This window comes from Nelumbo nucifera, chromosome 3 (assembly GCF_055504915.1).
Source record: "Nelumbo nucifera cultivar China Antique chromosome 3, China Antique-T2T, whole genome shotgun sequence".
NCBI classification, from domain to species: domain Eukaryota; kingdom Viridiplantae; phylum Streptophyta; class Magnoliopsida; order Proteales; family Nelumbonaceae; genus Nelumbo; species Nelumbo nucifera.
Genome location: NC_142651.1, coordinates 3,418,558 through 3,488,865, shown reverse-complemented (window position 1 = coordinate 3,488,865; position 70,308 = coordinate 3,418,558). Strand labels below are relative to the sequence as shown.

The window sequence follows — 70,308 nt, the reverse complement described above, 5'->3', positions numbered from 1 at the left end:
AACAAAAATTTCTCATTATCCTCTTCTGCAATTCTCAACAACCTCTCAATATCAATTTCTTTGGTTTCACCCCCTACTCCAGACAATAGACATTTCCTTATATGATTATAAGTGGACAGTTTCTCAACGGTTATAAGTAAACAGTTTCTAAGCGATTATAAGTGGATAGTTTTTGAAATGAGAGTAAAGGACATATATGCCCTCTAACAAATATTGTAGAAAACGTCTAGTAAAAATTTAATAAAAAAAGAACATTCGCTCTTTTATAGATAATATAGATAATATATGTATAAAATATCTATGTTTGAAGTCAAAATACAAATAAAGCGACTTAAAACCTAAGTTGACAACAAACCATTAAATTAACATTTGAGTATGATGTCAACATTTTATATAATATATTTGAGTATGATGTCACTGGTCACTGATCAACCCAATGGTTAGGCTAGCTTGTGTGTATGATCCTGTAAGCAAAACGGATGTGTGTCTGATCCAAGGCTGACAACACTGGAATGATGAATATCTTTATATTAAATACACTTTGTTTTGAGTGGGGCAATAGGTAAAGGTGCCAATTGATTTGTACCTTCATTTGGGTAAGTAGGGCTACAAATTCTTTCAATCATTTGTAGGTTGGAGAACATTTCAATTAAGATATTCTGAATTCCAATTTAATGTACGTATTAGTGGTTTTCAATATCCCAAATCCATTTCGAGTCCACTCTTGTTAAGATTCGGATATTCAAATTTGAGTATTGTTTAATTATTAAATCTAGACTTAGGCACATATATATTTGATGTGGTCCAATCCATCTAAAAGCTCGCTAGTTTGTTGTTGATAGTGGAGAATGAGTATCGAATCCCACCTTTGGCTTATTTTGACCATTTTCTCTTTCTACTGTCATATGGAGAATTTGATGTTGATAGAGAAAGTCGTTGTACCCAATCCATTATGGATGGACCAAGTCCAATCCAATGTAATAAGTACTTTGCACCATTAAGTCTGGACTGATCCAATTTAATATGTCTTATTGGTCCAGTTCATCCACCCAAACTGGTTTTGATTTGGCGGAATCCACCCCAAAACCGATCAATTGGTACCCCTACCTACTTAGATGGACATGGAAGAGAGGAAATTACTTTAGGGTTTTAACGTGTATTATAGGGTTTCATTAATTGTAGACTTGATAGGTAAGCTAAACATCCCAAGGGGCAAGGGAATAAGAAAATATGGTGTGCCTCAATCCCTTTCACAACTTTTACATAAGCATAAGCATAAGCATGCAACTGGGGCAGGGGGCACAGAATGAAAGACTATATAAATAAACCATCATTAGCAAATAAATTGAGCTCAAGGGACTTAAAAATATCTCTTGTTCTTATCAGCCTTCCCCTTTTTGCACTTTTTTCTACCAAGGCTCATTCTTATATTGTTCCTCCCTGCCACTCTTCCACTTTATGTACTACTTGCATTATTTTATTTTATATATCTATAATGCACATACAATAATACCATTTCACATATCCCTTTTCTGACTTTTACTCTCTCTCTCTCTCTCTGTGAAAAGGGAATCTGGGAAATCTTCTTTTTTTTTTTTTTTTTTTTGCAAAAGCTAGTGTCAATTATACATATTAGAAAGAGGTCAGCTACAAACAAGTGGTATAGGGAGATTGAAGAAGGAAGGTTGAAACCAACAATTAGAAATCATAAATCAGAATTCAGAGGGCGATCAATGAGCCAGCACCAATCACTGCTGAGTGCTGATTACCTCACCCTCATCTCCCTTTACAGTCCATCCCCATATAGATGATGCATCTACAGGAGACTATTACCTAACCTAATAAAGATTCACTCACCACTCACCACTAAAAGTCTAAAATTAAGTAGTGGTGGTGGTGGTGGTGGTGGCTACATATACTTAATTATTAGCTTTGTATATAACAAAAATACTGTTTTGTTACTCCCTTGATTGATATATTATTTGCAATTAAAGGTGCAGGTGTCAAGCTCGCCTACTTGTTGCCAAATTTAATTAATATCAACGGCTGGGATTTTGGGTGTTGAGGTGTCACGGGATCCTTAGCCCACAAGTTTGGTTAACTATATATATATATATATATAACTAGTTGGGCCGAATCCTAGCCCCATGCAATGCCAAGCTGATTTCGTTCCACTTCCTCTCAACTATGCATTTTGAAAATTGGAAACGAACTCAGATTCACTCATCATGCAACTTAATTTAGTTGGCATCTTTCTACATTGTACAAAGAAGAAGGGAAGCAAGATCAACCTGGCCGAATTTGTTGACTGAGCTGCGTTTCTAGCTAAATCCTAGTCGTTTGTGCTCTGCGACTGAAAATTGGAGTTGAACACAAGGTCAGCGATAGAGGGAGATTTGAGTAATTAAGCAAAGTATATTCCAGTTTGTTGCTGCAGCCGGGTACATGCTCGATTCCCAAAGTTGATTCAAAGGAATATTTAAAGACAAATTCATGATTCATGTACATATGTATGGGAAGTGGAGCTAAATTTCCTAGTTTGACCATGGGAATGGGAATGTGAGCCCCACACCCCCTCAGTTGGTTGGATCTCTTTCTCACTGTAGCAGAGACCTGAGATCAAATCTCACCGTCACCAGGTTTGAGGTGTAGTTAATTGAGGGGATGGGGGAGGGTTACCTCGTTGTATATATCCCTATCAAGCAAAATAATAATAAATGATTAACAATAAACAGTTCTTGTAGACCTGTAGCTGTATCATTTCTTCGTTAATGTGCGTGCGGTGGTGTCGGCGATGCTCAGTGGTAATTTCGGCCGGCCCAATTCAAGGCCAAACTGACCCAGCCTATAGTTTTACACCGGAAAAGGACTTAAATTTTTTATTCTCGGGTTGGGGCTAGGCCCAAAATATTGGGCTTTTAAATTTTTCGGCCTAGGCTCACTGGCTCAGGCCTATCCTTTAGGAAGCCCTACCTGATCTTGAGCCAAACCTCATTATATATATACTTTTTTAATAAACTATTTGTAGGGGTGAGCATGAGTCAATTTGGTTCGGTTCAGTTTTATGGTAGAACCTGGAACATGGAACTTACCTTGTAGGGAGGGATTGGTTTTAGGTTTTTGAAATCGAAACCTACCTTGCAAAGGTTGGTACCAAGGTCAGTTTTAAGGTTTACCTGTAGAACTTGTTTTTTCTTTACTCTTGCCTTTAAAAAAAATGATATTCTTTAAAAACTTGATTTTCAGTAAATATAATATATAATTTAAAACTTATATAATCTTTATTGATTAAATTGAGTAATTTAATATGTAGATTATTATAGTATATTAATATATGATTTAGAACATATCATTCTAATTATAATTTTTTTTTTAAATATTATCTTTTGCATTACTTATTATACACATTCAAATATTAAAATGAAAACAAATAATCAAATCACTTAAATAACTCAATGGTCAAGTAAGACCATGTCCTTTGTAACCATGAATATTTGAGTACAAATCTTCACATCTTCAAAAATAATTTGGGGTTTACTTTAAGGCAAGTTCAATTCCAAGACTAACTACACCAAGGCCAACCAATACTGGTTCATCGGGTTAGTTTGGGTAGGGTAAAACCCTAGACCTTGGAACCAGCATAGGTGGGGGTCAATTCTAAGAATTTGGAACTAGATCCTACTCTGTAATAGATTGGGTAGGATTGGTTCAAAGCCAATTCGAGATTGATTCTATTCGGCTCTGAATAAAACCTACCTATTTGATCACTCTTACATATATATGCATACATGCATACATATACACACATACATAGAAATCAATTTTTAGTATGGACTAATTGACCAACCAGAACCCAACCCTAGTCCAAACCCAATTCGAAAATGCATCAAATTTTAGTAGATGTTGAACTCGACTAAATAGTTTTGACTTAACCTCAGACTCGGGCTTTAAACCCAATTCCTGGGTTGGGACTAGGTTGAGCTAAAATCCGGTTCAGCCAGCCCAACTTGCACTGCACCCCTAGTGGTTGCATGACAATGGGACAGGATTGGACCGGACCGAAGTATATTAGTAGAAGATGATATCTGATATCGTTTTATAAATCTTTATTTTGCAAAAAATAATTAAAAGTGAACTTGAAATGAAACGTGAACCATATGACAACCAAAAGCAACTCCTACAGTCTTGCTATAGCTAAAAGCATAAAAGCATTAAGCATGGCAAATTTCAATTCTACCAAAACTAACTCCAATTATTCCATGCACCTCTCACTGAAGTTAAAGTTAGACATGCTTTTAATTATGTGGGTCGTAGTTATTATTACCTTCGTCGGTGAGGGTGAGTCTCCACTCTCCATGCATTTCCAACAACTCGGTGCTTTATGAGGAAATTACTTTAGTTAAGTAACCTTCAGAGTTCAGATCAGAAAGTCAATATTATTTCATGATACAATCCAGGAATACTAAAATTATAAATAATGTTGAGCTGGGGTGTGATAAATCAAATCAAAACTAACAGTAGAAGTTAAAGCAAAAGCAGGGAAAATACCTTCCTCAGTCCTCCCCCAATAAAGTCACTCTCCTATATAGCTAGGTCCCATGCATATAAAGAAATAGCATGTGATGAATCCTTGTCACCAACATGCATATTTATAATATTAACCCTCCTTTCCCTTACTATATAAGCAAACCTCTTGCACTGCCCTACGTTCAGTCAGATGAGAATATATCCTCCCTAAGAGCCTGTTATATCCTCCTCTAAATCTCTGAATCTCTCCCTTCAATTTTCACCTGGAAATTCCCTCTAAAGCTACAAAAGAAACTCCACTGAACCTCCTCGATCCCCTTGGAGTTTAAACCCATCTTCAATGGATCCCATCAAGATAGAAAAGCTTCAAGCCATGAACAAATACAAGAGGGATCAGCTTCTCAACAAATTCATCCTCTATTTTTTCACTGCATCCATTTGTGCCCTATTTTGTTCTAGCCCTTTGTGGTTTCCATCCTTGTGTTCTTCCATGAGGTTGCTTCTCTTTGTTCATCTCCCAAAAATTGGGTCTTTCATCTTCCACCCTAAATACCTTTTCATCATCTGCAACCTCATAATCGCCATCTTGGTCGGAGAATCAAAGCTCACAGGCTCGCACTCATCTTCAGCAATTAGCGACACTTATGATGTGTATGTTAGGAGGAACCAAAGCCTTCGGAGGTGCTCTATCACAGAGGAGCAGAAGCCGGATACGCCTTTGATTGAAGAGGGTGTGAAAAGGGGAGGGGAAGATGGAAAAGGAGAAGGAGAAGAAGATGATAGAAATATAGAAAGTGACGAGAACTTGGATGAAGAAGAAGAAGAAGAAGAAGAAGCAGCAGCAGCTGAAGAAGAGTCTGATGAGATGCCCGCTGAGGAGTTTAAAAGGATGGTTGATGATTTCATTGCGAAGGTTAATAAACAAAGGTGGCTTGAGGCTAAGGAACTAGTCTGCTGTAGTGCATGAGAAGTGAATAGGAAATGAGCACCGTCCCTCATCTTCCCACAAACTAAATTAAGTAAGAAACACGAGTAAATAAACCCAGCATCTGAAATAGGAAGTTATATCATCAACACTCTGTTTAGCTAGGTTCGGCTAAAAATTAGGAAGAAGAGACGACTTCATCCAAAATTTCCTTGTATGTAGAAGAAGAGATGGGTGTTGTGGTAAAAGTAGAATCAAGCAGACACATGTTCTTTGATGATAGAGACTACTTATTAAGAATGATCGGTAACATATATATTCCCATAAGAAAAGGTTCCATTAAACCGGGGTCGAAGTCGTCGTCATAGAAGACCCGCGAGCAACTAATTGATTTGACATATCGCCAATTCAATCATTTATTAATGTGTGGATTTTCTTGTGACACCATCAATGATCAATCCCACTTTTCCTCCGGCAATGGCATCACACTTCAAACGGTTCAGAGTACTGAACCCAAGCCGATGGCTAACATTGGGTGAAGATTGATGATCAGGCCAGGCCGGACGTGTCCATGTTTTATATGTTGAATTCATCAAATTAATGCCGGCATTACCATATTATTTGCCTTGATTTGTCTCGTCAATCTCATATCCGAGCAATCAAGGAAATGAAACTTAAATTTTGGGGTAAGAAAAGTAAGGAAATGAAAATCCAATGGCAAACCCAGATGAGTTTCAATTAAATAAAAGTCAGTGTTCAGAAAGAAATATTATATATAAAGGCTTACATTTGTGTTCCAAGTCCACCAAACGGGATTTCCTATTCACTTTTCTTACCCACCGTGAATTGCAGACACTCCTTTTGTGTAGGTGGTGGAAGACTGAAGCCGAAGTTTCCGTATTTGCTCTCTTTCGCTCTCTGTGATTTTGTCAAAAATTCAATGGGCTCAACCCGAAGCCCAAGAGAGAAAGGGCCAAGGGGAGAGCCCAGGAGCCCAGGACTTGATGATGAAATATTTATTGAAAGGCTGAAAGCTGATGGATCAATATTCAAGAAAACAGATAACATGAATTAACAATAATAGGGAAAAACAAGGAGTTTAAAAGCCGCTCGGTTCCGATTCCTCATCTATATCTGTTCTGTTGTGACTCCTTCAGTCCTATTGCCAGTTGCGACCCCTCAATGAGATATTGAGATGGATTGGGGAGTGCTGAAATGTGCTTGGGTCTTGATTTAATACTCCTCTTTGCTTTGCTTAATGGCGAAGATACAAAGATATTTCCTATTATTCCTATATATTCCCCTATTCCAGATGGCTGCGCTGGCGGAAAGCAGTCGTACAGAGACAGAGTCCCGGATCTTCTGCTGCACTTTTTTACCTACACTACTTTTCTTCATTCACACAACACAAGTGTCTCATTACATCTACTACATGTACGTATGTATGTATGGCTATGGGTACACTACGCACACAGGTATAAAAGTTTAGGAACTGGATTACGGATTCCAGCTCCACTGTTTGTTTGTACTCCAATCAATGCACTCTCCCTTACTACTACGTCCCCCCAACCCAACGCTTTTTGCTCCCTTTTATAAAACGAAATGTGTCGGCCATACACACATTCCTCAGATTGGCCATTTAAATCTCAAGCTCATTGGTGATGACTGATGATGGAAGTGAGCCCCATGCACACTTTTTTTTTTGGAAAAGGACAAAGCTCTTTCCAACCTTGGCAAGTTGGGTAATTCCTGTATAAAATATTTATTAATACTGAGTGAAAATAAAAACTAAAGAAAGAAAGAGCTTTTGGGATCCAAGGGAGAAGAATATTCTTCTCTTCTCCCTCTTTTTCTTTGGTTTTTCTTTTTTTATTTTCGCTTTTGCCCGTCGCCAATAATCACTCAATTAGAGAACTTCCACCTCTACTTTGATTTCATGCCCTCATATTTTCTCATGTTATGTGATGCCTCCCAAGAATACTGACATGTGATAACCGTGATGATATATTCCATTATGTTTAATGGGGTGCTTGTAAGGAACTTAGTTCTACAAAGAGGTGGGAAAGGCTACATAGGAAACCGATGTCCACGTAGTTCTTATAGAGTCTTACACCAATGGACCAATAAAATGAATTCTTCCTCTGTTATATATAAAAGGAAGGTCGTTTTTTATCACTACCACAAGCGTTTAGAATTCTTACGAGGACATCACAAGGTTGATACTACAGGTTTTAATCCAAAAATTTGGCTCACATGTTACCTCCTCCATTACGAATAAAGAAAAATCAAAACAAACATGAAAAGAAATACTATAAGCTCAGTTTGGAAGGAGTACAAATGCAAATTTGTTGAGTGCAAAATCTTATATTTTGTATAGTACATATTTGCATTTGTACTCTTTTCAAATTCACTTAATAGATTTTGCAAGAACAAATCGAATTGCTCACTAGATTGAACAGTTACATAAAAGCCACTTGAGACGACTCATAACCTCTTTTAATTATATACATTTTGCACATATTGTAAGGCAAGATAACCGGGCAGTACATCTTTTTTGCTTACTTTTCTTGTGAGGGTCAAATCGGAGTTCGCTACAACCCGAGGCAATCCCCTCATGTAACTTTTTCTAAATGAATATATTCCTCTCCTTTCAATTAAAAAAAAAGGTTATGAGGTTAGAAATCATACCAAATTGCAAACCCCGCCCCACTTTACATTGAAGGTAAAATGTGAATACATATTTATTTTGGACTGAATTGGCACATTAGGGAAATTCAGGTGCTGGATTGGTATGTTTTAAAAGTTCAAGTACTGGATTGATAAATTTTGAAGTTTGGGGACCAAAGTTAGATTAAACCCAAAGTACAGGGTACTAATGTGCAATTTTCCCTAAACAAAACTACAAAGTAAAAATAGTCACCGGCCACACTTTACATTTCACATGCAAGAATTAAACAAACATAGAAACAGAAGACTAAGGTTGTTTTTGGTATCATTGCCACTTCTACTTGCAATTAATGTTTTACGTTGATCAATACAAATTTTATGAGAATATATTTTTCTCGACCATAAAATGGTTTGAGTCATCAATACAACATTTGATATCATTGTTTTTTCTTCAGTTTGGTGTTTCTACTATAAATGTCAACACCTAATCCAATGCTTATATTTTTTAGTAAAAGTGGTTATCCAGTGATGTGAAGTGACAAAACAATTTATTAAAAAATTGTATTAATCAACCTAAAATATTACAAATAGAAGTGGTAATGGTATTAAATACAACCTAAGAAGTGATTATCTAGTGGTATAACATGATTGTTTCCTTCTTACAAAAAAAAAAAAATCATAAACGTACGTTGGCCTAACACACCCTAAAGGAAAAAAAAAGAAGGTTATCCACAAAGTTCTCGTCCAAATTGATGGTGTAGGCCAATAGTTTCAAGCTCAGGCTCTGGAGCTGAATGTATAACTAAGCTATAGAGGCTGCTCATATATCCAGCACTTAAACATGGCAAACCACTCCTTGGGCCGGTACTCTGGAGCTGTGTGTCCTCCGCCGTCCGCCCTGCATAAGAAAAACGTACACTACATCATCAGCTTTCCTTTATTCTATATTACTATGACTATGTCTTCCATTTCTTTTCTATTTGTGCATGACATTGAAGAAAACAAAGGTGTGGAGGAATTAGATATATGTTTTGCCTTCACAGTTGCAAATGCCATGCTATTGGAATAAGCCCTTTTATCTGCACCACAACCAAACACAACGAGCCTACCCTCCAACTTGGCCATCCACAACCCAGGACCTCCAGTCATCAACAATTAATGGAGTAATTGAGAGAATGTATCCATGCTTGAGTGGCCAAGAATGGCATTAAAAAACATGGTTTTTAAAACCAAACCGGTCAGGGGTCCGGTTATTGATTTGAACGATTCGACCGTTTGACTCGAACGATTGGCCCGTTTTAATAATAAAATAAAAAATTTTAAAACAATTAAAACTGTTCAAACGATTAACTGGCTGGTTCAACGATTTGCTGACCAAAACCAGTAATTTTGAGGAAAAAAACAGTTTTAAGGAAAAATGGAACCAATCAAATCATGATCGACCGGTTCCCAATTTTCCGGTCCGGTCCAGTTTTGAAAACCATGCTAAAAAGTCATGATCGATCACCGCTGTTTCAAAGCACAAAAATTAGAAACCTACTATACTATAATTATTAAGAAAATGTAAGTTAGACTTGGACATTACACATTTTATATAATACCTATAAATAAGAGAAGGGTATCCTTTTGTTGCTTAGATTTACATGATGACTGAAGCTGCTTTGGATTTCACGTGTATAAGGTAGCCCTCTGCCATTCCCCTACTGATCATCCCTATTTTCATCATCACATACATAGTTTAATTACTTTCTTAAAAGAGTTTCATTTCATTACAAATAGTATTACTATTCTGATCAGTGATATCCTCCCTCATACCTCATACCTCCTACCTTTCGAATTTGCAATGCTTCTTGGACACTATCATCGTTAGCCCAATAATATAATATAACAAAAGATAAAAGATAATCCTGAAAAATAAAAATGGTATAAACATTTATAGTTTATTGATGCCAGTGGATTATTAAAAGTTAAAAATTAAAACAGAGGATGATAAAGATTAAGAGACCTAACATGCAGCCAAATGCTGGAAGAGGAGGTTCTGGATCAAGGATCTCTCTGGAGTTGTCCTCATCAACATATCTTCTTTCTTCTCCAACATTTTTCTTTTGGCTTCAATTCGGGGATGAGACATAGCAATATGGTTCCAAAATGTGTGAACGTCTAATTCCTGACTTCCAGATAATTAAATATTTAAGCACTGGATACCAATATACCATATATACTTCAAATAGGCACTACCACTATGATTTTCATTATTATAGGAATTAAATAGCTTAGATTGTCGAATTGTCGCGCTCGGTAAGGTTTTTCAGAGTTTCTTGAACCGCACTGAAATACGCTACTGCTATACTATTTCCTGCTGCTATCTATAATAACTAACACACACACACAGATTATAAATGAAATGAATTCTTTTGCACCCGTCTTCTGAAAAACAGCTACTTACTTTGATGTTGATGAATGGTTTTTTCCTCCCATTCATTACCTGCAATATATTATAAACTTGAAGCTTGCATTAAATTACTATATACAATAAATTAAGGCAAATCAATTTGAATTTTGGAATGTAGAGGAGAGTTGAATAATTTATGTTAGTGGTTAAATGATCTACTTTGAAATTGAATAGAAGTAACATATATATATATATGAATACCCCAAACTTGAGAAAAGAAAAAAGCAGTAGGAACATGTATCGATTATACGCCCTTCATCTGCCACTGCCAGACTTGAGCTCAGGAAATAGGAATTCTCTGCTATATCCAGAGAGAGAGAGAACCGTTTAATATATGTAGAACGACAAGCGGGACAATCATGTCGGAATATAAATCTCCACCAATATAGACTGGGTGTGAAAGGAACTCCGGATGATCTATCAACCACTGCAAAATTGGAACCCAATCAACAAGAATACCAACATCTTTCGATTAATTAATTGAAAAAAAAAAGAAAAAGATGAAAACAGATATAGTACCTTCCTAAGAAATTTGTGGGTTTGTTTACATGTTTTAATCAACTTTTTAATTTTCCTATCCATTGCACAGCCCCACTAGTATCTCCCTATTTTTGCCCCTCGACATCAACCAAGGTATAAAGCTGTCCAAGCAGCTGGTTTAGTAGTTTAATAAGAGGAATTCACATGCACACCCCACAGGCGTCCCACATCACATCTCAATCATGTATTGGAAACGTCTCTCAATGATAAGTATGAAAGATGTTCTTAATGTACATGGAGATGTGTATGTAGGGTGCAATCTGTGAGGTGCCAATGTGAAATCCAATGAGACATACAAAAAAAAAAAGAACCAAACATTCAGAAAACAAAGTAGTGAGAATATTCAAAAAATCGAACCATGTATCAACCTGAAAAAAGGGAGAGGTTGTTCAACCGGGGTCGAATTGAGGTTGAACCATAATGTATGTATATATATATATATATAATATAATACATTATAAATTATATATTAGATTATAATACATTCAAAATATATAATTATATTCTATTCTTATAACATATTTATTTTATTTTATATTATAATGTAATGTAATATAATTTATATAATATATATAATATGCACAATTATATGATGTATAATTATATATATATAATATTGATTATATGCATATATTTAAAATCTATAATTATATTCTTCAATAACATATATTTTTATTTTACTTTTTATTTTTTTATATTAAAAATTAAGATTTGAAGTAAAAAGATGTTTTTAACAAAAATAGTGGGACAAAGCATTTTTTTACATTAGAAATACGTAAATCTTGAAAAAATACCTAAAATAAATAAAAAAAATCACCTCAATCAAACGTCCAATGGCCTTTAGAAGTTTGATAGAACCAGTAATCGAAAATCCATTTGAGTTACCAGTTTTGGCCAGTTTTTTACACATTACGATTTTGGAGTATGACTGCCAGGGGCCCGAGTCACGTTTGATCATTCCATCAATAACACGTTAGAACATACTGCTTGTCGGACGTAGAAGTTTTAAGGCTTGGGCCTAGGTTATCTATCTGGGCCGACTTATAAATTTTCTGCCAGGGCCTTGGATTCGTGGATCAGGTTGGGTTGGGCCACGCTATGCCTCTTATCATATGCGCGACCCGGATCCGATGTGATGCATCATGATGTAGCTGCCCACGTGTGTATTGTCGTTTTTTCACCATTCCACTTTCCAACCTTTTTCGTTTTCCTTCCCATCAGCCATCTGCTCTTCAGTCGCTCTTCAGCCTATGTTTAATGTTTCATTCATGTTTGTCTTTTTCACGGAAAGTTTCCTGAGAGACAAGGTTGACCGACTCAGGTATACAGGGAGAAACTGGTGGATCCTTTTTGACCGTCACCTCCTAACTGAGATCACATATATCATGGCAACGTGTCACAATCTTGAGCATCTGATTCCTACATTATCTTCCGGCCTTTAATATAATCCTTTTTAATGACACTAAAAACAAGAATTTGCCATAATACGATGCTTAGACATTCCATATAACAAAATTTGGCAGGTGGCTAATTACATACAAGATCTCCCTCCCCACGCATGGTCATGCCCCATGCGACCGGACTTTTGGGTCCAAACACCAAACGTAATTGTCTAACTGGTCTACAGTCAGGTAAAGTGCTACAAGCAAGATCGGAAGCCGGGCCCGGCCCATTTTTATTTAATTAATATTTTGGGTAAATTACAAAGATTCCTCTTTTACTACGGGGTCAGTGATAAAAGTCTCCCTGTATTTTTATTGCGAAGACTCTTTGAATTTTAGCCATTAGACAAAACCCCATTTTATTATTGTTCTGTCAGTTAATTTTGAAAAAATTTTTATATAACTGTTTAAAGTTTTTAAATATCTAAAGTCTAAATTACCCTTTTATATTGTTCATTGTCTTTAGGTAAAATAACATAAAAACAACGATTTTAAAATATTTAATAAAAAATATTAACGAAATAAAGGGCCCCTTTTATGACGAAGATGAGAAAATGGATGAATTAGAAGACCCACAACATCAAGGCCATAATCATATTATGTGAAATGAAACTCAAAAAAGAAGTAAAACAATTACTGAACAGGCTAGATTTATATATTTCACTGTTTTTTAGGTTAAATAGATTTCAAGAAAAAAAGATAAAAAAATAAGAAAAATTTAATAAAATATTTTAATAATTTAACGCTTTCCGTCATTTGACTCAACGGTATGGCTAAAGTTCAGAGAATTCTTTGTCGCAATAAAAATACAGAGGTCTTTGTAATTTACCCTAATATTATTTTTTTAGAAGCAAATGGGTATCGTTCTCCATTTGGTATCTTAGGGTTGCGTTCAAGCAGCCTTTCGACGATCTCAAAGGACTGATTGCCCTCGATGTTTCCGAAGCGCTCTTCATTCTCTCTTCAAATTCTGAAACTCTGTTTCGCATATCTGTGACCTTGAAGAACCTGAATAAGCTGCTTTTTTCCTGATTTCGAGATTTGAGAAGAAAAATAGGGATGTCTACTCTTCATTCTCCAAATTACACTGCTTCTACTTCTTCTTATAATTGCTGTTTTGCTTCTTCCTCTTCCTCCTCCTCTTCTTCTTCTTCGTTATTTGTGCACTATCGGCGTATAGGGGTACCTTCAGTATCCACGACATATGATCAGAAGAAGGTCTCTCTTCAATATAGAAATGTCGTTCGCATGCAAGATGGTTAGTATTTTTTTTTTAGTTTTGTTTTGGTTGTGTCTTGGCTAATCTACGACTCATCAAAAATGGGTTTTGTGCCTTTCGTTTCTTTACTTGCACTCTTGCTTTATCTCATCGATAATCTGTTATCTCTCTCTAAATCAGTGTCTATTTTCTGTCGTATGAGTTTAGTTGTGAGACCTTTCTTTCATTTCTTTGTTTTGTCGTTTATTATTTGGGACCTTTTCTTACATCTATCACATCTTTAAACTTATTTCTTACATGGATTTGCTCTCTCTTCCTGCGGAAGTATTTCTTTATCTTATTCAATTTTTTTTTTCTTTCTATTACTATTATTATTTTTCATCCCGGGCTTTGCCTTTCTAATACTTTTAGCCTTCTACTTATATTTGTTTATCTTTCGAATGGTCTTCTGGAAGATGTATTGTGGAAAGATGGGATTTGTTTGATTTTTTTTTTTTATTGATACAGGTGCAGTAGCTGCATCTGCTCCCTTGAAGACAAAGGAATTGAAAAGATTGAAGGATGAGTTGCTGTCGGTTAAGTATCCTGCGGAATGTAAAGATTCAACAGGTTTTGGTAGCAAAGAGGAGTCTACTGTCAGTATTACTGTGGTTGGAGCTTCTGGGGATCTTGCGAAAAAGAAGATATTCCCTGCATTATTTGCACTTTTTTACGAAGATTGCCTGCCCAAGGTGTTTTTTTCTTTGACTTTTTTTTTGAGCTAATCTTGAGACTAGCGCTTTTCTTGGTTACACTGGAATTTGAACCGAAAACGAATTTATGGCTGCAGCATTTTACTATTTTTGGTTATGCTCGGAGTAAGATGACCGATGCAGAACTTAGAAACATGGTTAGCAAGACCCTTACTTGCAGAATCGATAAAAGGTGATATACATTATTCATGACTTAGGCTTAGACCTTGTCATTTGATCGTGTCTTGGAGAAGATTATATTTGTTCTAGTTTTGAGTTCGCAGTAAGATCTCCCTTATTTGTTCTTTTCTGTCATGCAGAGTGTAGACAAAGCTAGTTGTTTATTCGTTTGTGACACTGGTTAAACCATGGCCTTTTTTCTACTTTACAGGGAAAATTGTAATGAAAAGATGGAACAATTCCTTAAAAGATGCTTCTACCATTCTGGTCAGTATGACTCTGAGGAAAATTTTGCAGAATTACACAAGAAACTGATGGAACATGAGGTAATTTGGCTATTTTTCAACAGATAAGCCTGTGGTTAACCAAATGGCAGTGCATTCATAAGACTAGCTGATACATTTATCAAGCTCTACTACTCTTCATTCCTGTCCCAACCTGATAGAAGGTTATTCCGTGAGTGAATTTACTTAAATTTTAGAAACCTCTTTTTCTTACTGATCAAGTCAATATTTGTTGGTTCCTTTCAAACCCCAAGCATATCTATGTTTTTTTTTGATAAATCATATCTATGTTGGATGTGAAAATTGGAATTCTTTCCAATTCATCAGAGTGCAAAAGAATAAATATCATTGGGAGGGTTTATTGATGAGTTTTCAACATGTTGAATCATAATTTTGGAAGGTCAGTCAATTAGGATTAAATCAGGATGCATTAGGTGGTGGATTGCCACGGGGATCTTATATTATATTCCTTCACTCCGTTGAATAATATTATATTATTTAGTACCTGAACATTGTAGATAGCTTTTATGTTATTTTCATTGCAAGAATTCTAAAATTGCGTGCTAATGAGTAATGAATATAAATATAATATCCATATTGACATTAACAAGTACACTTTTTTGGTTATTAAATTAGTATTGTTAATAATAATAGCTTCACTTGATTAATTATTTGGTTTTTCCATTGCTTTTTTGGGTTTGTTTATTGTGTAATGAAACCTCTTTTGACTCTTTAAAGAACGTATGTCAAACTCCCACTAGAACCATTCCATAAAAGGTGCAACATTTTATGAGTTTGTAGTTGGGGGGGGGGGTGCTAATCTGCAAAATGGTTGGGAAGAGATTAGGGATTGAAAGATTGACAAAGGGAATTGCACTGACCATTAGGGTTAGGGTACTGCAATGACCAATAGGGTAAGGGTATTGGAGAAGATGATAGATAGGTGAGAGAGTTTTTTCTGTGGGGAGGAAGAGAGATTAGTAAGGTATACTGATAGAGCAGCAATTGCTTGCATCAAATGGTGATTGTTTTCACATGGAAGGAAGAAGAATTGTAGTCAAAGTGGTAGATTAAGTTCATGGAGGAGAGAGCAACTAAGAAGAGCATTGAGGAGGAAATTTGGTATTCTTCTAAGTGAAGTAGGGGTCTTGGTGCATTTGGAACTTGACGTTGCTGAAGGGCCTATTTTTGGTTTGAGTTTTAGTTGTTTTTTGGTTAGGGATGTTATCGATGTTACATTCTGATGTTTAATGTTTGCTCAACAATCTTCTGTTGAATTCCAATTCTTACTTTTTTTTTTTCTTTTAATATATCTTCTTTCTTACTTTATTATAGAAAATGCAAATCTGAGGTCTTGAATTAGTTCCTTTCCTTTTCAATTTCAATTTTCAAGACCATGATGGTGAGTTCTTTGGCAATGGAACTGGAAACAACAAACTAGAGTTATTTTTCCAAGCAATAGTGGACCTTGACTGATACACTGACTAATTAAATGAAAAATACAGTCTGCATTGAGCCATGATCTTTTGAAGTTTGAACTCGAATGGTATCTGAAAACTGTAGTGGGCCCCCATTTTATAATGGTAAGAAGGAAGGGCTACAGTCAAGGCTGGACATGAAGTACTTGTAGCTCAATGATTACCTCACCTCACCTCACCTACTTGTAATTGGTGATGCAAGCTGCAGTCAGAACACCGGCACCAGAAAATATATCTAAAAATGGAAGACATATGATTTTTCATGATCAATTTTAGGAATCAATATTTCAGACTGAACCTTAGGATGACAAGCATGAGAATATGGGTTTGAGTCTGAGAGCAGCCACTTTGTGCAAAAATGCCAATGGTTAGGTTTAGGTCCTTCGCCCAATTCAGCCCTTCTAAGGCCCTATGTAGTGGGAGCTGGCATTGGGTAATGGCCTTTTTTTAATATTCCTGAATGAATGCCTGGTTAGGGTAAGCAGATCTAAACCCATAACAGCTTCACTTATAAAGGGGCAGGCACTCTAGAGGGACTAAGCTCAAGATTATGCTCATCAATCACCTCTAACTGGCTCAGTCTGATTGCATTCCCCAAATGTTTCTACTGGGAGATCTCTATTTCAATATTGTTCGAGGTTAAATCCAGATCAGAAAAAGATGTCTGTTGAATCCATTTGGGAAATATAACTTGCAATCTTTCAAGACAAAACTTTAGATTTAATCTGGGAGATGGAAGCCTTGGTATATCAACTTATGTGGAAAAATCGACTTACATTCTCTGATCATAAGCAGTGGCAATTCACTACTTGAATGAGGTAATCAAGAGGTTTGTGTCTAGGATCAATTATCCTGCATGGATAGAATATAGATGCCTAGGGGGTCAAAATAGTGGCTATCAGTCAATTTCTTGCCATGGTTGTTAAAGTGATACCTAGGTGATAACTGATAAGGCATCTTTTTAGGGTTGTCTTTTTCCTTGGCTTGATGCTTTATATCTGGTGACAAATTTTAGTTATAGTGCAGTTAAACCATATCATATTGTTTAGGCAGGGGTAGCAGGGTAAATGGCCAATCTCAACTAAGAGGCATAAAATGGATTTATGCAAACTGCAACAGCAATGGAAAAGTATGGGAAAGTGTTGTGTTCATTGGGATAGGGCATTAATTTGTAGCCTTCATCATGGTATTCATAACAATGGATTTCTTCCATTTCTCTCTTAATTTTTGTATCACATAATCTCTCTATGTCAGATAAGGGGTTCTACCCCTTCATATGTTCTATTTTATTTTCATTTCATTTCTTTTATTGTTTTTGTAATTGCTTCTCTATTTCTTACTGTGACAAGGATAAGAACTCTGTGCATTTGTAAAAAAAGGGAAAAAAAAAGAATAAGCACTCTGTGTCTGCACCATTTTATCATTTTTGTCAGAACATCTCTCTCTCTCTCTCTCTCTCTCCCTTTCTCCTTGTACACACACACAGAGTAGGGGCTTTCTATTGTTTCCCAGAGATCTTCAAATAATGTTTTTATTGTACTATAAATGTTAAAGTTGTTCATGCTAGGAGGCCTCATGGTGCATTCTATTTGTTGATGACATTGTTTTAATTGATGAAGCAAATGAAGGATTAAATGCAAAATTAAGTAGATCTAAAACAAAATATATGATATATCCTATAAAAACAGAATATCTGATATGTAAATATAATAATAATATGAGTGCTGATCATCAAATAAAAAATAATAATATGAGTGCTGATCAGGGTACACTTAGGATTGGAGACCAAGAGATAACACAATGTGACCTTTTTTGCTATGTGTGTTTGATAATTCATAACAAAGGAAAGATTGAGGGGGGATGTCAACCATAGAATTAGAGTAGGGTGTGCAAAATGGAGGGATGCATCTAGTCTTGTGTGATAGGAGAATTCCACTTAAATTAAAAGGAAATTTTTATAAAGCAGTTGTAGGGCTGGCTATGCTGTATGAAGCAAAGTGTTGGGTAGTCAAGAAACATGTCCAAAAAATGAGTGTAGCAGAAATGTGAATGCTGAGATGGATGGGCAGAAAAACTAGAAAGGATAGGGTCAGAAATGAAGTCATTTGAAGAAACCTAGGAGTAGCTCCAACAGGTGATAAAAATGAGAAAAAGTAGATTAATACAGTTTGGACACATGCGTAAAAGACCATTGACAGCATCTGTAAGGAAAGGACTTGGGTTGAAGTAGTAAAAAATGATTAAATCGCTCATAATTTAACAATAGATATGCCTTTAAACAGAGTGGAATGGTGATACAGATTTATGTAGCTGATCCAAAAAAATAATACAGATTGACTTAGCTGATCCTATATAGTTGGGATAAGGCTTGGATGATGACAATGTTAGATAATTTAGGTCAATTTTAGAAAGATGCATAGATATTCCCCTACTTCAACTAGAGGAACAAGCTAAAATTAACTAGTTCTGTAATATATAGAAATATCATAGTATTTTAATGCGAAGATGGTTGTCTGGTCTCCTAGGAACCAAGGTGCTCTCTCCTATCACCTAGTTGAAGTAGGGAGACATTGCATTCTCTCAGTGAATTCACCGTTTTGAATTTGGGAATCCTTGACCTCTATTTTCTTTTTTACTTTCCTCTTATGTAATTTGTGCAGCACAGATCTTTAACATTTCTGTGCCAATTCTGTTTACTTTTCTTTTCAATATTAAGTATAGCTTAGTGATGATATATGTTTCATGCAGGGTGGGAGGGTTTCAAACCGCCTTTTCTATTTATCAATCCCACCAAATGTATTTATTGATGCTGTAAGATGTGCAAGCTTGTCAGCTTCTTCTGCTAGTGGATGGACTAGGGTTATTGTGGAAAAGCCCTTCGGTCGAGATTCTGAATCCTCCGCTGCTTTGACGAGAGGGCTAAAACAATACATGGCAGAAGACCAGATTTTCAGGTCAGTTATTCATAATTTAGATATGTTTTCCTTGAATGAACGAGCCAAGAAGTTTAACCTCTTAATGTGGTGGATATGGACTTCTTTTACAGGATTGACCACTATTTAGGCAAAGAATTAGTAGAAAACTTATCTGTGCTTCGGTTCTCCAATCTTATTTTTGAACCTCTGTGGTCAAGACAGTATATAAGGAATGTGCAGTTAATCTTCTCTGAAGACTTTGGTACTGAAGGACGAGGAGGGTAAGCCTGTATTTCAGTTTGACATTGGTTTCTGGTTGAAGTTCTTCAACTACTTATTTCCTTTTCTTGTTCAATTTCAGTTACTTTGACAATTATGGGATCATAAGGGACATAATGCAGAACCATCTGTTGCAGATACTAGCCCTTTTTGCCATGGAAACTCCTGTCAGCTTGGACGCAGAAGATATCAGAAATGAAAAGGTTTCCAGAGGAAATAAAGGATATTTCATTGTGCAGTCGTATTATTGTTGATTCTTTATTAAATTGCTAATTATATGCAGGTGAAGGTACTCCGGTCAATGAGGCCGTTGCAACTTGGAGATGTTGTGATAGGGCAGTATAAGAGTCACACAAAGGGGGGTATTACATACCCTGCCTACACAGATGACCAGACTGTGCCAAAGGACAGCCCGACTCCAACCTTTGCTGCAGCTGCGCTCTTTATAGATAATGCAAGATGGGATGGGGTTCCATTTTTGATGAAAGCTGGGAAAGCATTGCATACTAAGAGGCATGCATCGCATTTCTTGTTTGGTTTGTGAGGTTTCCTTTGCTGTGTGCAGGCTGTCAAGTGTTTGCACTGTTGTGTTATAGTTTCTGACAAGGAAATTGGTGTTTCTTGCACTCAGAGCTGAGATAAGGGTACAGTTCAGACATGTTCCTGGTAATTTATACAACAGGAGTTTCGGGACAGATCTTGATAGGTCAACCAATGAGCTCGTTATTCGAGTGCAGCCTGATGAAGCTATTTATTTGAAGATAAATAACAAGGTCCCCGGTTTGGGCATGAGGTTGGATCGTAGTAATTTGAATCTTCACTATGCAGCAAGGTACACGATGGATGTGCTTGGATTATGGTAGCTAATAACCATCTTTATTAATTTAAAACTTAAGAACTTGGATTTCTGTTTCTGTTTTTTTTTTTTTCCCTTTTGGGGAATCCTCTCAATTGAGGGATTTTAGTCGGTTGTCTAAATGGCAAATTGATTGAACACCCACAGTTCCATATTGTTTGAAACACATGGAAGCAAGATAATTCCTGGAGGCTTATGTCAACATGGGTTTGACACATTTCCTTGGTGCACAGCTTTGGTCTGCCATCCGTGAATAAATCCATTATCATTAGATTTCAGTTATATTTGTTAATCATTGTTTTGGCTGATCCCTTGTAGGTATTCCAAGGAGATTCCAGATGCATACGAGAGGCTTCTGCTTGATGCTATTGAGGGGGAAAGGAGGTTGTTCATACGGAGTGATGAGTTGGATGCTGCATGGTCACTCTTCACACCTCTTTTGAAAGAACTGGAAGAGAAGAAGATTATCCCGGAGTACTATCCTTATGGGAGTAGGGGACCCGTTGGGGCTCACTATCTTGCAGCCAGGTACAATGTGCAATGGGGTGACCTCCGCGCAGAGAGGCACCAAACCGATTGATGGATGTCCAACTAACTAGCCAGTAACCTTTGCGGAGGGAGGAAAGCTTGGTGACCCCTTCCACCGGTAGGGCAGGCAGTAGAGGATATTACATTATTACCTAAGATGCTAATGGTAAGCCTTTTTGTTTTGTTTTGGGTTCACCCTCCCTTGTGTGGTTGGGGAAGTGGCAAAATTGTGTGAAAGGCCCTACTTGATAATGGTTAAATTTATGTATTCATTTTTTTTTTTCTTTTCTTTCGGTATTCTCTTTAGTCCGTCTCCCGGACCCCGGGAGTTATTATAATGTGTTGATGACTATAGACTATCCTTCTTGATTTCGTTCTGTTTATATATTCTAAAAAAAAAGAGGCAATCTGTAATGACTAAGAGGTGCTCTCTGTCTCAGCTCTTCCTCTAATGATCCAACCGAGTCCGGGTAAGGGTGTCAACGGACCGGTTTTGGATTGGGCCCCGTCCAGTCCAAAATCATTTTCGATGGATTGGATGGACCAACAGGACATTAGATTGGACCAATCCGGTCCATTGAAATAAAGTAAGAATATAGGTGTCAAAGGTTGGGTTTGGATTGAAACCAATTTAGACCAAAAGGAATTTGAGCAGATTGGATGGTCCACACATTGAATTCGACTGTTCCAAAATAATCCATAATATTCATTGGAATTCATGGATTGGATTGGATTAAATCCAGTCCAATTGACACCCCTACTTGTGTCCCATATGCAGGGGCGGAGTTGGGAGTTTTTATTGAGAAGGCCAAAACTTAAAGAACATGAATAGGAAAGGCCAAAAGCTAGGAAAAATGGGTAAGGGGGTTAAAATATAAGTATAATTTAATTTTGAAGGCATAGGGGGCCATGCTCCCCTATTATAGAGGGATCTAGATTATACTGAGCTCATCAAAACAAACAAATAAAATAATCACAAGGATCACATGTGTTTTACCCGTCCGATGTGATTTTTTGTTCTGAAAATCTGGTATCTTAGAAATTTAAGTGTCTAATCCAACATAATACGTAAATAGAGTAAATTCATTATGCTGATCTATGTTTTTGTGATTTCTTCGAGTGAGTTGTCACCTATTGATAGTTTTGATCTCTACAACTACGAAGGCGGCTAAACCTCACAGAAACCCTCAAACGCATGTGAAGTGGTGAAGTGAAGGCAATGACCCTATGAACAAGCTAGCTACTGCATAGGAAGGATGCCCTACACTTCAAGCCCTACGCTTGTTTCTACACTTCTAATACAGTTTCATCACACGAGAGGTTCCTTCAAACCTTCGAGAAGATGAGAGGGTGGTTGAGCCCTCCATCCGACCCTGGTCATCCAAACACTGTCCCAAACTACTTGGAAGTTGGAACTGTGAAGGAGAAAAGCTCTCGTCTTGATGTCTCCTCCTTGCAGCAGTAGCTTGTTGGCCGGTCTGTCGGTTTTGGGCGGTTTTCTACTTATGACCAAACACTAATGTCTCTATTCAAACCCAAACCCGACCTGACTTAATTCAACAACATACAACATCCAATGATGTAATATTCAAACCGATATTTGTAATTATTCTTGACCAAAATGTTTACTTTTCAATTTTTTTTCTTCATTGCTATTTAAATCTTTCACTTTTCTTTATATGATTTATTTTTCAAATCTGCCCTGTTCAAAAATAAAAGTTACACTTTTAAATTCTCTTATTGGTTCATAAAATTTTAAATTCTCTTTTCAAGTTTCAGGAAGCTCTCGTGTTGGTGTTTTTGATGGGGTGGTGGACCTCTGTTCTCGTTGGAAACTGGAAAGTGTACGAGTGTAGGGCTAAGTTTAGGAAAACTGAACGAGCGCTTAGAAGTTAGAACGATCGTTCTTAATCAGAGGGGGGAGGGCCAAAATGTTGATAGAGAGGTTTTACTAGCTACTATGGGTAGCCATCTGGCCAGTGACGTGGCGTTCTTTTATTGTGACACTGTCGCGTATCTGACTCAGCGCTGGCACGTAGTCTAATTCTTAAATTCCCTTGAGCTACGTGTCCTGTCAAGCCTTTTTGGTAAACACGTGTCGATGTTGTGTCCTAGCAACCTTTATTCTTAAATTATGTAAGCTTCTTCTCTTCATCTTCCGGTCTCGTCATCATCATCGTCGTCTTCTCATTCTCAAGTCTCGACATGGACCAGCAACAGCAGATACGAAAATTCATGAATATCGTGGCTCCTCCAGTTATCCTCCTCACACTTGTTCTCCTCTCACCGCCATTTCTTGTTCTCGAGTTTTTTCTCTCCATCCTTAGATCCTTTTTCAGCGAAAACGTGGCCGGGAAGGTCGTGCTCATCACGGGTGCTTCGTCAGGGATTGGCAAGGTTCCTGTACACCTATATTTATTATTTATAGACATCAGTTGCTTCTTTCTTAATTCTTCTTTATTTGGTGGTGCAGCAACTCGCTTACCAGTATGCCAAGAAGGGAGCATGCTTAGTCCTGGTTGCAAGGAGACAAAACCTTCTTGAAGAGGTGGCGGAAAAAGCTCGTTTGTTGGGCTCGCCGGATGTTATGTCGGTGCAAGCAGATGTCTCCAAGGTCGACGACTGCCAACGGTTTATTGATGAAACAGTAAATCACTTCGGCCGATGTGAGTGTGTTGAATTGAAGCCCATTCCCCATCTCCAACTTCAACGTTATTGATCTTATGACCGATCGTTCTTCATTCGGTGCAACCTGTAACGTGATTTTTTTTTTGTTAGTCATATTTAATTGTATGCCTTGCTCTATCTTTTGAGTTTCGACAGTGGACCATCTGGTTACTAACGCTGGGATCGGATCCGTCTGCATGTTCGAAGATTCAACTGAAATCAATAAATTCACTCCGGTTATGGTAAGCAGATTGATCGATACCCCTTCTTCTCTTTACCCACTTCTTCTCTTTACCCAACAGAAGCCAGAAGGAAAAAAAAACAACTAGCATGTATTGTATCTGTATGGTAGAAAACGGAATTCATAAACTTGGATCACAGGGGATAAACTTTTGGGGATCAATATATGCCACGCACTTCGCTGCCCCTCACTTAAGAAACAGCAAAGGAAAGATGATAGTGATCGCCTCTTTAGCCGGATGGTTACCCGTGCCTAGGATGAGCTTCTATTGTGTAAGTAGTTGATTAACCTTCGACTCTGTCTATTATTGGAAGGCCTCCTCTGGTCCATGATATTATACCTCAGCTGAGCTCCTAATTATTTTTTGTTTTGTTTTGGACTTTTGGTCGATCAGGCAAGTAAAGCGGCACTGATAAAGTTCCATGAGACATATAGAATTGAGTATGGAGCAGATATCAGAAGCGTAATTGTGGTTCCAGGGCTTATAGAGTCGGAAATGACAAAGGGGAGATTCCTATCAAATGAAGGCGTATTAATGGAGGTTGATGAAGAAAGCAGAGAAGTGGAAGTTGGGGTGTTCCCATATGCAAGCACCGAGGGATGTGCTAAGCATATCGTGGATGGCGCTTGCCGAGGAGAGCCATACGTGATAGAGCCAAGGTGGTACAAGGCGGCCATCTTCTGCAGGTCTCTTTGTCCTGAAGTGCTGGAATGGTTTTACCGCTTGGTCTACGGCACCTTACTTGGGGCTTTGTTGAGAGGGGGTTTGAGTAAATACTGGATGTCCAGGATGACCACCAAATCCCCCACCCATCCTCAACCCAATCTCCTCACCAAATCGCTAGTCGACTGATATCAACTGCCGGCCGGCCGGCCTACGTTTGAGTAAATACTGGTACAAGTTTGCACCTTTGGAAGCAAAAGCAAACTAAGGCGAAAAAAGAGAAACAAAGAGGCTTTTAGCATAAATTCTTGGGCCAGATCGTTTATATAGCATATTGATCGTGCATTTGTTTTGGACAAACTGTCCTGGTTGACATGTTACAGCCCACGATAGTTGAGGGTGCCTGGCCTGGCCCAGGATAATCCACTGGGTTTGCAAGCCCATTATTCACTGTTTTTATTCTATAAAACTCATTTGATTTTTTCTTTGTTAAAGACTCTTTGATGTTAAATAGTTCTTCAATGTCTTTTGACTCTTTTCATGTGTTTTTTTTTGTAGTATTTACTCAAATACAATAATTATTATAGTGGTTTAATTTGTAATTTTCATCCATCTAATTGTTGTTATTATAAGGCCATGTTTGTCTTCTAGCTAGTTGAAATAGTTCACCTATTATTTTTATTTTGCAGTGAGGAAATTTTGCCTTTTTTTCCCATTTTAGGTCTTCAAATAATAATAATAATAATAATAATAATAATAATAATAATAATAATAATAATAATAATAATAATAATAATAATTTGTTTTGATGTAAAAGGCAAGACTATTTTGTGAATTTTAAATAATAATTTGTTTTAATATAAATTTCAAAATGAATATATTATGTGAGTTAAAATGACAATGGGATGGGAAGATTCGAACCAGGGCATATGAGTCATCAAAATTCACGGGGGTTGTGATTGGTCAAAGTTCTTCAATGAATTTTGATAAATAACACCTGATTGTTACCACATCCATTGGTCTTTCAGATATCATATCTTTTTCATATGTGGAACCCTTTCAGACTACTATGTGAAAATCTAAGGAATCCATTTTATCTCCTCTTCTCTCTCTTGTGAACTTGCCAGCGTACAAGGGGAAGTGGGTCGTCGGTGAATGGTTAAACCATGGTTTTCAAAACCGGATTGGATCGGAAAAACTGGGAACCGATCAAGTGATTCGTTCTGCTTTTCCCAAAACCGTTTTTTTCGATTAACGGTTGGACCATTTGAACCGGTAACTGGACCCTGACCGGTTCGGTTTTTAAAACCATGGGTTAAATTTCAACAACATTCTGTCTGAAATGATGAACCAAAGCTGATGAAAACTCCCCTTCTTTACAATATTGAAGAGTGAAAACAGTGAAAATAAAAAGTTGTGTGAATAAATTAAAAAACTAAAGTGGTGACCCTCGTGTTTGTGTACAAGGACAGTACAGGAGAAGCCAGTATCCAAGAAAGACCCAAATAAGATATGAAATTGACGATACGTTACATGAATCATATAAAATCTTTAATCCCGAGTTCCGACCTAATTTTTCTAATTATATGCAGACTTACATCATTGTAAGAAGTTTTGAGAGTAGATTAGGTACGTAGTTGGGCAGACAGGGCATGCATAATGCATTGATATATCCCGTGAGTGCATTAGAGGCATACTCCCGTAACAAAGGCACTGTTGATATATAAATGGATGCACATGTGGGGATGAATGGACTGGACTCCTTTTCTATGCGGGTTGCACTTGCACATCCATCCAAGTGCAGAGCAGCCATGGACGTGATTCACAAGTTCATCCATTTGGTGCTCCCCCCTGTTATCGTCGTTACTCTGTGTCTCATTCTTCCTTTCATATTCACAATGAAGCTCGTCTTTTCTCTCATCATGAGACCATCGCCTCTATCTGGGGAGAACATGAGCGGAAAGGTTGTTCTCATTACCGGTGGTTCTTCGGGTATCGGAGAGGTACATTACATTAATTCATTTTTATTAAATAATATATATATATATATATATATATATACATTTTTTTTTTCTTTTGTTATATAATAGCCCATTAAATTACTACTGTATAAGTGTATATTGATTGGTTTGACTGATGTAATTAAGTAATTAATTGGCTCTTGTCATCAAACAGCACCTTGCTTATGAATATGCCAAGGGAGGAGCTTCTCTGGTCCTCATTGCCAGAAGGGAGAATAGTCTAAGAGAAGTTGCTAGGAAGGCTGTTGGGCTTGGTTCCCCTGATGTTTTGGTTGTTGGTGCAGATGTTTCCAAGGTAGACGAATGTAAGCAATTTGTTGAAGCAGCTGTGAACCATTTCGGCCGATGTAAGTGAATCGAGTTATTTATAGATGTGGTTTTAATTTAGAATCCTGCGATTCTTAATTAATATAAATGAATTATGCAGTGGACCATCTTGTATGTAATGCCGGGATCATCAGCTTCTGTGCCTTCAAAGACGTAACCAGTATCGCCAGTTGCACATCTCTCATGGTATATATATGTATATATAGTGCATGATTCATTCATTAATTTTCCTGGATTAAATTAATTAATTTATGTCCATTACGTTCGCCCACAACAGCATCAATATATATATAATGGGTGCTGTGCAGGATATTAACTTTTGGGGATCATTTTATCCCACTTATTTCGCTGTTCCACACCTGAAAAGGAGCAAAGGCAAGATCATCGTCAATGCTTCGTCATCTGGCTGGATGGGCTCACCCGCAATGACTTTTTATGGTGTATGAACGTCACATTCACAACATTGATGTTTAAATTTAATTTTATCTGTCTTTTCTATTACTCTTAATTTGTTGGAAATTTGGGATTGATTCTTCTTTTTCTTTGTTGGTTGCTGGTAAGGCAACTAAAGCTGCACTAATAAACCATTACGAGAAGTTGAGAACGGAATTGGCTCCTGATGGTGTGCAATCCGGCCGGTTCTAACTGTCAATGATCTTGTCTCTGGTTGGAGCAAAAGGTGCCTGAAACGGAGGAGAAAGCGAGTAATCTCCAGGGAAGAACCCAGTGAGAGTGCTCCGAAGCTCAAATTAGTATTTCTCTCTTCTTGGGGGGAAGGGAGCCTTTTATAACCACTTCGCGCACTCACTCCCAAGCTCCTGTCAGGTCGGGTATGATTACCTTTGCACTTCTGCCAGTTCATGTGTCATCACCTCTGCTGGGGCAGAACCGCTACTGCTCTCTTTGTCGGAGCCGTCTCTGTAACTGGAGGTGGCGGTGGCAGGTGGCCGTTGAAGTGCGACTGTCAAGCGTCAGATCCTAAGTCAGTCAGGTGCGTCGCCTCAGGATACGAACTCCTTTGGTGTCAGGTACAGTACGGTTGTTCAGTTTGGCGTCCTGGAGACGAAGTGCTGGAGTTGTGTGCGAGGTGAAGTCTTGAGTTCGGATAGAGGTGTGGCCTGAACTACCCTGGAGCGGGCCAGTTCGGGTTGTTGCCATTTGCGCTCCTCGTAAGGCTCGGGGTCAAAGGGAGAGTTCAGGTTCCTTTTGGGGAGCTTGGACCGCTGGTTCCTCCTTTCGGAGCTCGCGCCTTGGGTGTACTGTCGTGCCGAACTGTTGCCTCTGCCACGTGTTTAGTTGTTACGAGGTCGGGCCAAATCTTCCTTCATCAATTGCCCCCTAGTCCTCGCGCTAAGGGGCTTGCCCTGGCGCGGGGAGTTCGCAAGGTGGCGGGTGGATTTGACCCGTACTTCGAACTGGTTTGACAGATAGCGTGAAATGCGTGTTCGTCAGGAGTTTTCCGGTTTTCTCGAGCGCCAAAAAGTCAGGAAACGCGCCAATCAGTCTATAAATGCTGAAAGACGTGACAACGCGCGTTTATTTCAAAATTTAAAAAATGCGCCGCTGGGAGACTTAACAGCGCGTGTTATTTCAAATTTGAAAAACGTGCCGCTGCCGCCTTTAATGCAGGGAGACGTGCACCGATGCTCCTTTAGTTTCAAAAGACGTGCAGCCAGTCACGTCTCGGTCTTAGGAGACGTGCGGTTAGCGCGATCGTGGGCCGTTGGATTTGCCTCGATTAGAACCGTCGGTTTTCGGTTACTATGGGTATAAATAGTGGGGGACCCCAGTCGCTTTTCATTGCCATTCTCCTGCGTTTTGCTTCTTGAGCTCGCGTCCAAGTTTTAGCTCGCAACCCTGTTTTTAGCTCGCGTCAAAGTTTTCGTAGTCCGTTTGCTTTTTCCGGGTGAGTCTACTTTCTTCCTGGTATCCTTTTCCTCCCAATGTCTAGCTCGGATAGCTCAAACAGTTCTTCGAGGGGGTCAGATGTAGGTTCTACGAATCGAGCTGCATCCCCCGACAACCTTAGTGAACCCGAGGTAGAGCTCGAGGAGGAGTTCGAGGAAGAGTTCGGATCCGTAGGCCGAGGCGCCTCAGGTAGTTTGGCGTCCTCCTCCCGTCGAGGCCGGACGTTAGACAAGTTTGGGCCCTCGACCATGACGCTTGAGGGGCTTTACTCCCTTATCACCCTGTTCAACTTGCCTAGGGAGTACACTTACTTTATACCCTCGGGCGACTTCCCTTGGGAACACGGTCCCGATGAGATCGTGATATTCCGGGAGCAGCTCGTCGTTGGGTTGCGCCTACCTTTCCACCCCCTCATCGTCGAGGTTATGAACCACTTCGGCGTTACCGTCGGCCAGATTCACCCGAATTCTATTCGTAACTTGGTGGGGACTATCTCCCTCTTTTGCGAATAGATCTTGCCTTTAGACCTGGAGATCTTTTCTACCATTCTAATGCTTAAGAAGCAAGCGGGTCCCCTTCCCGGGCGTAGGCGGGCGTACTACCTGTCTCCTTGCCCGGGGTTCAAACTTTTACATGATCTTCCCAACAAGGTCCCAACGTGGAAACGAGATTACTTCAGGGTGCGAAGTGCAATGGGGTGGCCGTTCCAAACTGGGGGGGGGATGGCTGCCCCCGATGCCGGTGTTACGCTTGATAGGGAGACGGCGAAGGGCCTCCGGGAATGGGCACAGCTTGGGCTAAAATGCCACCATTATCTGACGGAGGCCAAGCTCATTGAGGCCGGTCTGAGTTCGGGTAGGTTCCTTGCTCAGATGCTTGCCTTTTGTTTTGCTTTCCGTTCTTTCGTTTTCCTGATGCCGAGCTCTTTTTGCAGGTGCGATGGACGCAGAGAAGACTCACGGTGGGAACCTGTTTCATGTCATGAAGAGGAGGAAGCGAGTCGCCAAACGGACTCGTGCCGAACTGCCCCGAGATGTGGAGCCCGAGGTACCGGGTTACTCGTCAGTGGATCCGCCCAGGGAGCCCGAGATGGCCCCTCCAGTACAAGATGCGGCAGGGGGCCCTTATGCCGAGGCTGCTTATATGGAGGCTCCTGCTTACACCGAGTGCTTATACGCGAGCTGGGCCTTTAGGCTCGGGAGGCCAAGGCGAGTTTAGGAGCGTGTTGTCGCCGAACCACACTCTTCAAAAAAGTAGGGAGGCCGTTTACCTTGAGGAGGTCGCGGCGTGGACCGAGCTTCCTTTGAACCATGTAGCCGGGCGTGCTGCCTCTTATGCCATGGTGGTAAGTCAACGACTTCTTGTCGGGCTCCTTGTCATTATCTTTCTTGCTATTGCTCTTTTGAACACTCGTTATTTTTCCTTTTGGTAGGTGAACTCCTTCATTCATGCCTTAGCGGCCCAAGCGGAAAGGAGCTCGAGGCGGGCACGAGCTGCTGAAGAGGCTTCCCGCGCTGCCGAGGCGCTTCTCGGGCTGCTGAAGCGGCTTCTCGCGCTGCACAAGCCAGGCTGGCGAGGTCTCAGAGAGACACCGAGGCCATGGGAGTGGTGGTGAAGCATATGGCGGACCTGAGGCTGGACTTGCAGCATCAGGTCGAATACCTTCGAGAGGATATTAGGGAGAGGACAAAGATCTTTTCTCAGGGCATCGATGATGCCAAGAAGGAGTCCGTTGATGACTATATCGCCTCATCGCGTTTTGACGACCTGATGGTGGGCTCGTACAGGAGGGGCTTTAAACTGAGCCGGTGGATGATCCGGAATACGTACCCCGACCTCGATATTAGCACCATAACCACTTCGCGCATTACTCAGGAGATGGCCAACGCTACTGATGGTGATTTAGATTCTGAGGACGAGGCAGGACCTTCGGGTATCGTTGAAGTGCCTTCTGATGGTGAAGAAGTACATCCGAGCCTGTGAGCTCGCTTCTGTTGTTTTTTTTTTTTGGAATGTAAACAAAGTATTTTGCAATGGAATGATTTTCTTTTGGTTAAGTGTTGGTCACTCTTTCTTCCGAACTGATCGTATTTCCGAACTGACCATATGCCCAATTCGTTTTTTGCCCGGGTTACTGCACTCGTGCGGCCTATTTTGGTGTTAACACTTGGCCTCTGAGATGCTGATGTCCCTATTAGTTCGCTGTTAGCACTTTGCCTAAGCTTTTGGTTAGCATTTTTTGCCTTTGGTTGCCCATGCCGAGGTCCTCGTTAGCTTGGCATTCTAGCCCTTAGGCTCTGGTAGCGACTCTTAGTCCACTTCGCTTGGTGATCTATAGGTAGTATCGTCTCAAGTTAACGACATTCCACGCTCGGGGTACTTGTTTGCCCTCTAAAGTTTCATGGTCGTATGCTCCCCCGAGCGCTCTCTTTACTCGGTAGGGCCCTTCCCAATTCGGTCCAAGTTTGCCCACGCCGGGCTTGGGTGCCATGATCTTACAGAGAACCAGGTCGCCGACGCAGAAGTTCCTCTTTTTTACTCTGGCATTGTAGTACCGAGCTACTCTTTGCTGGTAAGCTGCGGTCCGGATGTATGCGAGGTCTCTTACCTCATCCAGTAGGTCGAGGTTGGTACGTAACTCGTCTCTGTTTGTCTGATCATCATATGCTTCTAGTCGTAGTGTAGGTACTTCGATCTCCGCCGGGATTACCGCTTCAGTGCCGTAGGTGAGGTTAAAGGGGGTCTCTCCCGTGGCAGTTTTTTCCGTAGTTCGGTGAGCCCATAGAATACTTGGTAGCTCGTCCGCCCACAACCCTTTAGCTCGGTCTAGTCGTGCTTTCAGTCCGCGGAGGATAGCTCTTCTCATCACTTCTGTTTGACCGTTTGCCTGCGGGTGCGCGACTGATGTGAAGTTCTGCCGAATCCCCATATCTTGGCACCATTCCTGAAACTTGATGTCCTCGAACTTCTTGCCATTGTCGGAGATCAATACCCGAGGTAACCCGAAGCGACATACTATGTTCTTCCAAAAGAAGTTCTGTACATTTCGAGCTGTAACTGTTGCGAGAGGTTCAGCTTCTATCCACTTTGTGAAGTAATCTACCGCCACCACTAGGAACTTCCTCCCACCTGTTGCTGGCGGGAATGGCCCCAGGAGGTCGATGCCCCATTGCGCAAAGGGCCATGGGTTGGTGAGATACTTGAGGTCGGCGGTAGACTGATGGGGGATATTGGCATGCTTCTAACACTTGTCGCATTTTCTGACGAGCTTGACGGCCTCTGCCTTCATCGTTGGCCAGTAGTACCCCTATCGAAGTGCCTTTTGGGCGAGGGCCCTGCCCCCCAAGTGTTCGCCGCACAGACCTTCACGAGTGTCACGGAGTACGATCTCGGCTTCGGCAGGTCGCAAGAAACGCAGGTAGGGGAGCGTGTAGGACCGTCGGTACATCCGTTCATCTATTATGACATATTTGGCTGCCTGGCGCTGCACCCTTCTGCCTGCATTGCGGTCCGCAAGAAGGGTCTCATCTAGCAAGAAGCTCACGAGTGGGTCGATCCAGCTCGGCTCTGCTTCAAGGATGGGAGCGACCTCCTCTACCCCACCGAGAATGCTAGGCTGAGGTAAGTCCTCTATGTACACGGTTCTCGTGGCATTGTGACTAATGCTGGCTAACCGGGACAGGGCGTCGGCCTCAGTGTTCTTTGACCTCGGGATTTGCTTGATGAAGTGTGACTGGAAGTTGAGCAGAGCCTCATTTACCTTTGCCAAGTAGGCGATCATAGTTAGCTCGCGTGCTTCGTATTCGCCCGTAACCTGGTTGACAAGAAGTTGGGAATCGCTGCAGATAACTATGTGTTTCGCTTTTACCTTTTGTGCTAGGGCCAGCCCGACTATCAATGCCTCATACTCCACCTCGTTGTTGGATGCCGCGAATTCAAAGCGTAGCGCGTATTCCAATTTCGTGCCACTCGGGCCGTGCAAGACTATTCCAGCCCCGTTGCCCTGTTGGTTCGAGGAGCCATCTACGTGAAGGATCCGGGGCTCCTCATCCCAGTTCACGTTTGGGCTAACTAGGAGAGATACTACCCTGGCTGCTACCTCACGGGGTTCGGACTCTATTGGCCTTGGAGCTCCGGGCTCAACCGGCCTAGGGACTTCGAGGCTGAACGTGCACTCGGCGATATAATCTGCCATGGCTTGGGCCTTAATAGCAGTTCATGGCTTATACTAGAGGTCGTACTCGCTGAGCTTGATGACCCACTTCGTCAGCCGACCGGAAACCTCGGGCTTGAGTAAGACTTGCCTCAGAGGTTTATCAGTCAAGACGATGACAGTGTGAGCCTGGAAATATGGGCGGAGTTTCCAAGCTGCAATTGTCAGTGCGTATGCCAGCTTTTCTATCTGCGGGTATCTCGTCTCTGCTCCCTGCAGAATTTTACTAACATAATAGATGGGTCATTGGACCCGATCTACTTCTTTTATTAGTACCGAACTGACCACCTCGTCGCTTGTCGAGAGGTACAGTTCTAAGACCTCGCCCTCCTCAGGCCTGGTTAAGACCGGTACACTAGCGAGGTAGTTCTTTAGCTCGTCAAACGCGAGCTGGCAGTCTCGGGTCCATTCGAACCCTTTGCCTTTGATTGCTTTAAAGAAATGCAGGCAGCGGTCTGCCGACTTGGACATGAAGCGGCTCAGAGTGGCTATGTGGCCATTTAGCCTCTGAACCTCTTTTACTTTTCGGGGTGGTCTCATATCTAGGATGGCCTTTATCTTGTCCAGGTTGGCCTCAATACCGCGCCGGTTGACGATGTACCCTAGGTGACTCTGAAGACACACTTGTTTGGGTTCAGTTTCATTGTAATCGACGCCGAATTTGGAAGACAGAATCTAAGTCTTGTATTAATTCATGTGAAAACTGTGTCTTGACGACCATGTCGTCTACATAACATTCTATCTTCGCGCCAATTAAGAGCTGAAACAGCTTATTCACAAGTCATTGGAAGGTCGCCCCAGCATTCTTTAATCCGAAAGGCATGACCTTGTAGCAGTACAGGCCGAACTCGGTTATGAAGGTTGTTTTTTCCTCATCAGACTGGTCCATCTTGATTTGGTTGTAGCCCGAGTAGGCGTCCAAGAAGCTTAGCTACTCATGTCTCGAGGTTGCGTCCACTAGGCGGTCAATTCTGGGGAGGGGGAAGCAATCTTTCGGGCAATGAACTTCCCTTATGAAGTCTGCTGCGAGGAGCTTTTCGACCTCCTCGTCGACCGCCCTCTAACGCTCTGGGGCTAAGTTGCGTTTCTTCTGTCTAATGGGTCTGACTACAGAGTCAGTATTAAGTTTGTGAGTTATAAGGCTGGGGTCAATATCGGGCATATCGGCCGCAGATCATGCAAAAATATCTAAATTTTGAAGTAAGAAACTCACTAGTTCAGTTCGTAGAGGTTCCTGGACGAAAGCATCGATCTGTAGTGTCCGAGCCGGGTCCGCAGCTGAAGTTGGGATTGTGACCATTTCTTCTGTGGGTGAAGCTCGTTCTTCGCCTTACTCCGTAGGCCGCTCCTGTTCGAGGTCGTCGGCCACCTTGGTTTTTCCCTTTAGGGCAGCAACATAGCACTTGCGGGACTCGAGCTGGTCGCCCCGCGCTACTCCCACACCGAAGTTTGTAGGAAACTTCATTGCCAAGTTGTGGGTAGAGACCACTGCCCGTAGGACATGAGTGATTGGCCGCCGTATTATGGCATTGTATGGGGAGGGGGTTGCGACCACTAGGAAATCGTGGTTGAGTCTGACGGCACAGGGCCATGTGCCGACTTCCACAAGTACCGTTATTTTCCCAAAGGGCCTGACTTCTTCTCCGCTGAAGCCTACCAGAGGAGTGTTTGCGGGCTTCAACTCGCTTCTCTGCAACTGAAGCTGGTCAAACGCCGACTTGATGAGAATGTCCACTGAGCTGCCTGAATCGACAAGTACGCGCCTGACTTCGAAGTCGCTGATCCTTAGTTTTATGACAAGCGCATCATCGTGGGGGTAGTCGACCCCTCGCGCATCATCTTTCGTGAAGAAAATCGGTTCCTCCATCTTCGGCCTCTTTGGAAGGTTCTGTTCTTCTCGGGCAGCTTCACAAACTGACTCCCGGGCTGCTGCCGAAGTACAACCCGCTACCATCGAACCTTCCACTATCACGTGGATGGTTCCCCGAACTGACCTCTCTTCCAGTGGCTGTCTTTGCGACGGTTCGGCCGGCCTGCTGCTGGACTCGGGGGCATCCTTACCGTGCTCCCCTTACCGACCTGTCTTATTATTATTATTATTATTATTATTATTATTATTATTATGCTGTACAAAATTTCTCAATTACACGCGACGGATGAGTCCCTCTATCTCGTCCCGAAGATTATTACAATGTTCGGTACTATGACCGTGATCTCTATGGAAACTGCAGTACAAGTTTTTGTTCATCTCGTTTGGGTTCCCTTTTAGGCGAGGTGGTCATTTTACGTACGGGGCGCCTTTGATCTTCATCAAGATCTCGGCCTGCCTTGCGTTTAAGGGTGTGTAGTCCGTCCAAGCTGCTAAGGGAGCTCGAAACGGCTAGCTCGGCTTCGTCTCCTGGGCTGGATCTTTCCTTCTTTTGTCATCTGGGTTGGAGGGCTCGCCATCCCTCTTCCTTTTCTCGATCCTGCTTTCGGTCCTTTGGTTGATCTCCTCCTCTGTTCTCAAGAATTTATCCGCGAGCTTGAGGAATTCAGCTACGGTCGCGGGCTAGCTAGCTACCATGTGCCACTTGAACTCCTTGTGTGTCACTCCTCTCTTGGCCGCCGCGAGCTGCACCGCGGGGTCCAGTCGCGGTATCTGCAAGCACGCATCATTGAACCGCTTGATGTAGCCCCGGATGGACTCTCCTTCCCTCTGGACTACTCCGAAGATGCTTTCCTCGGTTCTGGGGCACCGCTTGCTGGTAACGAAGTGTGCGGTGAAGACCTGCACGAACTGGGTCCAACTTCTTATTGACCCGGGGGCCAGGTTCCTGTACCAGGTGCGGGCCACCCCCTGAAGGTGGTAGTGAAGGCCACGCACATGCATGATTCACTAACCCTTGCCAGGTGCATTTGGGACTGGAAGGCATCGACGTGGTCGTTCGGGTCGAAGGACCTATCATACTTGTCTAAAGGGGGGAGTTTGAAATCTCTGGGCATGGGGACTGCAAGGAGTTCTGATGAGAGGGGGGAAGGGACTGAGAGAATAGGGGCAGCTTTTACCTCGTCCGAGCTTGTCTCTTCTTTACCTCGGAGCTCGGGCAGGACACGGGTGGCAGTTCGACGACTTTGCCGGCGTCTTCGTTGCTGAGTGGGCCTGGTACTGACGCTGCTGGCCTCTGTGTTGCCGAGCTCGATGGGCCCGGACTGTTGGTAGTCCGCCGCTAGGACGCTGAATCGGTTCTCTGTGGGCGGGAGCTCAGACTTGGAGTGCCGAGGTGCTGACTTGGCGAGCGAGGTTCCCGACCCGCCGGCGAGCTGCGAGGAGGGGTTATGAAGTTGGGAGGCTTTTGCTCGGTGATGGTGTCCGCCCTGAGGGGAGGGCTTAACCGGCTTTGGAGCAGGGTGCCGAGATGGAAGTTGTGGTTGGTTCAGAGGCAGTTGGGGGAACTACTGTTGATAGTGATACTGAGAGATGTGGTGCAGTACTTGGTGTTGCTGGAGCTGATGCTGCTGGAATTGCTTCATTTGGGCTTGCATTGCCCGCATGCACTGCATCAAGTCATCAAACTGGTTCTGGCTAATTGCTAGGGGAACAACAGTTGGTTCGGTAAGGGTTGTCTCGACAGGGAGAGGAGGAAGGGGGACGTTCATGATGGGAAGGTTCACGGGCGCCACTGTTCGTGGCGTACTCAGGGTGGGGATCCCATCCACCAGAAGGGGGATGGTGAATTGTCCGATGCACACCACGGGGACTTGAAGTTGTTCCCCGGTGGCGTTCATCTCCGTGCTACGTCCGGCATTGCTGGAAGAAGCCATGAGTGTTGGGGTTTCTTGGAAAAAAGGGAGTTATGAGAGTTTTAGAGGGAGGCTTTTAGAAGTGTTTTCCCACAGACGACGCCAATTGATGGTGCGCAATCCGGCCGGTCCTAGCTGTCAACGATCTTGCCTCTGGCTAGAGCAAAAGGTGCCTGAAACGGAGGAGAAAGCGAGTAATCTCCGGGGAAGAACCCGGTGAGAGTGCTTTGAAGCTCAAGTTAGTATTTCCTCAAAGGCAAGATAAAAAACCAGATGGTGCAAAGTTATCACATACCTCTCTTCTTGGGGGGAAAGGGGCCTTTTATAACCACTTCGCGCACTCACTCCCAAGCTCCTGTCAGGTCGGGTATGATTACCTTTGCACTTCTGCCAGTTCGGGTGTCATCATCTCTGTTGGGGCAGAACCGCCACTGCTCTCTTTGTCGAAGTCGTCTCTGTAACTGGAGGTGGCGGTGGCAGGTGGCCGTTGAAGTGCGGCTGTCAAGCGTAAGATCCTAAATCAGTCAGGTGCGTCGCCTCAGGATACGAACTCCTTTGGTGTCAGGTACGGTACGGTTGTTTAGTTCGGCGTCCTAGAGATGAAGTGTTGGAGTGGTGTGTGAGGTGAAGTCTTGAGTTCGGAGAGAGGTGTGGCCTGCACTGCCCTGGGGCGGGCCTGTTCGGGTTGTTGCCCTTTGCGCTCCTCGTAAGGCTCGGGGTCAAAGGGAGAGTTCGGGCTTCTTTTGGGGAGCTCGGACTGCTGGTTCCTCCTTTTGGAGCTCACGCCTTGGGCGTACTGTCGTACCGAGCTGTTGCCTCTACCACGTGTTGAGTGGTTACGAGGTCGGGCCAAATCTTTCTTCATCAGCTCTGGATGTCACAGTAACCATAACTGCTCCCGGATTTATAGAATCGGAGATGAGTCAAGGAAAACACTTGTCGGGAAAGGGCGTAGTCATGGTAGACCAAGATATGAGAGATGTAAGATATATATATATATATATATATATATATATATATATATATATAAACTTAATTTAAACTCCTTCAGGTATTTCAGTTACTTCATTTTGATTAAGAAATGAAATTAACTTATTGCATGGGTTCATGAACATTATCTGAAACGCTAGCTTTAGTTTTGAGGATCAGTTGATGCATATATATGACTATGAGGACCACCCACCGGCCACCGGGATCTATTAATTACCGGATTCCCGTGCCGGCCAGAGAATGAAGAATAATTTATTTTCATCATATACATATATACCTAGGAAGTGAGTACTAATGAATAGTGAATAGGGATGATGTGTGTTTGGGCAGGTGGCAATTGGCGTACTCCCGGTTTTAAGTGTAGGGAAATGTGCTGAGGCTATCGTGAAGAAAGCATGCCGGGGAGATGGGTACGTGATAGAACCATGGTGGTTTAATATGTTGCAATTGTGCCGATTCTAGTGCCCTGAGTTGTTGGAATGGAGTTGCTGCTACTTATTTGTTGCTAAGCCAGGAACGTCTACTAGTGCACCAAGTAAGAAGATTTTGGAAGCGATTCACGGGAAGAAGTTCCTATACCCTTCTTCGCTGCACTCATCATCTCACATCAAGAAGGATTGAGTAGGAACCGAAATATGCTTAAATGGAGTTGGACTAGTGTTGGAGGGGGTTCTGCATCCATTGCCTCCCGGCCCCAATTGTGCATTTCCTTCAATAAGCCTGCACCTAACAATTACGACTCAAATCTCTCAATTATAACAACTTTAATTTACAATACTTATATCTTTCTTTATTTCTCTTCCAAATGTATGCTTTTCATCTTTTTGTTCACAAGTTTAGTAGTGTGTCATGTAGGTCAGTGCTTAGTAGAGTATTGCCCACATTTCAATGTACTACTAAATTAGTGTTTGCTGCAGAGCAGAGATTAAGAAATTAAACAAAAAACAAAATACTCAATGTTGTTAGAAAAATTTATAAACTGGATTTCTATAAATCAGGTGCCAACAACTAGTTAATTTTTTTACATACCATATTGCCAAAATATTTATCAAATGCTCAGCTAACGTGTTTAGTCCTGTCAAACCAACCATCAATTCTCCCATTGGAAAAGAAATACAAGTACGTGGACTAAGCTATTTAACAAAATTTCAAATCGGGCAATCTGACTTGGAGTACTAATTTTCTCTGCCCTGCAATCATCATGGGCAGAGAAGCCAAGGAGCTAAGCCTTGACTCTAAGACATTGCGCCAGAGAAGCAAAAGAGCTGCGCCTTGACAAAAGCCCAATTAAGATGGACAATGCGGAAGTTATTGTGGTTGTGGGCAAAACTCAAAGATTCAATGGGACAGCCGAAGGCATTCAATTTAGCCATACGAAATACAGTTGGGTTGGTGAAAGGGAGCGTTAGGGTGGTTGGTACCTGAAGATTAGGAATGCTATCTTATTTATTGAATTAGGCAGACATAAATGAATGCATATGGGACAAAGTGTTGGTATTGGATTAAAATTCTAATTTAAATTTTAGTTTTTTTTTTTAATATTTTATTTCAATGATCAAAGTATTGGTATTGGGTATCATATATAACAGTTTAGACAATGATACAAATACATATATCTATACTATATATAAAAGTGGGAATGCGATGTGAAACCTTTTCGACTAAAATTACTCTTTACTTCTTTGTTTGATCCCTTCTTATTAAGTCTTATACTTAAATTATTAACTCCCATTTTCTCTTGTTAAATTCTATATTTAAGTTATTTTTTACTAATAAATACTACTAATTAGATCTATGTCAATATTTTTAACAACATAAACCCATATATTTTAAAACTGACTCAAAAACAAAATCATTATTTGTCCAAGTGGTGGCTAAGAAATTCAACCATCCGAATAAATTGATTAACCTATGAAATCATAGTTAGGTAATAAAATTTTTAAAATAGGAATAAATATAGAAAATTACAAAAATGTAGAAAAAATTAGACACATGTACGATATTTTTATTAATCAAATTAAAAGAATAAGTGTAATAAACAATAATTATTTTTATTTTTATTGATAATGAAAATGAAATACATAATTTAGAACTGAAAAAAAATGAAATTATTTTATTATTTTGCAAAAATCAATAGTTTAAATTTTGGGTCAAATGTGTTAATATTTAATGTCATAAATAAATAATAAAAATTAATAAAATATAAAAATACAAAAATGAAAAAATACATAAGTAAGTGTTCCATATCAAAATTATTTCTACACACAGAAATACCATAAAAAAACATAGAAAAAATTGAACACATCTATAATCATATATTTACACTACTATTAGAAATATGGATAATATTGTGGACCTTTCTTTTGAATAAAATACTCATTTGTGGATTTAGTCCCTATTTAATTGTGACATTTAAATTGTAAATTGAACTACTACTATTCACATCATTCATCTCTATTTAAACCTTACATTTTTTTTGATAAATGAACAAAAAAAGATACACCAAAAAGACAAAACATTACAAAAAAAAGAATCTAGCGAAGTAGGTAGGCCTATTAATGATACTTGAAATTTTACAACTTGATCCAATTATCACATATTTGGATGATATGTTTATGTAATTATATTTCGATTTTGCAATTTGCATTTGATTAATAATAAAATAAAAAATAAAAAATACATATTCATAAAAAATTGTGGATACATTAAATTTCTTAAACTACCCTTATGGTTTAGCTAATTGACTAACTCTACCCTTACTGTTTGAAAATTGACTAAGTGTACCCTTACTGTTTCTAACAATTGATTAACTGTACCCTTAACCGTTAAATATGGACGAAAAAGGTAAAATGCCCATTATACCCCTATGCAAAATTACATTTTTATCCATGTCTTTAACTTTAACTCAATCCCTCTTAGACAGGTTGCCATCGCCATCATCATCGTCACCGACGGCGGTCGCTACAAATACCGAATGGCAGAGGTCCGCCGGAGGTCGGTGAGATTTTTTCTCCTCTATTATTCATTCAAAGTCATTTCTTCCTCTGTATCCGACTCCTCATCCGATGCGACCAAACTCTCTCGCACTCCGTTAATGCCACAGTTCTCAATTGCGTTTTCACAATCCCGTGGTGACAAAATCCCATAAACATCCAATCTCGGCCGTTCCCGACAATTTTCCTGTGGTATGGAAACTCCAACAGCAAACTTAAACCGCTAGATCTCCATCCTCTGGCGCCATTGTTTCGCTTTTACTGACAACTCCACACTTATTAGTACTTTGTAAATGCATAGATACAAATAAAAGGTATGCATAGAAATATTTGGATACACTAGGGAAATGCACACAAATCACATAACTATATTAATAATACTAAATCTAAAACTGAATTATCAATGGATAAAGTATAAATACATGAAAATGCACAGTTTAATAGGTTATATGAAGAGAAACATTATAATCAATAATACTGGAACTTTAGAACATGTGTACATCATATAGGAATTATCACTATTTCAATTTTTATAATTATAATTTTTAATTTTTATTAAAATTTTGGGAAACTTTATTTACTTACTATTTATATATAAATAGAAAATCTATTTTTTCAAATAATAAATATATTTTTATTTTAAGCATTTATTTTATATGTAAAATAAAACATATAAATCATTGAAGATAGATACAATAAATTATTTTTTTATATTTTTTAGTTTTAATTAATTTTTTGGAAAAAAATAAATTTTAAACTATTTATTTCATTTTTTATAATTATAATTTCCATTTTTATTAAATTTAATTAACAATCCAAAAGTGGTACCCCATAGACGAAGTATGATATTGATACTTTTGATCTTACTTTACTGTTGTTTTATACTTTAAGGTAAATTTGCAATCCATAAAAAAGTGTCAACAAGGAATAGAGTCCACAAACTTTTACTTGTTTTTTGCTTTTTATTTAAAAAAATTGAGTAAGAAAAGTAACTGAAAGTAGTGAAGGCCAGGGATGATGATGAGAAAGAAGATACAAAAGAAAGGGTAAATGGGGAAATAAAGTATGTCTTTAATTCTACTGGCGTTTATGAAAAAACACCGCCACATTAATGCCATATAGGCATTGGCGTTTATTGCATATGAAGCAAAATGAAACGACTGTTTGGTTTCACCGTTAATCAAATAAACGGTAAAAAACTGAAACATTTTGGTTTTTGTGCATGGGGCATTTGGGGAAACGCCAAATTCTTGTTTTCCCCAACGCCCCAGCGTTTTTTTAAACCAAATGTTGATGTGTCAAATTCTAACGGGTATTAATCTGAGGTGGAGAATAAAAAATGTTTAAAGTGAATCCCAATCAAACAACAAAAACAGAAAATGTTTAAAGTGAAAAAGTATAAATAAACGTTTAAAGTGAAAAATCACAAATAAATGACCACCCATAAACGTAAACAAAACCAAACACCCTCTAAATAAATGGTGTCTGTACTGTACTATGGAAGAGGCAAAATAGATGGCATGGTGGCAATGTCCAGGTGGGAGAGATTAATCCGTTAGTTTAAAAGGCCACTTTCGATGGCCTTATTTGGCTTAAGTTGATACATCATTTCGAGCATGAATTCAAAGGTGACTTTGAATTAGACTTTAAGTCGCAATGACTAATTTCATTAAGAATGCTCAGAATCTCAAATACAATCCCTGAGAGTACAATCAGCAATAGTAGACAAAAAAAATGAAAAGCTAAACCCAAACCAAATTACTGATAAAGAAACAAACCCTGAGCCCCAGGAGAAGTTCTTATAAATACTCTGCAAACAGCGCAAAAAGATGGAAACGCCAATAAAGGAGGACCGACCTCTAACAGAGTCAAAACTCAACAAAGAACTCCCGAAAAACGAGGATACACATAAAAAGGATAGCCAAAGTCACCCCCTTCCATGGCAATCACAACTAAAAAACATCAGACTTGATAGGTGAAATGGAGAATGCCAATCATTGTCTCACCAGGCTTGGAGGTAACAGACATCTTGCAAATGTAAACTCCATCCCATAGGAAAGTTTTATTAAAATAGTTGGCAAACCATCCCCAGGCACGAGACAAGAAAAAGGCAGTCCCTTCCAAAGTTTAAAATCATCCATAAGTGCCACATCCCCACTAAGTGATGGTGGTCCGAAAAAAGTGCCAAAATGGGCTCCTCTGATAACTGAAAGGCTGGACAATGTTGGAGATTAAACGGAAAAGATTGGGCTGCATCGGAAAAATTTATGCCAGAACAAAGAATATTCCTCCTCGCCGAAGAACAATTCTCTGGAATACACCACACCAGAATGCATCCCATGGAAGAAGATACTCCCAAAAATAATGTCATCAGTAAAAGCATCCACATATATCTCCCTAGAACAAATGTCACCGTACAGGTCGATGTTAGTAACGACAACATCTTCAACCTTTTTGAAATCAAAGCCATTGAAGAACAATTGGTAGAGGAAGAACCACTTCTCAGAACAAAGACGGAGCCATCGTATCCAATCCATGCATGAAGAAACCAATGGAAAAATACAACAATCAACTAACAAAAGAAACACACCAAAAAAAAACTCCACCATATCCATCAAAAACCTGTTGTAATAGAGGAAAAAAATGCATTTGTGGGAGGAAGACTTGCATCAAGCGACAAGAGGGATACTCGCATCAGGCGATGCGAGAGGGAGACCCCTCCCAGACAGGGATGGAAGAGTTATAGAAGTTACAATTATATATATTTTTGTTTGTCTCAATAAATAATTTATTTAGGTAAATACATTTATCAGGGCAAATGTTTCTTGGGAAATACTTATTCAGATAAAAATATTATCCATCTTCTTTTATGTCCTACATAAAGGTGTATAATGACCAATTTATCCAAAAAATGGCATTATTGAATATCATGGATTAGTGATTTTTTGGCATGCGTGGGCAAGTAATTTGTCCAAATCTGTTGAGAGTATTACTTTTTCAGGTAAATGAACTATTCTAGAATCATTTTTTTCTACAAGACCCATTAGTACAAAAAAAATGAAGATACATGAGTTTATTTCTTTTCTGTGGAACCTATCAACTTATTTGCCTCTACTTCTTAGAAAACCAAAACGACTATAGGATAGATTGTTTTTTTTATTGGTAATCATCATAGGGTAGATTGTTGAAGTATGTATGGGCATTAATTCGCTAAATGTTTGTATTTGATTTTTTTATAAAATTGAGAAAAACAATTTCATTTATTAATATTTAAGCACCATTAGACACCACAGTGAATAAATGGTTACCCGTTTAGGCGTGCACATAAATCAAGACTTACTTTTGTAAGTCTTTGTATACATAATGGAAAAAAATGCTGAAATAACGTCTATATGACAGCGTTTATTCAATAAATACACGATTCCAAACACTGTTCATTGGACACCCATATGACAGCGTTTATTCATTAAGCGCATATATGACAGCCTTTATCCTCCCCTTAACTTTTTGACTAATGGTCTAAGTTTCAACCCTCATCCAAAGGATATGAGAGGTCACCGTAATTCTCCACGTGTAGAACGTATATGCATGGGCGTGGTAACACAAACAAATCCGTTGGATGTCAATTTCTAAGTTGTTTGATTTTATTTAATCCACCTACACTATTATTCGAGTTTAGTGTCATTAAAGCTTTCAACTAACGACCACGTAATCAGTTTCAATTATCGGATTTAGGGAAAAAAACCAAGCATTTAATAGCGTGTTTTAAAGGACTCCTGCGTAAAAATTTCAGGGAGCTAAGCTAAATTTTTTTTCTTTTTAGGTTCAGTTTAGGAGTATAAATATAAATATATACAAAATAATATAAATTACAACAGTTTCTACATATTTATATTTAATGGTGACTTAAACAAAACAACAGATACAGGAGACAAGGTTTTGCACTCTACATGTTTGTATTTGAGACTTATTAATCGTGGCTGTTGCAACCTTTTGTGGATACTCTCCTATATATATATATATATATATATATATGCAGTGCATGGAGCTGGAGCTCTGAGCACATTTAAAAGTTTCTTTCTCTCGTGTATGTTGTTCAGGTAGCCATGGATACGATCCACAAGTTATTGAACTTTGTGGCTCCTCCTTTGGCTCTTGTCGCTCTATGTCTCACCTTACCCTTGTTATACATATGCAAGATTATTAGTTACATCCTAAGATCCATCTCTACCGAAGACTTGACCGGAAAAGTAGTTATCATCACCGGCGCTTCTTCTGGCATCGGCGAGGTTCATGCCAATAATCCTGATTGATTTGTTAGCAACCCATTATTCCTGTCTGCATTTTGGCTTTTTATTGCATTGAATATTCTAACTATATATGCTTGGTCTAAATATTGATTAAACAGCACTTAGCTTATGAGTACGGGAGGAGAGGAGCCCGTCTGGTCCTGGTTGCCAGAAGGGAGAACAGCCTTAGGGAAGTTGCGAAGAAAGCCGGACAACTCGGCTCCCCGGATGTTTTAGTTGTTCGAGCAGACGTTTCCAAGGTCGAGGACTGTAAGCGTTTTATTCAAGAAGCAGTGAACCACTTCGGACGAAGTAAGTGCTAACATTATATATATTAGAAGTTGAGAAGAAGAAGAAGAAGAAGAAGAATATAAACTTAATAGTCCTTCATGTGATTGTTAATGATATGTAACCCTTGGAGGTTCTTGCTAATTAATGACTTGCAGTCGATCATCTGATTTGTAATGCTGGGATCACTTGCGCCTGCATATTCGAAGACGCATTGGATGTTACCAATTTTAGAACTGTGATGGTAATATTAATTCCATTGTCCGCCCATCAACAATATAACTAGTGCTTGCTCATTGCTCATATAACATGTCTTTAATCCAAGGGGTTTGGTGCCTTTGGTTTGTCTACAGGATATTAATTTCTGGGGTTCCATTTATTCAACCTATTTCGCAATTCCTCACCTCAGAAAGAGCAAAGGAAAGATCATCGTGATTTCTTCGTCAGCTGGGTCGTTTGTCTCACCAATGATGAGCTTGTATGGTGTAAGGAGATTCAAACACAGATCCTCACTCAGTCCTCGTCCCCGTCAAATCCAGCTTGTTTATGTTTCTTTCCATGATTAATAATTAATTGTTTTTCTACTCTTTGGCAACTCAGTAGTTGTTCTATATATGTTTTGATGCCTTTTCAGGCCAGCAAAGCAGCAATGATAAACTTCTATGAGACACTGAGAGTGGAATTAGGACAGGAAGTTAAAGTGACGCTGGTAACTCCTGGATTTGTAGAATCAGAGATGACCCAAGGAAAACACCTTTCCAAAGGAGGTTCTCTCGAAGTAGATGCGGAACTGAGAGATGTAAGATGTTCTTGAAACTAGTATTTGTGTTTGTTAAAACAACAGTTTGTGCTTATTAACCGGCCGGTTGAGTTATTTTAATATAACCAATAAACTAGCAGTATTCAGATAGGGTTGTTGGGCATGTATGAATATATGTAGGTTGCAATCGGAGCAGTTCCAGTTCTGAGTGTAAGTGAATGCACAAAATCAATAGTGAATGGAGCATGTCGGGGAGACAGATACGTGACGGAGCCATCGTGGTTTGGACTGTTGTTCGTCTTCCAATTCTGCTGCCCGGAGCTGGTCGAATGGTTTTGTCGCATGCTCTACGGGACCAAACCAGGCGCCTCCAACAGGGAAACTCTTAGCAGGAAGCTCTTAGATGTTGTGGGAGCCAAGAAGTTCTTTTATCCATCTTCCATTCATTCATCTCAGATTAAGAAAGACTGAGGCCCCGTTTGGTTCGTGGGAATAAATGTGGTGGTCATTGTTTTGTCTTGTGTACGGTAAATTAATATCATCATAGACTAGCCTAGCATGACAATCTCGCGCGGTCACATTGAGTCATTAAACCTTTTATTTTTTTGTTTACTTTTTTGAATCATGTTATTTATGTTGCAACTGTACCAAAACCTATTTTTACCTTTATATCTTCTACCTACCTCGAAGATATACAGTATAACTATTTTTTGTTGTTTTATATATTACATAGTTTACATTAAAGGAAATTAAATCAGGCCAGCTGACCATGCCACGGCCCACGGGGAACCTGTGGACTGTGGTTTCACGGGTTTGACCCTGCACCTCCTCCTTTGGAGGTTTTATAGTGATGGATACACCAATATTAATATTTCCGACAAATGGACCTAACTATATACAACTGTATTGCATGTACAATTTTGCCCTAACCAATCTGAAATGAACAGGCCAATATTTTATACACATGTACATGACAGCTTTCAAAGCTGTTCTATTTAATAATACATCATTATCATTATTTGTAGGTGTCAGCAGTTCAACCCTCAACTTGGTTAGGGGTGGTTGATAGAGAGACCTTACCTGGAATCCAATGCCCTTGTGTGAAGTCGGGATCCTTTGCAAAGATGTTCTCAATGTGTGTGTGCCAAATTCATACAGAGAGATGTTCTCAATGTGTGTCAAAATTCCCATGTTTACTTACTGCAGAGTGTATTCAGAGCTTTTGTTTGCAGAGAATCCCGTGGCCCTCTTGTGTGGTACTGTGGCCTCTTTATTTTCCATTTGAAAAAAGTTGATTATGAGTTGAGGGCACATTCTTTCTATATATGAAAATTAAGGTTGGTTATTCGTGGGAAGGGTCTGTTGCTTATGACGAGCTAATGCTCCATAATTCCATATTCATGGGCGTACGCATATTTTATTCCAAAATCAATTATCCATGTGGCAACTCTGAAATGACTTATATACAAGTTTTTGGATTATTTTAATTTGTGATTCCAACTTACTTCTGTAGTAGATTTATATTGTGAATTAAGTGGAATAGTGAGTGATATATGACTATATATGCAGAAATGTTGTGACAGTCCTTGATACCATTATTGGGTCCTGTCGCCTCACATCCATTATTACGGTCCAACCGAACAATTAAGCGCTGAGAAAACCATAGCATGGGTGGGATGTTTCCACTGACTTGTGCCCCCAAAACGTTCCACACCATTAAAAGACGCCGCCGCGTGTCCTCCTACACGCATGCGCCTCAACCTCGTGCGGAGTTAATGGGACGAAAAAGTAAGTTTCCCTTAACGCCATCTTCATTCCATGGTTAAACTCAAATCAGTGAATTTAGAGTGGAGTATTGCAGGAGGAAGAGATAACATATTCGAGAATATCTTCCGGCGATTCTTCCCTTCTGCGTTTTTCTATTGTATAAAAAAGTTAAAAAACTGAAAAGAAAAAATATTTGAGTATCTGAAATGAGAGGGATGGAGAGTTCTGGTGTATCTGCCGGAATGATCATCGGGGTCAGATTTTTCAGCAAGATCCGGCGGGGGACTATTTTGGGGATAGGACAGTCTGAGTTTCGTAACCAGAGGGTTGGAACATTCATTTAACTCTGCATGGGTGTGAGAGGACACGCGGCCTCTTCTGATAGTGTGGGACTATTTTGGGGGGCAAGTCGTTGGAGGACAGATTCGAACCCGTTGGGGGACCACTTCCAAAACAGCACATTTAATTTAGGCAATTGGGAGTTCAGATGGATGGGACAACTCGGCTATTGGCATATCTAATCCACTGGGTTAAAAGGAAACAAACAAACAAACAAAGGCCTTGGATTGAATTATCCCCCATTTCTGCGTCATATAAAGGTGGAATAAGGGCTCCGTTAGAAATTAAACCTGAAAAAGTGACAGGGTAGGTTGGAGTTGGTTGGCATAATTTAATTTCAACTGTTTTCTTTTTTTATTAAAGATTCATTTTATTTTATTATTTTTAAAGATTTCACCATGGTTTTCCTTTACGTTTTAGGGCCCACGTTTACCAAATGAACACCTGATTTATCATCTACAAGATTGCAACAATCATAGCTTCTTAATTCAAATGTTCATGTTTCTTCAACAACTGTTATTTCGTTGTTTCTATACAAAAAAAAAAAATCCTGTTTATTCAAAAGCCAATAAAGATATCTATTCTGATTTGTGAATAAGAAAAGAAAAAAATTAAACAAACATATTAACAAATAAAAATTAAAGTTTAAATCTCCTTGTTTCTAGCACTTTTTCCAAACAACAAATTCATATAACTTCAATTCATGTTCTTACAAATAGCATATCACACAAACTAAATCCATATAATTTCATGTTCATTCTTGAATTCACCGACAAGATGGAATGTTCCAATTCCCAAATTCCAAGTCATCCTAAAAAAGAAAATAAGAGATAAATTCATTGCCCTTATCATATATATAATTTGTTATCATGTCAAATAACAAACAAATAACTAAAAGATATGTTAGTATAATACCTAAAACACACTACAGGAAAATTGACTTTTCAACGGTAGTCAAAATTGCCACTACCATGTCAAATAACAAACAAATAAAAGATATGTTAGTATAATACCTAAAACACACTAGAGCCAACTACGTATATTAACTAAAAAAACTTTGAAAATACAATTTGAACTAGTTTTCTACCCTCATTCAAAAGGGTTCAGTAATATGTCCACCTTAAAACAGAAAATGTTTAAAATGGGTAACCAAACGCTTCTAAATGAGCATAGCCAATTAGAGGAACTAATCACAGAAGCCATATAAAGGATGCAAATAAAATATTAAATGCAAAGAGAAGACAATGAACATAATTTCTCTCATAATACTCAAAAATAATAATATCACTAGCGGAGTGGAATTGTGGAAATAATTTAATAAAATGATAAAACAAAAACTATGTGCTTGAAAAAGGTGAGGGAAAAATTTAACAATTTCAATAAAATGATAAAAAATATCAAAGTTTTTATCATTTAGTTGGTGTAAACCCCGTTTGAATAGCTTTAATAACTTTGCTTTGGAAATCTCTCTCCATGAAATAAAGCATAGAAGTACGGAGATATTCTAATGCAAGGTTGTTCTAACGACACTTGCACTAACTGGAAGCTAGTCTCATTTTTATCACTATTTTTGTAGTTAAAATTATTTTAAATAATTTTTATTTACCAATAAGATATTTGAATAAAAGCAACCAAAATTAATTATACATTTAAAAAAAAATAGAAACAAGACAGAAAGAGAAAGAATAGAGAAATGTACAAAAGAAAAAAAAAATGTAATACCAAAAGGATACCTAGAATTAATTACTAGTCAATATACCCTTGAAGGTGTTCTCACAGGCTAAAACAGACAAGGCGTTCTTACTTAAATCCCAATAAAGCCCCTGCTCGTTAAATCCCAATAGTCCAAAATTTTAATCACCCTACTTCCATGGTTTCTCTCCTTGCTTCCATACCTATATCATCTTCGTTTCTGATAATTACATGCAACTTACCTTGGACTATTAGAAAAATGGATGGGCATATATTTTTCTTTTTTATGAGAATTTAATTGCCCAAAAAAACTGGCTAAGAAATAAGCCAATGCACATAACCAATTCTGTGGTAGCTAAAAATTTGGTTACAAGTTGGAAAGAGGTTCATGTATCAGCTGAGTTACAACTTGCAACAACATAGCAATATTCCAATTAAACAATACATCAAGAACAAAGCCATTATGTTTACAAGTGAGGATTGATACCAAAATAGAGATATGATAATATTACAGAAACATTAATTGCAAAAAATTTGCTATATGGCATGAAACAGTGGATAAAAGAAACAATCAATACCAGATGCTACTCAACACAGCTGAAAACGTATAGTGGGTAAAACCAAAAGATCTGCAAGGGAAAGGCCAATCATACAGAATCAGAATGCTAAAAAATCAAAATAGATTGGAAGAGAATGCAAATACAAAAAATATAACTAAACAAATACAAAAAAGAAAGAAAAAGGACACCTTAGAAATACCACAAAAATCACTACCTACCTTACATGGAAAATTCATTACTACAACAATTTAAATGTAGTGAAAAGAATTAGTTAGTGGTAAAAACCAAATAATCTTATTTGACCCCAATATACTATATTGCACAAAACAGAATGGAATGGTGAAACAGGACTCATGTAGCCAACCCCATATAGTTGGGCTTAGATGATGATGATGATGAGTCCCATCATACTATATATAGAGAGATGTAGATGCAAATGCAATCCCTTTTTTTTTTTGATCAGCAGAAAAGGAATTTTATTAATGAAAGATTAGGAATTACAAGATCTGGGGTGTAAGTTCCATTCCAAATCAGCAAAGATTACAGATTTGCCAAAAACATATGCTGTCTCACAGCCCGTTGTTTGGCCAGAGAATCTGCCATTCCATTTGCTGTTCTTCTTACCCACTTAAAGGAAACATTTAGTTCTCTTGTTAGGCTTACAATCTCCCTGAATTTATACCTGAATACCCAAGGAATCTGGGTATTAACCCCTGCAGTAGACTAACCAGTTCAGCTGTCAATGCATCGCTATGCTCCAAGGGTCCTGAATATTGAGCCACCACTCTGCCTTCTTTATCTCTGAAGGCACCACCCTACCCCCCCCCCCCCCATTCCATCACTTCCCTTGCCTTGTGTATAGCCGATAGTGCCACCTCTTTCCAGGTTCTCAAATTATCATTTAGTGAAAAGACTTTGAAATCATCCAAAGTTTTCACCCAATGTGGAGCTTTCAGCTTAACTAACTGAGGATTTCTGCTTGGGTCCCACTCTTAAGTCTTATCATTGAAAATACTATCATCTCACTCTTAATATGTGGTTTATCTTAATGCAACATGTACCATTTCTTTTAATGGGAATTTATACCTAGCAGATTGATAGGTATCTGCTAAAGAGTTAACTTTTTAACCAATACCCATAAAATTAATCTCTACGCACTCTATTATATTCTTTTTCTAAATTAATACAATGTATGTGACGATTCTTCCTTTTCTTAAGCTTATCTAACAACTATGAAGCAATATACCCTTGAATGTGATGGTTACCCTCCCTGTAATTAAGCTAGATAAATCTTTGATATCCATTTTCTTTTAATGCAGATGCAATCTTTTGAAACTGTTTTGTTTTTTCTTTCATTGATTAGCTGCAATGCTAATTTTGAGCTATTAGGACCAATTACATGGTATTCTTTCTCTAACATAGAAATGTTCACTATCTCATCTATATCATAGAATTGTATAATCACAAGAAATTCATATATTAAAATAATAAGAAATTGAGGCAACAAATGGACTATTCAGGTATCTTATGATCCAGAACCAGCCAAGAATTTATACTGGCTGGTTAAAGTTGAGGAGCTATAAAAATCTGACTAAACTGTAGACTGATTAGTTGAAATGCAATTCTGAAACAAGTTCTGATTGTAACCAATAGGCCCTACAAACACACATTGCCATGTGCACATACCATGTATAATGAAAAGAAATACGAGATAAATCATAAAATGACTCAAGTAGCTTTTTGAAAAATAATGCATACTTACATAGAATAGTTGGATAAGTCCACTACGTAAAAAGGAATATAGTTCTACAATCCCACCAAGGGGGCAAAGATCATTTGAACCAAAGTTTTGGCATTCATCAGGCGAAATCCATTGTAGCATTGGGATGACAACTGAGCTTAGAATAAACAAGCTGCAACAGAGAGATTGAAAATTTTAAGTAAATTGGTTGCAACTGTGATTAACTTAACCAAGATACTTCATGTGCAATACACTTTACATTCAACTGAATAATGACCAAAAGAATTAAAAATCTATACAAGTAATTGCATTTGTGCATAGGGTTCCAAAAGAAAACTGAATAACATTCAGTAAAAGAAGAAAGAGTGTCATGCCACGAGCTAGGCTGGTCCGTGGGCCAAGCCTTGGGCCAGGTCGGGCTGTGGACCGGGCCAAAGCTATTTATTTAAAAAAATTGAAAAAAAAACTTAAAATTTTAATTTTATATGAATTTTGATGTATACAATTGCTTATATATACAACAATTAAATAAATTAGTATAATAAAATTGAAAACAATTGTTTATTTTATTAATATATTATTATATACATATATAATTATAATTTATATAATATATTATATATTATATATAATATTTATATATATAATATAAATAATATATGGACCCTATCGGGTCAGGCCACGGGTAGCATGACCCGCTCGGTCGTGCCATGCCGGCCCAGCCTGTGGACCTGAAACCCCAGGCCTGGCACGGCTCACGGACCATCGTGCCGGGCGGAGGGTGGCACAGCCCGATTTACACCTGTAAATGGGAAGATGAAAGTAGGACCATGCTAACATATAGAGCAAATAAAATTAATAAATTTGTTAAACCATCACCAGTAAATTATTCAGTGAAGAGGAGAGGCCATACCAGCAGATTTCCAGAAGAAGCAGACTGCGGAGCTTGCTGGAGCACATGCTGCTTTCTCTGGGCATCCACAAAGTTGGGTGCAGCCGCTGCAGAGTTCTTATCCTTTGTAGTATGACCAGAAAATGTGCTAGCAACTTGGCCCTTGTCTGAAACCGAGTTCAAATTCCTACTTGGTAAGTTTCCCTGCAATGGGTTTCCAAGAATAGTAGTTTCTGTCGGGGGCACAACATTGAGATTGTATGGCTTGGCCCCATAAAAAGATGCAGAACCAGCAACTACATGCTAGAAAGGATTCATCCTTGTAAACTACTGATGACAGTAGATGCTCCAAGCAATGTGGTAATGAGTTGCGCACCTCTTTGGCCGGTTTTGAGAAAGAAACAAATGTGGTACCTAAATTTTTTTAACACCAGATCACCACAAGATCATTAGAGAACTTTTGGTACATCGCCCAAGTGAACACTACATAAGGAAAATGACACATACCTGGCCAGGCGTAGAAGATCCAGAACTCCCATCCATGGACACAATAGCTTGAAGTGGTGGCATGTATCTGCTTATGAAGATGGGGGTATTTTTTTTTTTTTGATGAATAAGATGGGGGTAATTTCTTAGCTATGAAATATTTATTGTTACGGTTACAATGATAAATAACCAAAACATCCAGGGAAATATAACGAGGTAATCGGATTCGCACCCAAAGAAGTAAGCCCGCCTGGCCAGCCCACTATAGTCATCGGCAACGGAAAAGAGGTGAATTGAGCTGAAACAGAGAAGAAAATTATGAGAAAAAGCAAAGATAAGGAGAAAAAAGGAAGCCAGTCAATGCGAAAACGTGGGATCAATAAAACAGACACCCTGCATTGCAAAAATTGGAACTTGAGGAACTAATCACAGAAGCCATATAAAGGATGCAAATAAAATATTAAATGCAAAGGGAAGACAATGAACATAATTTCTCTCATAATACTCAAAAATAATAATGTCATTGCAGCTTGCTGCAGTCAATACATGCTGAACTCCAGCAATCTACACTGCTGGAATTTCTCCTACGTACTCTCTCTCTCTACACAATGAATTTACAAACAGAACCAATTAGCCCATCTCCAAAAATGATTAAATCTGCTTTCAGTGGTGAATTTGAAAAAGATAGCCATCCTACCACCCATTGCAGTTGTGGATTATATTCAGCCTTCTGTAATTCATCATGCCCCAGCACAATAACCATAACCTGATTAAACACAACAGAAACGACATAATGTTAAGTAACAGAGGCCAGAAGAGAGAAATCAACTGCACTTGGAATTCAAACTATATAGAAAACAAGAAGTCCAAGGATAGATGGATTAGATAATGAACTCAATTTGGTTATGCTGACTCTACAAACATTAACACTTAAATAGCATGGTCCCAACCTATCCATGTTCATCACAAACATTAATAAACACAAATATTTAAATTTCCACATGACCAACAGAAAGCCCCATTCATGTTTGAGAAATCTACTTAAATGACAGCAACACCACCAGAGAGTTTTGCAATTTTTTCATGGAGTTTCTCTTTCTCATAATCTTTTTCTGCAATTTGTATTGACCATTACAATGTAAAAGATGTTGGACAACTACAAGCAGCAAATTCCAAAAAAGAAGACTAAAATTCTAGAAACTCACCTCAATGAGGTTATGGATATGAACAACTCACTTATTTACTTCTTTCTGTATACTTCCATCACCAACAATTGTAGTGGCATCCTTGGTGAGACTTGGCAGCATTGACCCAAGACCTCCTTTTCAGCTTTGTTTAGGGATAATCTAACCTCATCTCTAATTAGAGTTCATGAATTAAAGAAAAATTTCAGAACCCATAACAAGTATAATAATAATAATAATAACAACAACAACAACAACAACAACAACAACAACAACATCATTGAGGTAAAACCTGACAATAGGACTATCTGGGGAAACTCTAGTAGGTACTTCATTGAGGTCAAAGCTGGCAATTCCAACAAAATCATTGAGGTAAAACCTGACAATAGGACTATCTGGGGAAACTCTAGTAGGTACTTCATTGAGGTCGAAGCTGGCAATTCCAACAAAATCATCTTTGACACAAGATCCTTGTCCTTGACCATAACTTCCAGTATAGATGATTGCATCTGGTCCCTTGCAAAGGCAAGCACATCATGATTGCTCATCTCTTTGTCCATATCTCTTTAGGAGCTGTACAGTGTGGCACATGTACAAATTATACAGGAATGACATCTCCATGGCAATCAAAGAAATGAGCGATGTCGATCTTCTCTTTACCAGAGTAAATAGCCTCTACAATTCCATCTTTTGCTCCCTGGGCAGCCATTTCGATTAGCATGTAGAGCTTCTTGATTGGCACTTGAGAAAACATATCATGATACAAACTTTCCATGAAGGGAGAATCATTTAATCATAAACTATTCAAAAGAACAACTACTAATATTTTATACAAGCGAGAGTTCAAAAGTGTAACAAAGTAAATTTTGTCTCATAATACAAATCAATATTGTAGCCTCTAGTTGAGATTACAGACAATTATGACATATTTTCACATAGTAGATAGTTTGGCCAATATCCTTGGGTGCTTTTTGTGTTGAAATGTATTCCATGTAAAAATTAGATTGCCTCTTGCTTGCCCGTTGTTTTGCATTCAGTGTGTTTGACTAACTGACTTATTTTCATATATATCTTTATTAATTCTTACATTAGAATCTCAATATATAGGCTGGGAAAGCCTTGTGTTTCCCAAACATTAACATCCTTGGGTTTTCAGAGAAGATTAGAACCTTAACAAATCCCTTTATTTGGCCACAATTATTGGAGAGTTCACTGAATTAAAGGCACAATCATCACCTTCATGGATATGCTTCTCTTCTAATAACACGTTTCAATAGAAAACATCCTAAGAGGTAGGCAGATAGAGTAATTCCTTGATCTTACAAGATACTTAGACTTTGTAGTCTCATACATAGTGTTGACAAAATCATTGAAAAAAAAAGGAAAGAATAGTCATAGAATGATGATATCCAGCTTAGATTCAATGAACTTAACGTTACATCATTAATGCCTCCGAGGGTAGGTTGCATCTAATATCATCTTCAGCAAATACCTTTAACTGTTCTAAGATCTGTGCAAAGAAACATGGACCATGTAAACATAATTCAGAGCTTCATAGACAGAATACAATAAAAGACCTGATTGACATTGTGAGAACAGACTTAAATCTGATAATATTTCAAAGTTCAAACTCAGATATGCAGGCATGAAAATAGTAGTGTGACAAACAACCAAGGAGATTCCAGTCATTTTTTATAAGATAGGCTGTCTTAAAAATATGAGATCCATTCCTATATTAACACCGAGACAGACGTACAAAACAATCTAAATTCAGACATGAACATATTAAAATCTTCTCCCCAGGCATATCCATAGAGGTTTTAAGCCAGTAACTCCAAATATGAATGTTCACCACCCTTCTGTCAAAAGCAAAATTGGGTAATTTTTCCCCAGAATTAAGATAGACAAAACTAGCATGTGTACAAAATATCAACCCAGAAGATTGCACAAATCATTCTTCTTACTTGAGATGAATCAATAATTTTTCCTAGATCCATTGAAGAAGGTGTAGACAATTGACACAGATATCTGCGCTTTCGCTAAGATCTATCATTATTTCCACAGATATCTGCGCTCATAAGAGAATTTGAAGTCAAAACCAAGAAAAGGAAAAGAGGGAAGTTCAAATAAATTTAATAAATACTCAAAATGGGAAGGAGCCTACTATCTTGACATGAGGGAAATCATTGGCAATGCCATAATTTTGGAGGTCGATGCATTGGAGTCTAATGGAAAGTTGGATATCTGAATTCTTTTTAATACTTATTAATATATCAGGCTGACAATGTTGGTTAATCTAAGTCAAAATATTGGAATTTGATGACCTATTACATCTATCATGTGAATATATCTAAAAGTTACCACCACTATCTCCTTATTTCACCTTATTATTTGCCCGTGCATAAGCAATCAGCTGCTTTATATCAGATTCTGGAACATATTCAGCTATGATGGCTACAACTCTATTTGTTGGCTGTTTCAGAGTAGCCATGGAAGAGGCAGCAACACTGCAACCACACCAAACTGAAATGACTAAGCATTAAAAGCCAAATGCATTCAGTTGAGATATTAGCACAAATATGAACCCCTCCCATGGGACGAAAAGAACTGATTCCAAAACCCATAAAATACGAATCAGTTGATGATTATGTGTTTCTGCCGTTTGGATGCTAATGTTGTATTCTTAGGATCTAATCCTTAGATTCCACTTCTATTGTTTGGATGCAAGAATGTAAAAACAGAGAATAAGAAGCTGATGGAAAACCTGTCGCTAGTAGCAGCTTTGATGGCCCCAAAGAAGACAAACACCCAGCCCAACCCATGCTTGGGCCCAATGCCCATTCCCTTTCTTGATAAACTAAAAGCTAAGGAATTGGTAATTTGGATCCAATGTAAATGACATGATCACAAGAGAAAGCCACCATGTCAAGTTTTTTAGGTAATAAAAAAAGAACTTGATTTTTAACTGATAACAGAGTTAAGATACAGAAAAAAAAAAGACGAAGAACCACTAGTTAAATGCTGGGATCACATCCAAGGCCACATTAACAAGAACAGAAACAAGAAAATAGCAAAAACAAAAAAGAATTAGAGACAACATGTATTGAAAATCAACTGCTCATACAGAGAGGATGTAAATAGCCATCAAATTGACCTAGATGTGCCTAAAAGGAAACCATATCATGAAATGTGTACAGCTCCACCATGAACAATGACAAAGACCTTTTATGGGTTTTGTACAACTCCACCATGACAATGAACACATTTATTCAAATGTGTAAAACTTTCAATTGTACTTATGATTTTCTTTACAAGTCTTAGTGTAGCCAACTCCATATAATTGGAATAAGGCTGAGATGTTGATTTTCTTTGAAAGTTTTACTTTTCAAAAAATAGGTCTTTAGCAAACTAAATCTGGCTTCCCATCAATTAGAAAAGGGATATCATGATAAGACTATTCAGAATAAAGTGATTAAGTGAATCAAACAATACATTGGGATAACTAGTGTTTACAGGAATAGAAGTTAACCAAAGAAATCCTAATTTTACTAGAAATGATGAAGCTAGGTCTTGGAGATTCAGATGTGTGTTAAGGAAAATAAATGCTCTAACTACATATTTCAGGTGTTCCTTCAGATGGATTCCTAGATCTGGAAATAGCATGGATGATGATCTAGCTAAACTAACGGTTACAAAAAATAATTGTTTTGGGGGATTGTAAATCTGAACTAAGAAAAATTGTATTTGTAAGAAGGATAACCAATCCTATCTTTCTTAGTGGGGAGAGCAGAACCAGAAAAGAGATGTCTCAAACTCTATTGTTGATCACATAGCTTTTGAGGATTATTGGGAATGGGGATGCACTACCCCTAGATTTGTGTAGCATCATTTCTTTCATTTCCAACCAAAAAACACTCTGAATTTCAAATGTATTACTCTCTTCGTTTGATCATAAGTCATATCTAATCCCTGCTTCAAAATATAATGATGCTTAACATTTTATGTGGTAAATTTCGATGGTTAAGAATCTCTCACTTTTTTCTAATGTCATGAACACAAGTAGAAAATGATGATATTAATCTCTACATACCTCTCACTTTTTTCCATGTCATAGAATGAAAATTGTGTTTATAGCTATAACAAAACATGTCCTTCTAATTGCATCAAGAGTTGCAAGTTCTTAGAAACTATTACCAGAAAACTCCTCGCATGGTTCTAATTCACATTGCAATTTCCAAGTCCTTGCTCCACCAAGTTTCTTATTGAATATTGTCCTCCATCATGATTTACATAGGATTATTGTTGTTTCTAGCCTTTGAATTTTCTGATTCTAACACAATTTAACTTTTCTTATCGTAACCCCCCCCCCATGAGTGCCTTCTCCACATTAAAGAGATAAAAAAACAAAGAATTTTAGCAATGAAATGAAATAAACACTCAAACCAAAACTCTTGAAAAAATGCAGTCATTAATTCAAAAAGAAAAAATTGAATAAAGAAACCTGTTAATTAAAACTAGAGCAAATATAGGTGAAATGCTTGTAATCAAATGTAGAGAGTAAACAACTACCAAACAATGAAACAATGATTACATCTCAGACAACATTTGTTAAAAAGCACATTAACGAAACAAAGAGTGACATCGACCTAGTCAAAGACAACCATCTACTATATCAACTCATATACACAGATTCCAAAGACAACAATTAAGGACTCTAGGTGAGGAAGGCGACCTGTACACTACCAATGATGGAGGCAGTAGAGGAACTGTAATCAATGACCTTCACAGGATCAAGTGCAGGTCGAGGATGTAATGCTTGGATCGAGAGTTGCTTGACATTTGACATTGGATACTGGATGAGGAGAAGAGATGTCGCCAGTAATCTCGAGTTCTCTGCTTGCAGCTCAGTGTAACCTTGAAACCTAAAGCAGTCAGGGTTAAATGGAGAGAGAGAGAGAGAGAGAGAGGAGATGGAGTTAAGAAATCTAACCTTTATTGGGTTTCATCCAGTGACGCTAGCATCATTAATTGGATATCGTATGGTGGAGCTCCTCCTTCATGCATTTGGAAAAAACTATTAGAATAATTTCAAAGAAGTGTGGAATCATATATTTTAATAAGCAATAGATAAAAAAAAAATTACCTTATACAAAGCCTTGTGCACGAAGCCGATCTTCAAAACAAACTAAAGCTTGAATTGTCTTAGGTTTAAATGAACTTATCCAAGGATTGATTACCTTCTTTCCAATACTAAATGTTGACTCAGATGCAACTGTGGAAATGGGAATAGCTAAAATATCTTAAGCCATTGATGCCGATTCAGGATACCTAAGTGAACTCTTACTCCAATACTCCAAAACATCAACGTCTACCTTGATATCAAGGTTTTGTTCCTCCAAGTAAAAGTCCAACTGAGTTTTTTCATTTTGAGATTTTCTTTTTGAACTCAAAAATTGTTCATAATTCTCAAATCCATCACCATCATCATTTCTCTCACTCATGTCAACTTTTGACTAGAAGATCCAACAAAGGAGATTGAGGAAAAATATTCTTTACATTCACCAAATAAATCATGAAGTGTTTTAATTATAGCATGAACACACTCCCCAGCATCATCACCATAAAGTTTATTAAAACAATACTCCACTAACCTTACCTTGCAACGAGGATTCAACACAGAAGCACAAGACAAAATCATACTATATTCAGCCCAATATTTATCAAATTTCTCTTTCATATCTCTAACCATATCAATCATAAAATTATGAGATTCATTACTCATTGCAATTAAATGCTTATGAATCATCCACACTCCCTTGAAGTAAATGTTTAAAGTATGGTACTTGGTAGTAGAAAGCATGCAAGTAACATCATAAAAAACCTTTAAGAATTTGTGAAGCTTATCCACCTTTCCCCATTCTTCTTCCGAAAGCATAAACATTTTGAAAGCATTATCCCTTTACCCCCAATGTTGTAAGACTTGATTATAATAGATGGCATGTTCAAGCATCAAATAAGTTGAGTTCCATCTCGCACACATGTCTAACCTCAACCTTCTCGTTGAGTTCAAATGAAAACTTTTTTCAACAAGTTCATAAAACCAATGCTTTCAAGTAGCCAATTTCTTTATATTTTTCACACCACAATGAATCTTAACAACAACATCATCAACAAGTTTCAAACAACTTGCACAATATGATTCAAAATATGACTACAACAACAAACTTTAAAAAAATCACCACCACACACCAAAGAAACACTTTGCACCTCTATAAGCTCCAAGCAAAACCATTAATAAGGTCATCGAACTTTTGAAATTAAATTTTAGATGCTGACCGGGAACATTGATGGCAATGACATACAACAAAAATTCAGTAAGAAAAAAAGTTTATTTGCATATGTAAATATTAATATATCCAAGCATATGAATAAATATATAATAAAACTAAATTCCTATATATTTTACCAGCTAGACTATTTGTGAATAATTTGGGAAATTGTTAGCAGTGGATTGGATGCAACATTGAAGACACTAAAATTCAACTACCCAAAAATTGCTAGCATTGGAGATAAGTTCTTTGATTTTCTATATTTGAAAGAACACATGAGATGGAAAAAATATATTGTGTTAGCCTTAGTTCTTTAGGCTATTGAAAAAACAGAGTTAGAATGATAGTCAAAATAAACAAAAGAAACAGAGTTCATCAAAGCTGAATGGACAGTCGCTACTATTTGAGAATTTGAGATGAGATCGCGATCGGCGGTCGCTACTATCTAGGAATCTGAAATGAGACCACCACCTCGCCGGAGATAGATGAGAGATGACTGATGAGAGGAACGACCACGGCTCGCTGCTACCTAAGTTCGCCGGAAAAGGAAACAATGGCTGCCGCCTGCCGCTGCTAGCCTATGTTCTTCGCTGCCTCGCTGAGATTACTGGTTCGTTAGTGACTTGGTGCTAGTGGTTGCTGCTTCAACTCTCTGAGAGTGAGAAGTGAGAACAAGAAAGAGGGAAAGGGTAAGTCGGTTCAGGGTTTAGAAATTATACAATAATTATATATTTTATTATATTATATAACAGATCAAGTCGGGACGGGCTTGCGCCAGGCTTTTTTTTGACAAATTTCAAACCTGGCCCGGTCAAGCCCTCAGGCTTAAAAACTTGTCCAAACCCGTTTTGGGACCGGATCGAGCCATCAGATTATCCGATCACGAACAAAGTCTAATTTATACTGTTCATATTTATATTTGTACTACTTCCAAATTGAGTCTATATAACATTACCTCCTCCAATATGGCCCATATTATTTATAAATACGCCTGACCACGTGCAACCCACAAACATAATTCCGCTTATCACTCCATACATAACAAGGATCGGGATTCAGGAGCTAGAACTGCTTCCGTCACCTAACCTACTTAATAAAAAAAAAGGCATAGGCTCATACGTACGAAGGATCCAATTTGTAGTTGTCACAAAATACACAATCACAAGATGAATCATATCTTTGGTGTGAAGAAACTCTGTGCCTGTGGGCTACGAGGAAAGCACAAGAAGACAAAAGTATGTTAATCGTGAAACTTGGAATTTGAGAGAGAGAGATAAGATGGGAACCTTCCAACACCGCCTCAAAGTCAAGGTCTACCAATTTTCCTTGACAACGTTTATCTTCCACGTCATGATTGGAGGATTTAGAGAATTAGGGATCCTTGACATGTGATGATATTTTTGGGAAAAGTGATTATTCTGAAAAAGGTTCAAGTCTTCCACACCTTGGATTGAATAGACCCCAGCACAGCACAGGTAAGGGTAAGAGATAAAGATGGTTTGTGTACAGGTACAGTCCACTTCACTTGTTCAACTCAAGTTGGAATACTGGAATAGGATCTAATTGCATTTTCAAGTGAAGACTTATTAATGAACAAGAAAAGAAAAATGTTTTTACAAGAGCAAACATTTATGGCAATAGTTTTATAAGTAGAGTTTTCTCAAATAATGAAATGAGTAAGATGGGGAATGATTATTTTTCATGTTGCAGGCTATTCCATTTTTGTGCTATGAAGCTGATTTTTCATTCTAAAAAAAATGTAGCACTGGACAAGAATTTTGTAACTAAACACTCTAATGTTATTCATTCATTTCCATTCTTGCCTAGAATGAGCAAAAATTAATAGAATAAAACCCAAAACAATAAATCAAATATGGCCTTATTTAATTTATCTAAAATGAGAAACAATAAGAAGACTGGGATAGGCTACAGTTCTGGTTGCCGCCATCAAATCCTATCCCAGTATCAGCTTCTCAACTCTGCCACAACTAGCTAGAACTACTTTGAGAGCTTGCATCTCTCCTCTCCATCCGAAAACTGCTATATGGATGGGAAGAGAGACCCTCTTGATGCAACAAAACCACCAAACTCAGAGGTAGTTCTTTCTCTTACATCCGAATCACAAATAAAAAGAAAATCATTAAACCTAAATTCATTATTACACTCCCAGCTGTTAAGAGCTTTACAAGCTAACCAGTCTATCGATTGATTTGCTTCCGGATACACATGCTTAAACTTGATATTTAAGTTGAAAAAATCAATTAGATTCCGACATTCTAATTCCTAAAAACACCTCATTTTTGTAATACATCGACTGAAAAAATAACTGAAACTGAAACATCTCATGGTCGGTTCTTAGAGATGTTGAACGAAAACATTGGACCAAACAGTATTATCAAGCTGCAGAAGCATCATGTACAGGCATCAGAACCAAACCATACATCTATTATATTATCTCTTGTATCAATGAAACTTCTAATGCATTTCCAACTTAAGAGCCGATACCTGTCAGGGTGACTGACACACCGAAAAGCAAGTGAGTGATAGATGGAAGCTTTGAAACAATGAGAACAGAAGAGACAAGTAGAGATAAAAGGTCTCGTCTGGCTTTGATTTTATTGATAGTTGCTTTTGCTTTTCAGCTTATAATAAATCAAACTGGTAAAACTTGAATCTCTACTTGATCTTCTTCCACTGTCATTCTTGTAGAGTTCCAATCTGTAAGACAATGAATGAAAAAGAAAAATACAACTGCATCCAAAGGAGAACAGGTCAAACAGACTCTACATCACTCGGGCCGGGTAAATAGCCAACTGGGCAGGGCCTCAGGGTCGGCTATCACCGTAGCCCTAGGATTGAAAGGTCAACTGCCAGACGACCGACTTGAAGAAAACACAAGAAAAGATAATTGAAGGAACCTATTAAATTAGTTGTGGAAAAACCAGAAAAAAAAAAGATTCGAATGTCACCTAAATAAAAGTAAAAGAAATAAAGAAAAGTAAGTACAGAGAACACAAGATTTACATTGTTGGGTTTATAACTTACGTACACGGAAAAAGGAGAAACAGAAATCCACGATGTAGTCAATAATGAAGAAGAAATGCAGAATATGCACTCACAAGTCACAACATCAATCATAAAAGAAAACTTAAACCCCGAAACACATTCAATGTCTCTATTTTCTCACACAAGACAAAAGACTAAGTATATAAAAGAGAAAACACCTAGAAATACATAATTCTTCCTATTTGGTTTGGACATATAAGTTGAATATGGATTGGGTCTTTATTCGCTCACCATGGGGTTACGCCCCTTGATGCTTTTGGGTTTTTTTTTAAATTATTTAAGAGTGGGTTCATGAAACGAGTCACCACAAAGAATTTAAAGCACAAACATGACAAAACCTTGCATAGATAGAACTCGATGAAGACAATGGTGAAGGGTAAAAGCCAATGTTTTCAAAACTGGATCAGACTGGACGGTCGAAGTGAAAAAATCGGAAACCAGTCACTTGACTAGTTCTGTTTAACCCCAAAATCGTTTTTTGGCCAAAAACCATTGATTTGGTCAATAAACTGCTAACCTGGGCAGTCAAACCATTAGACTCAAGAACAGTTTTTTGCCATTTTTTGTGTTTTTTAATTTTTTTTTTTGTTTGGACGAGCTGTCCATTCGGATCAGACAGTTAGATCGTTCAACCTGGGAACTGAACCCAGAACGGTTCTATATCCAATCCAATTTTAAAAACTTTGGTAAAAATAACCAATACCAATAACGTTTTTTTTATTTATAATTGATGGGTCCAAGAAATAAGACGAACAACGGAACATACGCTTTAATAATTCACTGGAAAAGCAGATTGACAAACACGCCCCACCCGCCCACCCGAAGCCAAATTTTGATGAACATAGAGGTCACTTTTACCTTTGATGTCACCTCGTCCAACAGGGAAAAATATTCTTTTGACATTTCAAGACTTTTCACATACAATGTAAACAAAAAATTATATGACCAAATTAAAGAGTATTGAACTATAGAGGTGCAATATATCAATTTTCATCCCAGCAGTTTGTTGTCATATGAGAAAATAAGAGCCTCCGTCTCTTTATCTTTTCTTTTTTCTTTTTTGATTTCTTGTTTGTAACTTTATATTTTGAAAATTAAAATTAAGCTAAGACATGGATTCTATTTCTATGGTACCGTAATAAATCCAAATATCATCCGTGATAGGTCGGTAGTCGGTACAGTATAATCGGTATATAATCAAATATGCCCATTAATGTCGAGCCTGTCGGTCCTGCTGTTTTCAACTCCAACTTTCTTTTAAAAAAATATTTGCGCTCAAAAGCAGCATTTTAAGGAAAAGGTCCACATAAGACCGAAGCCCAATTGGCCCAGACAAGACAAAATAGGAAGCCAAAGAACAAAAAAAAACCAAAGAAGCCTGGGCCGGGCCTCGCCCCTATCCAGTCCAAAACCAAGACAACAAACCCAAAGTAACTCAAGCATACCAGACAACCCAAACGTTACTCAGAAAAAACTGAAGTACTGAACTTAGATAAGACCCCTAAAAAAGGGAAAATTTCTGATGAGTACTTTGTATTTTGGGGGTTGTGTCAAGTCTCAGAAATTCAAAATACTCAACTGTTGAAGCTCCCGCTCTTCCGACGTGCAAAAGAAGACTGCAGGAACTCAACATTAACGAATGCAACGATTCTCCGCCACCATTACCATTCTGAAGTGCTTCCATTTCATGTTGCTTATCTCTTGAATTGGTTTATGTGAAAGTGGTAGAAAAAGAAAATTAGGTGACAACCTGATGGGTGCTTCTATCATTTCACTTATCTATTAATATTTTTTATAGAATAGGGGCCTATTAGACACAATTTAAAAGTTCAGGATAATACAGAAACATGTTTTAAAATTCAGTGATTGACTTGACACAACCCCTAAAGTATAGAATACTGATAAGGAATTTTCCCTAAAAAAATGATAGAATTGGCCCATGTCTTTCCTGGGCCAATACCCCAAATAACATCCTGACTCAGGAATTGAGTCAAAATCATTTCCCCGTGCCCCTGCAAACTCTTCCACCTGAGTAGCTGGATCCAATATTGTGGGTTTTGAACCTCAAAGCATCTCATACAACTCAGCTAAAAGCGTCGCCTTCCTACTACAACCTATATAAGGCAGTCAAGATTAATGTCGTAAAAGTAAAACCATTCCGAGTTTGTTGCTATACTCAGTTGCAAGATCCCCTGCTTCTCCCTCACACTGATTCCACGCAGAGCAGACCAGATTTCATTCATTCATAACAACAAGATACATAATGAAGTCCTGACCCATCATATGCTATATTTACAAATGTTCTTTTACCCCAAACTCATGGTAAAGGTATAGTGTCATGCACAACAAGATCCCAATTAAGTTTTTCTGACATGTCATTTCGTCCTTCATCACCGGCAAACCTGTTTGTGCCAAGTTGAGAGCTTTCCTACATCACCTGCCATATTTGAAATATATTTCTGTCATGTGGACAGAGATAGGGATGGCAATTTTTCCCATCCCAGCGTGGGATTCGATTTTCCCAACCTGATGGGGATTGTTTTAGCGGGACGGGGATGGGGACGGGGACGGGGATTAATAAAAATCCCTAATCGGGGTCGGGGTCAAGGATGGGGATTGAGGTCCCCGCCCCGCTCCGCCCCGACCCCGATTATATATATATTATTTATATTAAATATATATTATTATATTATTCATATTATATATATCAAACATATTTAAAAAATTATTTATAATTTAAAATATTTATTTATTTTAAGTAAATTTATTTTTCAAATAAATACTATTATATATAAAAAATTCTGGGGATCCGGGTCCCCATCGGGGATTGGGGATGGAGGACAAAATTTATCCCCGACGGGGATTGGGGACAGGGACGGGGGTTACTTTTATAATCGGGGTCGGGGACGAGGAATATGATACCCGCCCCGAACCCACCCCGTTACCATTCCTAGACAGAGATGATGTGGTCGATCCAAGCTACTTGACAAGGGACCCTCTAGAGTGACCCCTTGTTCGATCTTCCAATCCACATCATACCTGTACTTTATTTTGTATTGGTGCAGCTTACAAGTAACCTTGGTTGTTGGAAGTTTTAAGGCCCCATTCGCTTTTCAGTAAATTACTTACCCGGGTAAATGCAGTTACTTGGGTAAGTTTTTCCTAAGAAACACTTACCTGGGTAAGTGCATTTACCCATGTTATTTTATATTTCTCATATAAATAAGGCAATGACTATTTTATCCATAAAAATTATTATTAAAAGTGGCATTTTTGTCTCATTCAAGTATTGGCAACTTTCCCCCTAGGTGGGAAAATTATTTACCCACCTAGGAGATGGGTATCACTTATACCCAGAAAAATAAACTTTCCCTGATCCTCATATAAATCTGAAAAAAAAAATGGGATTCTTGGTCAATGGGTACCAAAATCCCATTGACCAACTTTCCCCTTTCTCAAAATCCAAAGAAAAAGACACCCCCTAACAGAGAAATTTATTCTGGTGAAATGGCAAAAGTTGTGTGCGGGGTTCAAATTTGCTGATTAATGAAGTATAACCAGAGGATTATTTAGATTAATATTGGGTGGGACCCAAAGCCAATTTGGCATGAAAGATTCTAATTGGGGGGTGTTAGACAATATGGTTGATTTTGTTGATGAACACTCCTTATGTCTTTCAACCTTCTTGCTTTAATTATCCAACTAGGGGATCTAGCTACTCTCACATTTCCACTCTAGTCATTTAGTGAGCTTCATTGAACAACCCTGAAATTTTCCATATTGAAATCAAATTTGAAGTTGTGTGGCCATATTCCTTTGCTTTTCTTTATTAATGGGTAAACATTTTAATTGGGCAAAACTCCTCCATAGGGTATTACACGGGGTTGAAGTGGATTTGGGGAGCAAAAACACATGAACCATTGGGATCGGCCACATGATTCCCTCCACATAAGACACAAATAGGTGGGGGTCATGCAGAGAAGCTATGTACCTACGTACATTATGGCCCTTGTATTTCTACCACATGAAAAGATCCGAAGAAGGAATCCTTTGGCCGATCGAGACCATTTGCATCATGAAAGAGACCCACTGAGTTGTCCATATGTTGGACCCCAGAGTGCACATCAGCACTATATCAATATCTTGTTTTGGAGTTTAGCGCAACCGGTAATATCCTGTCAATACTTTTAATTTCTTTAACTATAAAATTTGTCCACAAAAAATGGGGTCTAATCTAAACAAGTTGTCTTTTTAGGCCTAAAACTATTTTTAATTTCCATAAGGGGTGGAAAGAGGAAAGTAGGCACTCTTTTTGAGCTTCAACAAACCAATACTATACCAGAGATTGGAACTCATCGTGGATCGTGGTTATATTCACTTTGAGATAGATAGTTAAAAATCGAAATGCATGAAATTCTTAAAGTTGAAGAAAAGAATATATGTAGGAAACTCCAATTTAAAACTTAGACACAAAATCTTAAAGATTGGGTGCATGTTTTAATAATTTATTAGTTATTGATGACAAAGTTCACCTGCCCCATTACTCCATTAGTGACGACATATATTATTGACTTCATTCACAAAACACAATTAATTGAATTAGCAATATTATACATGTTGACTTGATTAGTGTCCTAAGCACAAAATGCATTGTTTAAGGACTTAATTAGGGATCTGTGAGCAACAAGGCTCGTGGCGCTTTTATATCATTGTTCCTTGGCAAAATTTCAAATGCATGCATGTGGAATTGTGGATATGTGGATGTGGGTGAGGGAGGTTGTAGGGTTATGTTATTTTGTTAATTTGTGATCAAAATTGCACTGGATGGTGGCAACCACGAAAGTCCATATGACTAGGTAGATATTCGCCACAAAAGTCCAGAACTAAGAATTAATTGCCTGTATTTAAGGCTCAGTTTGGAAAGAGTAGTACAATATAATATAAGGTTTTGCATTTCACATATTTATATTTGTATTCCTTCCAAACCGAGCCTAAACAAAAAATACAATAACATTCACATTGGGGCACCATCCCCCCCCCCCCTAAATTGGCCATTATATACTATATTTATGTTAATAACCTTATGTTTATACCAGAGTGAGGAAGAATTCAAGAGGGAGTGGTGTGGCTGTGGCCCCAATAGTCCTCAGACAGAATTAATGAGTTCTGGGCAAAATGTTGATAACACTTGAGTTCAGTCTCCCCTTCAATTAAAATATGATCAAGTAGTCCTAATTTAATAGCTTCTTCTTTGCTGACCAAGCTTAATTATGATGCATTATTGGTTGTTGTTGGCCAATGGACTTTTCTAAGTGGTTTCTTGCTATGCATCCTGCTTCTCCTGTCGCTTTAATACATGATGATGAAAGAAGTTGATTTCCATGCATGTGACAGGAATTAATGTGAGTTTATTATTTGGCTGTCTTGACTCTTGAGGAAAGGTTGACGTAGCTCTCCCTAATCCCTCCCTATGCAGGTGTGAAACTGAAACCTAGCTACTAGTGTTGCATGCATTCTCAATTATTTATACTGAGCTGAACTATAAACTGTGTTGCATAGATAGGAGAAATTAAGAAATGGCATTAATTTGTTTTTTAAATAAGAACTACAGGGGTAGCTACACTGACGTTTGCATCAGACTGAGCACACAACTTTTTTCCTAGCTACAACCCAAGTCCTAAGTAGCCCAAAAGTCCCCGTAATTGGCCCATCTTCTCCATTTACAGATTTGCTTTTTGTTTTACTTCCGCAATTCAGTGTAACATCCACCATTCCAAAGCTTCTCATCTCATGCGAGTAAGAGTTGTTGTCCAACACCAACAGGGTCAGTCCTCCTTAATTTGAGAACATGTGGGCAGTTAGAAGAGAAGACAAAAAGTTTAGACATGAATACACATAAATGGTAATGTGGAGAGTTTAGGCTTTAGCCATTAACTTGTTCATTTGAGGATATATTGGTAAATAAATTAAAATGCCAATATTTAATGCAGCAGCAGGGGGGCCCTCCAAGTTCCAGCCCCTGCAGGTTTGTGGTTGTTGGCATTATGATATATATCCTCATTCCGTCATTCGTCACTCCTCAGCA

General features: G+C 38.6%; 5 protein-coding genes and 1 long non-coding RNA gene across 21 annotated transcripts; 4 read left to right on the top strand and 2 right to left on the bottom strand.

Annotated features, from left to right (window-relative positions):
- Positions 1-1,583: 1,583 nt before the first annotated feature.
- On the bottom strand, positions 1,584-6,728 carry LOC148800907 (uncharacterized). Its single transcript, XR_016084291.1, has 2 exons — positions 6,240-6,728; positions 1,584-4,408 (listed from the first exon to the last, which is right to left on the bottom strand). It is a non-coding gene; the product is annotated as an uncharacterized LOC148800907 (long non-coding RNA).
- A 6,653-nt stretch (positions 6,729-13,381) lies between these two features.
- On the top strand, positions 13,382-21,444 carry LOC104592835 (glucose-6-phosphate 1-dehydrogenase, chloroplastic). Its single transcript, XM_010252344.3, has 10 exons — positions 13,382-13,811; positions 14,280-14,503; positions 14,602-14,696; positions 14,895-15,009; positions 19,194-19,399; positions 19,492-19,641; positions 19,722-19,842; positions 19,923-20,152; positions 20,271-20,471; positions 20,814-21,444. The coding sequence occupies exons 1-10, from the start codon at positions 13,613-13,615 to the stop codon at positions 21,073-21,075; spliced, it is 1,803 nt and encodes a 600-aa protein (XP_010250646.1). The 5' UTR covers positions 13,382-13,612; the 3' UTR covers positions 21,076-21,444.
- A 1,733-nt stretch (positions 21,445-23,177) lies between these two features.
- On the top strand, positions 23,178-25,245 carry LOC104592834 (11-beta-hydroxysteroid dehydrogenase A-like). Its single transcript, XM_010252343.3, has 5 exons — positions 23,178-23,420; positions 23,497-23,689; positions 23,847-23,932; positions 24,072-24,203; positions 24,326-25,245. The coding sequence occupies exons 1-5, from the start codon at positions 23,229-23,231 to the stop codon at positions 24,782-24,784; spliced, it is 1,062 nt and encodes a 353-aa protein (XP_010250645.1). The 5' UTR covers positions 23,178-23,228; the 3' UTR covers positions 24,785-25,245.
- Positions 25,246-25,367: 122 nt separating this feature from the next.
- LOC104593267 (11-beta-hydroxysteroid dehydrogenase A-like) lies at positions 25,368-38,742 on the top strand. Of its 2 annotated transcripts, XR_016083802.1 has the most exons (6): positions 25,368-26,598; positions 26,771-26,963; positions 27,044-27,129; positions 27,252-29,706; positions 29,786-30,196; positions 30,284-35,137. XR_016083802.1 is itself a non-coding variant. In XM_019197031.2 (5 exons), exons 1-5 carry the CDS (start codon positions 26,323-26,325, stop codon positions 38,297-38,299), a joined length of 819 nt encoding a protein of 272 aa, XP_019052576.2. In that variant the 5' UTR covers positions 25,368-26,322; the 3' UTR covers positions 38,300-38,742. The 2 variants fall into 2 exon arrangements, 1 of the variants encoding a protein (XP_019052576.2); XM_019197031.2 differs by lacking the exons at positions 29,786-30,196; positions 30,284-35,137 and adding an exon at positions 38,168-38,742 and having other exon boundaries at positions 27,252-27,383.
- Positions 38,743-44,807: 6,065 nt separating this feature from the next.
- LOC104592833 (11-beta-hydroxysteroid dehydrogenase A-like) lies at positions 44,808-47,522 on the top strand. 2 transcript variants are annotated; one of them, XR_734480.3, is made up of 7 exons: positions 44,808-45,119; positions 45,239-45,431; positions 45,566-45,651; positions 45,761-45,892; positions 46,042-46,206; positions 46,348-46,694; positions 47,193-47,522. XR_734480.3 is itself a non-coding variant. In XM_010252342.3 (6 exons), the coding sequence occupies exons 1-6, from the start codon at positions 44,937-44,939 to the stop codon at positions 46,636-46,638; spliced, it is 1,050 nt and encodes a 349-aa protein (XP_010250644.1). In that variant the 5' UTR covers positions 44,808-44,936; the 3' UTR covers positions 46,639-46,890. The 2 variants fall into 2 exon arrangements, 1 of the variants encoding a protein (XP_010250644.1); XM_010252342.3 differs by lacking the exon at positions 47,193-47,522 and having other exon boundaries at positions 46,348-46,890.
- A 1,270-nt stretch (positions 47,523-48,792) lies between these two features.
- LOC104592831 (uncharacterized) lies at positions 48,793-61,988 on the bottom strand. Of its 14 annotated transcripts, none has more exons than XM_088900585.1 (13): positions 59,972-61,979; positions 59,819-59,882; positions 59,561-59,742; positions 54,342-54,410; positions 54,191-54,245; positions 53,877-53,942; positions 53,666-53,732; positions 53,535-53,572; positions 53,180-53,325; positions 52,288-52,438; positions 50,544-50,594; positions 49,189-49,239; positions 48,793-49,084 (listed from the first exon to the last, which is right to left on the bottom strand). In XM_088900585.1, exons 2-10 carry the CDS (start codon positions 59,832-59,834, stop codon positions 52,385-52,387), a joined length of 693 nt encoding a protein of 230 aa, XP_088756711.1. In that variant the 5' UTR covers positions 59,835-59,882; positions 59,972-61,979; the 3' UTR covers positions 48,793-49,084; positions 49,189-49,239; positions 50,544-50,594; positions 52,288-52,384. The 14 variants fall into 14 exon arrangements, 9 of the variants coding, with proteins under 9 accessions (XP_088756711.1, XP_088756712.1, XP_088756716.1 ...); XM_088900590.1 differs by lacking the exons at positions 48,793-49,084; positions 49,189-49,239 and adding exons at positions 56,793-56,896; positions 57,212-57,335 and having other exon boundaries at positions 50,433-50,594; positions 59,572-59,750; positions 59,972-61,988; XM_088900589.1 differs by lacking the exons at positions 48,793-49,084; positions 49,189-49,239 and adding exons at positions 56,793-56,896; positions 57,212-57,335 and having other exon boundaries at positions 50,433-50,594; positions 59,561-59,750; positions 59,972-61,981.
- Between the last annotated feature and the right edge of the window lie 8,320 nt (positions 61,989-70,308).

What these genes read in the sequence shown, in the direction of transcription:
- LOC104592835 (XM_010252344.3), top strand. Translation starts at nt 13,613, where the DNA reads ATGTCTACTCTTCATTCTCCAAATTACACTGCTTCTACTTCTTCTTAT. An exon ending in AGAAACTGATGGAACATGAG is followed by an intron (nt 15,010 to 19,193) that starts GTAATTTGGCTA and finishes TGTTTCATGCAG; the next exon opens with GGTGGGAGGGTTTCAAACCG. An exon ending in AAAGCATTGCATACTAAGAG is followed by an intron (nt 20,153 to 20,270) that starts GCATGCATCGCA and finishes TCTTGCACTCAG; the next exon opens with AGCTGAGATAAGGGTACAGT.
- LOC104592834 (XM_010252343.3), top strand. Translation starts at nt 23,229, where the DNA reads ATGGACCAGCAACAGCAGATACGAAAATTCATGAATATCGTGGCTCCT. An exon ending in AGTAAATCACTTCGGCCGAT is followed by an intron (nt 23,690 to 23,846) that starts GTGAGTGTGTTG and finishes GAGTTTCGACAG; the next exon opens with TGGACCATCTGGTTACTAAC. An exon ending in ATAAATTCACTCCGGTTATG is followed by an intron (nt 23,933 to 24,071) that starts GTAAGCAGATTG and finishes CTTGGATCACAG; the next exon opens with GGGATAAACTTTTGGGGATC.
- LOC104593267 (XM_019197031.2), top strand. Translation starts at nt 26,323, where the DNA reads ATGGATGCACATGTGGGGATGAATGGACTGGACTCCTTTTCTATGCGG. An exon ending in GTTCTTCGGGTATCGGAGAG is followed by an intron (nt 26,599 to 26,770) that starts GTACATTACATT and finishes GTCATCAAACAG; the next exon opens with CACCTTGCTTATGAATATGC. An exon ending in CCAGTTGCACATCTCTCATG is followed by an intron (nt 27,130 to 27,251) that starts GTATATATATGT and finishes GGTGCTGTGCAG; the next exon opens with GATATTAACTTTTGGGGATC.
- LOC104592833 (XM_010252342.3), top strand. Translation starts at nt 44,937, where the DNA reads ATGGATACGATCCACAAGTTATTGAACTTTGTGGCTCCTCCTTTGGCT. An exon ending in CTTCTTCTGGCATCGGCGAG is followed by an intron (nt 45,120 to 45,238) that starts GTTCATGCCAAT and finishes TTGATTAAACAG; the next exon opens with CACTTAGCTTATGAGTACGG. An exon ending in CCAATTTTAGAACTGTGATG is followed by an intron (nt 45,652 to 45,760) that starts GTAATATTAATT and finishes GTTTGTCTACAG; the next exon opens with GATATTAATTTCTGGGGTTC.
- LOC104592831 (XM_088900585.1), bottom strand. An exon ending in ATCCACAACTGCAATGGGTG is followed by an intron (nt 54,246 to 54,341) that starts GTAGGATGGCTA and finishes TTCATTGTGTAG; the next exon opens with AGAGAGAGAGTACGTAGGAG. An exon ending in TCTCAAAACCGGCCAAAGAG is followed by an intron (nt 53,326 to 53,534) that starts GTGCGCAACTCA and finishes ACTCGGTTTCAG; the next exon opens with ACAAGGGCCAAGTTGCTAGC.